The sequence below is a fragment of the Podarcis melisellensis genome, assembly GCF_964234715.1.
Source record: "Podarcis melisellensis genome assembly, chromosome: 15".
Lineage (NCBI taxonomy): Eukaryota > Metazoa > Chordata > Lepidosauria > Squamata > Lacertidae > Podarcis > Podarcis melisellensis.
The window spans coordinates 16,912,520-16,984,608 of NC_138532.1; the positions used below are offsets into that span (position 1 = coordinate 16,912,520).

At 47.4% G+C, this 72,089-nt stretch overlaps 1 long non-coding RNA gene across 1 annotated transcript; it reads left to right on the forward strand.

Moving 5' to 3' along the window:
- The first annotated feature begins 28,416 nt into the window (after positions 1–28,416).
- On the forward strand, positions 28,417–55,883 carry LOC309357744. Its single transcript, XR_014163221.1, has 3 exons — positions 28,417–28,616; positions 54,496–54,565; positions 55,790–55,883. It is a non-coding gene; the product is annotated as an uncharacterized lncRNA (long non-coding RNA).
- The last annotated feature ends 16,206 nt before the right edge of the window (positions 55,884–72,089 follow it).

Below are 72,089 nucleotides of genomic sequence, written 5' to 3' on the forward strand. Positions count from 1 at the left end.
GTGCTCCTGACTCTTGAAACCTGTGTGGGGTTTTGTAGGGAGTGAGCACCGACCTATGAAAGACCGGGTGCACCCTGGAACCCTCCGGAAGGGCTAGACGAAAAGCCACCGGATTGATCTTAGCCTCAACTTGATATGGCCCTAGCTGCCTGTGTCCTAACTTCTTCTTGGCCAATGACCTGGCCGGCATCGCGTGGGCTGCTAACCACACCCAGTCCCCAATCTGGATGTCCTCTCCCGCCCTCCTGTGCTTATCGGCCTGCACCTTATACGCCTGTTTTGCCAGCTCCAAATGTCTCCGCAGCTCCTCGTGCACCTCTTGCAACTCCGCTGCAAACTGGTCGGCATCTTGAGGCCCCCCCCCCTCCTGGTGCCGCAAATCTCGGGAAGGTTCTGGGATGACGGCCATTGTTCGCGAAGAAAGGCGTCACCCCGGTGGATGCGTGTTTCGTGTTGTTGTAGGCGAATTCAGCCATCGGCAGATAGTCCACCCACGCCGCAGGTCGCTGGTTGGCGTAGCACCGCAGGTACTGCTGCATGATCGCGTTGACCCTCTCCGCTTGACCGTTGGTTTGTGGATGTCTCGCCGATGTCAGGTTGATTTTGACGTGCAATATGCCCAGAAGCTTTCGCCAGAAAGTGGAAACAAACTGGCGCCCCCTGTCGGACAAGACGGACTGCGGAAGTCCATGCACTCTGAAGACGTGATCGATGAAGAGCTTTGCGGTCTGTTCTGCCGTCGCCACCTTGGCACAAGGGATGAAATGCGCCATCTTGGTGAACAAGTCCACCACCACTAACACCGCCGTCTTACCTCTGGAGCTGGGCAGGTCCGTAACAAAGTCCAACGCTACCCTCTCCCACGGTTGCTGCGGTGTCTCCAGCGGTTCTAGCAATCCCGCCTGCTTCTGGTGCACTGGTTTGGACCTCTGGCAGATATCACACCTGGCGACGTAGTCCGCCACCTCTCCTCTCATCTGGGGCCACCAAAAGTCTCTAGCCACCAATTCCATCGTCTTCTCTTTGCCGAAATGGCCTGCACTAGGGGCGTCATGCAATTGTTGCAGAACCTTGGCTCGAAGATCGTCGGTGGGCACGTAAAGGGCACCCTTACGAGTCAAAAGTCCATCTTGCAATTGGAACTCATCGTTGTCTCGCGACCCTCCGCGTAGCTCCTCCATCTTGGACTGTGCAAACTGATCCCTTTGCAACGCGCGTCGCACCGCGTCCAGGTCGACTGCGATGGTAGCGCACGTCCACGCCTGCGGTGCGAAAATGTGCTTTGCTGCGATTGGAGCTGCTTCCTCCAAGTATTGCGGCTTTCGGGACAGCGCGTCTGCAATAACATTGGAGTCTCCTGGGATGTATTCTATTTTGAAGTCGAAATCCGCAAAGAACTCCGCCCAGCGCATGTGTCGCTGGGTCTGTAACTTAGCCGTCCGCCAATACTCTAAGTTCTTGTGATCCGTGCGGACTTGCACCGTGTGCTTGGCTCCTATTAAGAAGTGTCGCCACGCTTTGAAAGCTGCATGAATGGCCAACAACTCCCTGTCCCATATGGTATAATTGCGCTCCGTCTTGCTGAGCTTCCGGGAGTAGAACGCACCCGGTCTCCAGTTGCCTTGCGAATCCTCTTGCAAAAGAACGGCCCCAACCGCTCTGTCTGACGCATCGGTCTCTACCCGCATGGGTCTGCCGGGATTCACGTGGAGCAGCTGCTCTTCGGAGGCGAAAAGACCTTTAAGCGTCCGGAAGGACCGCTCCGCTTGTTCGGTCCAGACGAACTTCTTCTTCTTGGAACTGAGGGTGTCAGTGATAGCCGCCGTCGCGTTCGCAAAACCTTTAATAAACTTGCGGTAAAAATTGGCAAAGCCGATGAACCTCTGGACCTCTTTCCGATTTCGAGGGCTTTTCCAGTCCAACAGCGCTTGAACCTTAGCCCTGTCCATGGCCAGTCCCTCGTCGGACAACTTGTAGCCAAGGAAATCAACCTCTCTGACATCAAACTGGCATTTTTCCAACTTGGCGTACAGCCTGTGGTCCTTCAGCCTCTGCAGGACCTCCCTCACGTCCTTATCGTGATCCTCCGACGATTCCGAGAAAATCAGGATATCGTCGAGAAAGCAGACACACTTCTTGTAGAGGAGACCTGCTAGCACGTGGTGCATAAATGCTTGAAAAACGTGGCTGCCATTTTGGAGACCGAAAGGCATGACTCTGTATTCGTATGTGCCCAGAGGGGTGAACATGGCGGTCTTCCACTCATCTCCTTTCCGGATGCGGATGAGATTGTAAGCTCCACGTAGGTCCAGCTTGGTGAAAATCTTGCCCCTCCTGACGGTCGCTAAAAGGTCGTCAATCTTGGGCATGGGGAAAGCTTTGGGCTTAGTCAAGCTGTTCATGAACCTGTAATCCACTATAAGCCTTTTTTGGGGCGTGTTTTTCTTCTTCACAAAGAACACAGGGCTGCCACCCGCTGCTTTAGATTCCTGGATGAAACCTCGCTTGAGGTTATGGTCTATGAACTCCCGAAGCTCTTGCATCTCGTCTTCCGACATGGAGTACAGCTTGTCAGCAGGCAGTTGCGCCCCTGGCACTAAATCAATCGCGCAGTCGTAAGGTCTGTGAGGCGGCAACTTGTCAGCTTCCTTCTCACAGAAAACCTCCAAGAAGTCCTGGTACTTGTGAGGCACCGTTTGCACCATACCCAGATGCAACTGCTGCTCGGCTTCTCCTCCCTGATCGGTCTGAAAGCAATGCTGAGCACAATACGATGAACAAAAGGTGATCTGCCGCTGGTACCACGCAACCGCGGGACTGTGCCTCTCCAGCCAACTCATGCCTAACACGATGGGTGTGTCCGATAAGTGGGTGACATTGAAACTAATAAGTTCTCGATGGTTGCCAATCTGCATCATCATGGGAGGGGTTTGCTGCACCACTTGCCCCCCCAGCAACTTCCTGCCGTCTACCGTGACCACGTTTAGAGGCGTCGTTGCAGGCAGGAGCGCCATGTTGTGCTGCTTAACGAACTGCAGTCCCATGAAGTCGGCGTTGCTTCCCGAATCGATCGTTATTGGAACCTCGAGGAGTCTCCCATCAGGCAACTGGAGTGTTGCTGTGAGCAGAACTGCCGGTCTGGGAGGCAAAGGGTCCACGCTCTGCAGTGATGCTGGGGGCTTGTCTACAGATCCGCCTGGCTGAGCCCCAGTAGCTCTGCTTCCAGCCAGGCACTGTCGTTTCCCTGAAGCTGCTCCCCTGGTTGCACCTCTGCTGTTACAGTTGCCAGTGCTGCAGTGTGCTTCTGGAGCCTCTGGGGGCACTCTTTCGCCTTATGGTGCGCACTGTCACAGATGTAACACTTCCTGGTTCCTCTAGGAGGCTTCGCTTTGGCTGCACCAGGGACAGGGCTCTGGGATGGCTTCTGAGCCCTAGCACCACCAATCTCCATTGGCTCCTCGCTGTCCTTCCCCATTGGCGAGGGGTGCGCACGGCTGAAATCCCTGTGCACAAAAGGGAGAGTCCTCGCTTGCGCACGCGCTTGGGACCCGTCCTCCTCGTGCCACGGACGTCCCTCATGTCGAATTCCAATAGCTAAAGCCCGGTGCACCACGTCTTCTAGGGTCTGGGGTCTGTCCCCCCTAGCGATCTCATCCTTGATGGGGGGGCTCAATCCCTCCCAAAAAAGATCTCTGACCGGCTTACTGTCCTTTGGCCAATCTAAGGCGGTGAGCAATGCAAAAAATTTAGAGTGGTATTGGCGCACAGTCGCTTTCCCCTGCCTCAGCCCGTGCATTTGACGGCGCGCAATGTCCACATCCACAGAGGATTGAAAACAAGAATCCATCGCTTTGATGAACGCAGTTGAATTGCGACGGGCCGGTCCATCTTCGCGCCACAGATTGCGTAGCCAAGCCCTGGCCTCCCCATGCAGGTGCGAAACAATGAACCCCACTTTCTCCTCCTCATCTTTAAAATCGTGACGGAGTAAATGCAGTGCATATACGACGTCCGCTCTGAAATTGGGATAGTCTTGCAAGTTGCCATTAAAATGCGGAACCAGGGCACCCCCCCTCCGACCAAGCGCAATGCCCTCCGCTCTGGAACCTGGGGCCCCCGCCCTGTCCGCGTGTTCCCACCTTGCCTGCAAATCCTGGCACGTCTTCTCCAAGTCGTCATTCTTCTTCTGCGAAGCAATGACTGCCGATGTGAGAGCGGTAACCTGATCCCGCAGTGCAACCAGCTGCTCCTCAGCGCTCATGGCTGCTCCCGTTCGTGAGCTTCGCAAAAAAAAATTTTTGCTTTCTGAGAGGGGACTTACTGTCACGGCCACCCAGGACGGGTCCCAGCTCACAAGAGACCTCACTCCGTTGCAGTTTATTTACAGGAAAAGTTTATTGAAGATTTCTGCTTCTCGTACAGTTCAGCATCGTGGCCGTACGTCTGTCACGTTAGACCGCTGAAGTCCCCTCTGACTCCTCCCCTCTTCCACACCAACTTAATAGCCTGGCTCTAGACCACCTCTTCCTCTCCTTTCTTTTCCGCAGGGTCTTCCTGCCCCCCTGGGTTCCCTCTCTCCGTGACTCGCCTGAGGCTGAATCCTCTGCCGCCTCTTCCCCCCTCCTTCTGGCTTTAGGGCCGGGCTCCTCCCCTGAGCTCTCTCCACTTCCGCGCGCCTCTACGTTTGAACTTGGCGCGCGTACGTTGCTGCTGACCTTTCTTTCGACCGCTACACCACCCCTTGTTCTGCTCTCCACCCTTTCCGGCTGAACACCTTGCTCCAACCCCCTTTCTCTGTTCTCTCCTAATCCTGCTCCCTCCGAGAGGCTGACGACTCCACCCCCTTTTCTCCGTTCCGGCTGAGACGCCTCTTGCTGCGTCTGTCTTCCACTGGGCTCCTCTCCGCTTCTCCCTTCTCCTCCCTTTTGCTTGATTAAGGTAACCCCCTTTTGAGAATCCTCTGACTCGCTGCTCAGACTCGTGGATTCCCTCAGAATTCCGTCATCTTCTTCCTCATCCTTCTGCCCCTCCTCCCACTCGCTCTCCGTCTCCTCTGTCATCTCCTCCTCTCTCCCAGAAACCCTGACACATACATTCTACTCATGTAAAAACACCAGGCAGGCCCAAAAAATAACCCAGGGATGCATTTTAAATAAAAGGACACATTCTACTCATGTAAAAACAAGCTGATTCCAAGACCATCTGTAGGCTGGATTGAGAAGGCGATTGGTTTGCCTACCCCTGCCTTACATAGACTTTTGAAATTGCCACCCTGTAGCTCAAGACCACCACCTCCCAATACATCATACATACATCACAGAAGGGGCGGTCTACAGCAGAATCCTGTCTGGCAGGAAACCTGTTAATGGGTTTACCTGGACAGCCTGGCCATTCTTTTGTGATGATAAATACTTAATTCCTGAGTCCAGGTCGCAGGCTCACCCTGTTCATACACAAATGTGACCTTATAATTCTCATAACAGGTCCAAGCAAGTCTCAGGAGCTGGTGGGGCTCAAACCAGAAAGGACCCCTTGGATGTGTGTACTTCTGCCGCTATGGCTGCAATTTGGAACATAAGCCTGGGAAGTGCATGGCTCCCACCTATTTTATTGGCGCCATCTCACAGTCTATTCATTTGCTCACATGGGCTATACTGAAGAACGGTGTCTCTCAATGGTTTCAGGCAGTGCTAGCCCAACCTGGGGATGCCAGGGATTAAACCTTGGACCTTCTGCAGCCAAAGCTCTACCTCTGGGCAATGGTCCTTCCTTGGTGGGGGAGCTATGTGTGGCAGCACCTCGAGTTTTCCTTTGACAGCTTGGTGCCCTCTGGCACCATTACTAAGACCATTAGTCCACCTAGCTCAGCAGTTTTCACACTGTAACTAGCAAAGTCTCCCAAGGATGTCAGACAGGGGACAAGGCTAACCCTGCCTAGAGATGCCAGCAAGGACCAAACCTTTTCACATGCAGAGCATGCCCTTTTCCTTCTTCCCATCGCTTTCTATTTCCATCACCCCTTTGCTGCCTTTTCTTAGCCTGTCTTCAATGTCCATTTGCCTCTGCTGATTCTGGGTGGCAAAATAGGAGATAAAACTACATCTCCTTGACCAGTAATAACATTTCCTCACTTCAGTCGGAAGCGCTGGAAAGAGGCAAAGCTGCGCCTGTCCCTTCCTTGGTCCTCTTTAGAGTTGAGGGTAGAATATCTCCTCTTTGAATCCGGGCGTGCAAAATTCACTCATCCTTCAGGGATTGAGCAGGGTTTAGGGTGATGAAACCCCAGTTTACCTTTGCTCTGCCAGGTGCAGTTCTGTTAGGAACTGCAACTCAGGAGAGCCGTGGAGGCTGAACAAAAGGTATCATGCTGGCAGCAGCAGCTGTTTCTAGAGAAGTGGGGGAGGCAGGGTTTAAGAGGGGTGGAGGGAGATAGACAAGAGCTCCCCCATGCAAATGCCACTTGACTGAAGCCCCCTGCAGGCTGTTTCATCTCATATTATCTGAGTTCCAAGGGGGTGTCCAATTCTGAGGAACAGCAGTGATAAAGTCATTTGTAGTCTCCTACTGAGACGCAGTGCATCAGAAGCAATGAAAAGCAGCAAAGGCACTCAGTGATCCAACCCCCCCCCCCGGCACCTGCCCTCGCCTTGTCAAAGAAGGTCTTGAATCTGATATCTGAGCAAAGTAAGGATTTCAGGTCAATCAATGGGAACCCCAGACAAATTCTGCAGAGGAATAGACTCTGTCACAGCTCCCACCATTATCCAGTGCCTTCATTGCTGTGGGGGCAGGGAGATATAATGTGCTTGGGCTTAAGGAGTGAGGGGTGGGTGAGAGGAAGGGGAAACCTCACTGATTTCATTGCTCAGAACTTTAGCAAAACTAGTGGCTCCTCCCATGCAGAACTACTGTGAGATCAGCTTACACCATATAAGTCCACTTGACCACTCCAATCTGTGGAACTGGCACTATTACAGGTGCCACATAACACCCGTTGCATCTTGAAACTCCCTAAGGAAATCAGTCCTGAGTGCTCACTGGAAGGACAGATCCTGAAGCTGAAGCTCCAATACTTTGGCCACCTCATGAGAAGAGAAGACTCCCTGGAAAATTCCCTGATGTTGGGAAAGATTGAGGGCACAAGGAGAAGGGGACGACAGAGGGTGAGATGGTTGGATAGTGTTCTTGAAGCTACCAGCATGAGTTTGACCAAACTGCGGGAGGCAGTGGAAGACAGGAGTGCCTGGCATGCTCTGGTCCATGGGGTCACGAAGAGTCGGACATGACTAAACAACTAAACAACAACAAATTGACATCAGGCAGGCGCCTTCACTGTGCTCTTTTTGCTGCCTGCTAAAATATTTTTGTTTAGGCAAGCCTATCCATATGGGCAGAATGTTGACATGTGTTTTGATATGGCTTTTAGCTCATTGTTAATCATTGTTAAAAAGTTTCTTTTTTAAAAAAAAAAAATCCCCCAGAAGTATTTATTGAGATTTCAATAACAACAATTCAAACAAGACAAACAATAAAGAAACAAAGAGTGACGACTGCATATTCCTGCAAAGGGATGTTTTGGAAGTGAAAGTCACATAACAGTAATGTAGCCTGGCCACGTAGAGGAATGTGTCATTGGGGGCTTGTGTAGCATGTTATTTTTAACGATAAAGCACATAAATGGGTACCATACAACATCTAAATGGTCTTATTTTGTAACCCCTCTTTGAACCCTCCTGTGATGGGTTAAATTCTCAGATAAGGCAATGTACCATACACTCTCAAACCATCCATCCCTAGAGGGACTTGCTGCAAACTTCCACTGCCTGGTGATTTCAGGTATGGTTGCAGCCAGCAGCAGAGCAGGCAGTTGCATATTTCTGCATTGCAGCAGGTTGGACTATATGATCCTCAGGGACCCAACTCTACATTTCCATTATTCCTTGTGAACAAGGGTAGGATTTAAATTGCTTTCAGTGGCCAATAAACTGTTTTATTCTTTTTGTAAATCACTTTGAGGTGGTTTTTTCTACAATCAAGCGGAATATAATTTTCATGAAACAAAATAAATAAAACTAGGAAATTGGAAAGAAGTAATAATAACAGTGCCACCCACGTCCCAATTGTGCTATTAGCAGTGGCTATTTACAAACAAAAGGTCACTGTTTTGTTTATAAAACAGACAACCTGGCATAGGTGAACAAATGAACCCATGTAGCATAGTTTTATTTTTATATATGCATGGTATATATATATATATATGTCAGGGAACTGACATCTAAAGCGCCGCAGGTGCAAAGGCTCCCTGAGGTTGAGAGAGCAGTAGCAGCGGAAGAGGGAACCAGTAGAGGGCGAGCAAGAACTCCAAGGGAAAGTGAGTCGGAGGGATGGCTCAGAGACGCTTCAAGCGAAACCAGTGGGGAGGTCTCAGGACCTCCTATAGGGACACCCACACCTCGACGGAAACTGTCACGCCGAGAGGCCAGACGACGTGTTTCCGTTAAGGAGCTTTTATGTTGGAAACGTTTCCGAAAGCAGCCACTTTCGGATTCTACTAGTGATTGACGCAGCCATGCTGGAGGGGCTCCGTCACAGGCAGAGGTTTGAAAACCTGATCAAACTCTGAGGGACTTGCATTTTACGCACAAGCAGCTCATCGTCCCATCACAGCAATCCGAAAGTGACCGAAAGCCAGCTTGTGCAGAGAGAAGCATCATGAGCAACCCAGCCGGAACCGGGGGTGCAGGAGCAGCTGGAGGGGGTCCAAGCCTGGAAGAAAGGTACAGAGCGTTGGAGATCCAGTTGGCGCTGCAAACGGCGAGGCTTGAGGAGAGGAGGGCTCAGGATGCAGAAAAGGGAAAGGAGAAAACCACCCCGCTCGCCAGAAAGGTACCAGGATTGGTGCAGAAATTCGGGGGGGATCCCAGGAACTATCATGCCTTTAGAACAGAGATGCAATACGCTCTAAACTTGCAGTTTGATGACTTCCCCGACGAGGAATCGCGAGTGGCGTATGTGATTGGCCATCTCGAATCCGGGGCGAAAGATTGGGTTAGACCCCTGATGGCAGCGAATAATGAGATCTTAAAGGACACGAGGAAGTTTTTTCGTGCCATGGACCTGATGTTTTCCAGCGATATTGAGCAGGGGGTGGTGCGAAGGCAGTTAATGGCTTGCCAGCAAGGAAGCAGATCTGTCCGTGAGTACTGGACTGAATTTACTATGCTGATTCATAAATTGGGGTGGGACCTATCGGCGGAGCCCATCCAAATGCTTTTCGAAGAGGGGCTTTCTTCAACCGTCAAAGATGAGCTTTCCCGGGGGCCCAGGGCGGAGTCTATGGACCAATTAACCAAATCTGCGCTGGCCATAGGAGCGCGCCAGGAGGCGAGGGCTTTGGAAAGGCGGGAAGGGAAAGGAGACCGTTGGAGGGTGTTCCGCATTCCAGACATTCCAGAGCCATCTTTCCCGCCGGCAGAGCCGATGGAAGTTGGAACAGCGCGGGCGCGCGCAGTTTCAAATCCCAGTGAAGGGCGGAAGAAGGAGGGAAAGAGCGCCAAGAGATGTTATCTCTGCCAACAGCCAGGGCACTTTGCCAGAGTCTGCCCACAAAGAAAGGAATGGCAAGGGATGGCAGGAGCTGTTGGGGGAAAGGAAGAGGAAAGCAAGGAGCAAGTAAAAGCCAACGCCTGGCTGCCACCGTCGGGGCACAGCAGCCAGGCCAAAGAGCAATGAAAGTGCCCATGCCAGAACCTCCCAGACCTGCTTTAGTGATAGAGGTGTTACTAGAACTGCCAAACGGACACCCACTAAAGGTCAAGGCGCTTTTGGATTCAGGCAGCTCCTGTAATTTCATGAGTAAGGAGTTTGCAGCTGAGCACCAGATACAGACCATCCCTTTAAGTAACCCCTTGCAGGTGACTACGATTGACGGCAGAGAGCTGTTGGGGGGAGAAGTTAGCCAACAGACTGTCCCGATGATAATGAGAGTGGCAAGGCACACCGAACAGATAGCGTTTAATGTGGCCATCCTGGGAGGAGCGCCCATCATTTTGGGGATGAGCTGGCTGGCGCTACACGATCCGCTAGTGGGCTGGCATCAGAGGGTGGTCGCCTTTGGGTCAGCGCATTGCCTAGAACACTGCAAGGAGGGGAAGGTCTCGGGAGGAGACAGAGTCACCCTAGCGGGGATGGAAGTGATGGGCAAAGGGAAGGTGCCCCCGCAATACGCAGATCTGAGCAACGTATTCAGCGAAAGGGAAGCAGACAAACTGCCACCGCATAGACCCTTTGACTGTCAAATCAACCTACTCCCAGGGGCCCAACTCCCAGTAGGCAAGCTGTACGCCATGTCAGACAGGGAGATGCAGGAGCTGAGGGAGTTCATTGACAAAAACTTGAAGCGAGGTTTCATCAGAGAGTCCCGAGCGGTGGGGGGCAGCCCAGTGTTTTTTGTGGACAAAAAGAACACAGACAAACCGAGACTGGTGTGTGACTTCAGGGCCCTCAATGCAGTGTCGGAGCCCCTGGCTTTCCCTATGCCCCGAATTGACGACATTTTGACCAGAGTAAGGAAGGGAAAGATTTTTACAAAACTGGACCTGCGGGGGGCGTACAATCTGATACGCATAAGGAAGGGAGATGAATGGAAGACCACCATGTTTACCCCTTTGGGAGCCTTTGAATACCTCGTTATGCCCTTCGGTCTACAAGGGGGCTCCGCCTGTTTTCAAGCTTTTATAAACCACGTTCTGGGACCTTTGCTCTACAAGAACTGTGTGGCCTTTTTAGACGACGTGTTGGTGTATTCGGAAGATGAGGAACAGCATGTGAGGGACGTTCGAGAAGTGTTGGGCAGGCTGCAAGCCAACCAGCTGTGGGTGAAACTGGAGAAGTGCCAGTTTCATACCAAGGAGGTGGAATTCCTGGGGTACCGCTTGTCAGACAAGGGATTGGCCATGGATCCAGGCAAGGTTCAAGCGGTACTGGAATGGAAGACACCGAAGACCAAGAAGGACGTGCAAAGATTCTTGGGGTTTGGGAACTTTTATCGGAAGTTCATCAAGAACTTTGCCCACTTGACGGCGCCCATCACCGACTGCCTCAGCAGCAAGAAGAAATTTGTTTGGACGGTGGAGGCGGATCGAGCCTTTGAAGAACTGAAAAGGGCTTTCGCCTCGGAAGAACAACTTCTGCATGTGGATTTACAAAAACCCATGAGAGTGGAAACAGATGCATCCGACCGGGCTATAGGGGCGGTCCTTCTTCAACCGGGGAGGAGTGCGTCGGAGTGGAGACCGTGTGCATTCTTCTCGCGGAAACTGAATAAGTCCGAGAGGAATTACACGGTGTATGACAGGGAACTACTTGCCATTCACGAAGCATTCCGGAGGTGGAGACATTTATTAATTGGGGCACAACACAAGGTGCAAGTGTGCACCGACCACAAAAATTTAGAGTATTGGAGAACAGCTCGAGTGCTCAACCAACGACAAGTGAGATGGGCACAGGAATTCTCCAAATTTAACTTTGAGATTTGTTATGTGCCAGGCCCAGAAAACGTCAGGGCGGATGCGCTCTCACGCAAACCAGAATATTGGGAAGGGGAGGAGGTGATCGAAGAGAGACATGTCATCCCGGAGGACCGCTGGGTGTGTGGGGCGGCGCTGGTGGGGCAACGGGAACTGGTGGAGGAAACGGAAAATGATGAATATGCCCAGGATAAGCTCAGAGGTCTCAGGGGGGAGGGCGAGAGCCCCGGAGGTTTTGAGGAAAGAAATGGGGCATTGTATTACAAAGGGGCACTGTATATACCCGAAGGTGAATTGAGGGGGAGAGTACTCAAGCAGTTGCATGATAGCCCCACGGCGGGACATTTTGGGCAACACAAAACCATGTGGTTGGTTACCAGGGAATTTTGGTGGCCTAAGGTGAGGGAAGATGTAAGGGAGTATGTAAGAGGGTGTGACCAATGTCAGCGAGCCAAAGGGGAAAGAAGGGCGCCGGCAGGGTTATTAGAACCTTTACCCACACCAGAACGGCCTTGGGAAGCGATATCAATAGATTTTATGACGGATCTGCCAAGGTCCAAGGGGAAAACAGCCATCATGGTAGTAGTAGACCTGTTAACTAAGATGTGCCATTTTGTAGCATGCTCACATGCAGTCACAGCGGAAGAAACGGCGAAGTTGTTTGTGGAACATATCTTTAGGTTGCACGGGGCTCCCTCGAGGGTGATCTCAGATCGAGGCAAACAATTTACTTCCAGGTTCTGGAGGAAGCTCATGAGCTTGCTACACGTGGAAGTTAATTTTTCAACTGCCCGGCACCCTGAAACCAACGGGCAGGCGGAAAGGGCAAATGGCATTCTTCAACAATATCTTAGGTGTTATGTCAATGACAGAGAGAACGATTGGGTCGAAAAGTTGGCGTTGGCAGAATTTGCCTACAATAATGCGGAGAATGTGTCCACAGGGATGAGTCCCTTTTTGGCTAATTACGGGTGTCACCCCAGGGCATTTCCAGGGGAAGGAGGGGAGAGATGGAGCGTTCCAGCGGCTGAACATTTTGTAGAAGAGATGGAAGCCATCCATCAGCAGCTCCAGCTCAACTTAGAAAGGGCCAAGGCACAATATAAGAAGCAGGCAGACAAGAACAGAAGGGAAGGTGAAACCATAAGGGTGGGGGATCAAGTGTGGTTGTCAACCCAAGGGTTGCCGTTCAAAGGGGGTTGTAAGAAACTGAGGCCCAGAAGATTGGGACCCTTTGAGGTGATTCAGCAGGTCAACCCGGTAGCTTTCAAACTCCGATTACCCAACCACATGAAATTGCACCCAGTGTTCCACAGGTCGTTACTGTCACCATACAGGGGGGGACGTGAAGGGGAGCACGTCAGGGAACCAGCCTTGGAAGAGAGGGAACGCCGCAACCATGTAGCGGAAATCCTCGATTCCAGGTGGAGTATTTGGTGGCGTGGGAAGGGGAACCGGAGTCAGAAAACACCTGGGTAAGTGCAGAGGAAGTCAATGACGAGGTTTTAACAGAAACGTTCCACCAAAGGTTCCCGAGGAAACCTCAGCCTATAGCAAGGTTTAGGAGGGAGTATTTCGGCACCACCGATGAGGAAGAGGAAATGGAAGGGTTCGCGGAGTCGGAGTTGGAAGATGGAGTGGACTCTGATGACGAAGAGTACCTAGAGAGTAGGAACAGCAACAAGTGGAAGGAAGTGTTCGCGACGTCGGAAGATGAGGGAGGTTCTTTCAGGGGTTTTACCTCCTCACCGCCAGTAGGAGAGGAGACGGGAGGGGGTGAAGGGGGCCCTGGAGGGGAGGTGGATGTCAGGGAACTGACATCTAAAGCGCCGCAGGTGCAAAGGCTCCCTGAGGTTGAGAGAGCAGTAGCAGCGGAAGAGGGAACCAGTAGAGGGCGAGCAAGAACTCCAAGGGAAAGTGAGTCGGAGGGATGGCTCAGAGACGCTTCAAGCGAAACCAGTGGGGAGGTCTCAGGACCTCCTATAGGGACACCCACACCTCGACGGAAACTGTCACGCCGAGAGGCCAGACGACGTGTTTCCGTTAAGGAGCTTTTATGTTGGAAACGTTTCCGAAAGCAGCCACTTTCGGATTCTACTAGTGATTGACGCAGCCATGCTGGAGGGGCTCCGTCACAGGCAGAGGTTTGAAAACCTGATCAAACTCTGAGGGACTTGCATTTTACGCACAAGCAGCTCATCGTCCCATCACAATATATATATATATATATATATATATATATATATATATATATATATATATATAACCATGCTACATGGGTTCATTTGTTCATCTATATAATATCATAGTGTTGATTCAATACATTTGATAAAGCAGGTTGTAGTCCGCAAGAGCTTCTGCTGTTATAACTTTCTGTGTGTCTAAGGTGTCACAAAAGGCTCTGTTGCTTTTGCTGCAGGAGAGACTAACACATATACTCCTCTGGAACCTGTGCACTTTCCTCCAAACAGGCACCATATTTCTTGAGATGGAAAAGTCCTTCTCGTCTGCTTAGCTCCCATGGGGCCGGGGGCACCCACTTGCCAGACACTGGTCCATCAGAAACCCCTTTTCTAGCCCCATGGAAGATGACACTTGGCCTCAGCTTTCAAATCCTGAGTGAAGGTCTGAGCACTCAGCAGGGCTCAGGAAAAAAAGACAGAGGTTTCCGGTGTGCATATGTCATCTTGTGCGACATCTGTGATTCCCTTTGTTCCTGTCAGCCTAACAAGTATGCTTAAATATATTGCTAGCAAACATCTGGCAGAGAGATGGCAAAATTGCTTTGCTTTCCACATTCCCAAGCCTGCAACCTTTGCAGTTGTCCCTTCCCGCTTTTTGCACAGAGGATCACTCAAGGTGCAATGCAATTTCAGTGGGGTGAAGTCTTACAGGACATGAATATGGCTCACTTCATAAATGGGCTCAACATACAGATCTTGACTCTCATTTGCCCCAAATCAACTTTGAATTGGCAAAGATTCCTGGCAACCCTCCTCCCCTACCAACCTGGGCCCACAAGTGATTGCAGAGCAGTGGGAGGGCACACAAGCTTGCCAATCAGAAGGCCAGCAGTTCGAATCTGTGTGATGGGGGTGAGCTCCTGTTGCTCTGTCCCAGCTCCTGCCAACCTAGCAGTTTGAAAGCATACCAGTGTGAGTAGATAAATAGGTACTGCTATGGTGGGAAGGTAAATGGCGTTTCCATACTGTCACGGCCACCCAGGACTGGTCCCAGCTCACAAGAGACCTCACTCCGTTGCAGCTTATTTACAGGAAAAGTTTATTGAAGATTTCTGCTTCTCATACAGTTCAGCATTGTGGCCGTACGTCTGCCACGTTAGACCGCTGAAGTCCCCTCTGACTCCTCCCCTCTTCCGCACCAACTTAATAGCCTGGCTCTAGACCACCTCTTCCTCTCCTTTCTTTTCCGCAGGGTCTTCCTGCCCCCCTGGGTTCCCTCTCTCCGTGACTCGCCTGAGGCTGAATCCTCTGCCGCCTCTTCCCCCCTCTTTCTGGCTTTAGGGCCGGGCTCCTCCCCTGAGCTCTCTCCACTTCCGCGCGCCTCTACGTTTGAACTTGGCGCGCGTACGTTGCTGCTGACCTTTCTTTCGACCGCTACACCACCCCCTGCTCTGCTCTCCCCCCTTTCCGGCTGAACACCCTGCTCCAACCCCCTCTCTCTGTTCTCTCCTAATCCTGCTCCCTCCGAGAGGCTGACGACTCCACCCCCTTTACTCCGTTCCGGCTGAGACGTCTCTTGCTTCCTCTGTCTTCCACTGGGCTCCTCTCCGCTTCTCCCTTCTCCTCCCCTTTGCTTGATTAAGGTAACCCCCTTTTGAGAATCCTCTGACTCGCTGCTCAGACTCGTGGATTCCCTCAGAATTCCGTCATCTTCTTCCTCATCCTTCTGCCCCTCCTCCCACTCGCTCTCCGTCTCCTCTGTCATCTCCTCCTCTCTCCCAGAAACCCTGACATCCATCCCCCCCTCGAAGCCCCCCCTTCCCCCCTCCCGCTCGCCGGGGACCGGTTGTGGAAACTGCGGCTCTTCGGGGGTAGGCTCAGGATACAGGTCGTCTACGTCAATGTTCTCTGCTGGCAGTTCTGTGTAAGTGTATTCGAAGTCGGGTTCTTCCCCCAAATGCTTCTCAGTCTCTGCTTCCATCGCTACTTCCTCCGGTGCTGCCCGCCAAGGACCTATCAGCCACCTCTTACGCCATTCCTCCTCTGGCTGCTCCTCCCACCAATAAGGGGTTTCCGTGTCCACCCCCGAGCACGATCCCCTGGGCGGGCTTGATTCTGGTGTTCTTTCCTCGGGGGAAGAGAAACCCCTGAACGTGCTATCTGACAATGTGGGTGTGAAAAGCCAGTCATCAAAGTACTCAGCTGGCATGGGTCTATGTGGGAAAAGTGCATGGAACTCTTCTTTCAAAAGGGGTTCGTCTAACTCGTAGCCTGGCACCCAACTATTAGCAGCGGCTGGTGTGCCCTCCCTGGCGAGAAAATATTCAACTCCCTCCTCCCCCCATCTCGAGTCCAGTATCTCTGTGACCTCGTTAAGAGGTTCTGGTCTTGGCGATTCCCCCCTCTCAGGCGCCCTCCTACGTGGCTCTGGGGGTGCTCCTGACTCTTGAAACCTGTGTGGGGTTTTGTAGGGAGTGAGCACCGACCTATGAAAGACCGGGTGCACCCTGGAACCTTCCGGAAGGGCTAGACGAAAAGCCACCGGATTGATCTTAGCCTCAACTTGATATGGCCCTAGCTGCCTGTGTCCTAACTTCTTCTTGGCCAATGACCTGGCCGGCATCGCGTGGGCTGCTAACCACACCCAGTCCCCAACCTGGATGTCCTCTCCCGCCCTCCTGTGTTTATCGGCCTGCACCTTATACGCCTGTTTTGCCAGCTCCAAATGTCTCCGCAGCTCCTCGTGCACCTCTTGCAACTCCGCTGCAAACTGGTCGGCATCTTGAGGCCCCCCCCCTCCTGGTGCCGCAAATCTCGGGAAGGTTCTGGGATGACGGCCATTGTTCGCGAAGAAAGGCGTCACCCCAGTGGAAGCATGTTTCGTGTTGTTGTAGGCGAATTCAGCCATCGGCAGATAGTCCACCCACGCCGCAGGTCGCTGGTTGGCGTAGCACCGCAGGTACTGCTGCATGATCGCGTTGACCCTCTCCGCTTGACCGTTGGTTTGTGGATGCCTCGCCGATGTCAGGTTGATTTTGACGTGCAAGATGCCCAGAAGCTTTCGCCAGAAAGTGGAAACAAACTGGCGCCCCCTGTCGGACAAGACGGACTGCGGAAGTCCATGCACTCTGAAGACGTGATCGATGAAGAGCTTTGCGGTCTGTTCTGCCGTCGCCACCTTGGCACAAGGGATGAAGTGCGCCATCTTGGTGAACAAGTCCACCACCACTAACACCGCCGTCTTACCTCTGGAGCTGGGCAGGTCTGTAACAAAGTCCAACGCTACCCTCTCCCATGGTTGCTGCGGTGTCTCCAGCGGTTCTAGCAATCCCGCCTGCTTCTGGTGCACTGGTTTGGACCTCTGGCAGATATCACACCTGGCGACGTAGTCCGCCACCTCTCCTCTCATCTGGGGCCACCAAAAGTCTCTAGCCACCAACTCCATCGTCTTCTCTTTGCCGAAATGGCCTGCACTAGGGGCGTCATGCAACTGTTGCAGAACCTTGGCTCGAAGATCGTCGGTGGGCACGTAAAGGGCACCCTTACGAGTCAAAAGTCCATCTTGTAATTGAAACTCATCGGTGTGTCGCGACCCTCCGCGTAGCTCCTCCATCTTAGACTGTGCAAACTGATCCCTTTGCAACGCGCGTCGCACCGCGTCCAGGTCGACTGCGATGGTAGCGCACGTCCACGCCTGCGGTGCGAAAATGTGCTTTGCTGCGATTGGAGCTGCTTCCTCCAAGTATTGCGGCTTTCGGGACAGCGCGTCTGCAATAACATTGGAGTCTCCTGGGATGTATTCTATTTTGAAGTCGAAGTCCGCAAAGAACTCCGCCCAGCGCATGTGTCGCTGGGTCTGCAACTTAGCCGTCCGCCAATACTCTAAGTTCTTGTGATCCGTGCGGACCTGCACCGTGTGCTTGGCTCCTATTAAGAAGTGTCGCCACGCTTTGAAAGCTGCATGAATGGCCAACAACTCCCTGTCCCATATGGTATAATTGCGCTCCGTCTTGCTGAGCTTCCGGGAGTAGAACGCACCCGGTCGCCAGTTGCCTTGTGAATCCTCTTGCAAAAGAACGGCCCCAACCGCTCTATCTGACGCATCGGTCTCTACCCGCATGGGTCTGCCGGGATTCACGTGGAGCAGCTGCTCTTCGGAGGCGAAAAGACCTTTAAGCGTCCGGAAGGACCGCTCCGCTTGTTCGGTCCAGACGAACTTCTTCTTCTTGGAACTGAGGGTGTCAGTGATCGCCGCCGTCGCGTTCGCAAAACCTTTAATAAACTTGCGGTAAAAATTGGCAAAGCCGATGAACCTCTGGACCTCTTTCCGATTTCGAGGGCTTTTCCAGTCCAACAGCGCTTGAACCTTAGCCCTGTCCATGGCCAGTCCCTCGTCGGACAACTTGTAGCCAAGGAAATCAACCTCTCTGACATCAAACTGGCACTTTTCCAACTTGGCGTACAGCCTGTGTTCCTTCAGCCTCTGCAGGACCTCCCTCACGTCCTTATCGTGATCCTCCGGCGATTCCGAGAAAATCAGGATATCGTCGAGAAAGCAGACACACTTTTTGTAGAGGAGACCTGCTAGCACGTGGTGCATAAATGCTTGAAAAACGTGGCTGCCATTTTGGAGGCCGAAAGGCATGACTCTGTATTCGTATGTGCCCAGAGGGGTGAACATGGCGGTCTTCCACTCATCTCCTTTCCGGATGCGGATGAGATTGTAAGCTCCACGTAGGTCCAGCTTGGTGAAAATCTTGCCCCTCCTGACGGTCGCTAAAAGGTCGTCAATCTTGGGCATGGGGAAAGCTTTGGGCTTAGTCAAGCTGTTGATGAACCTGTAATCCACTATAAGCCTTTTTTGGGGCGTGTCCTTCTTCTTCACAAAGAAAACAGGGCTGCCTCCCGCTGCTTTAGATTCCTGGATGAAACCTCGCTTGAGGTTATGGTCTATGAACTCCCGAAGCTCTTGCATTTCGTCCTCCGACATGGAGTACAGCTTGGCAGCAGGCAATTGCGCCCCTGGCACTAAATCAATCGCGCAGTCGTAAGGTCTATGAGGCGGCAACTTGTCAGCTTCCTTCTCACAGAAAACCTCCAAGAATTCCTGGTACTTGTGAGGCACTGTTTGCACCATACCCAGATGCAATGGCTGCTCAGCTTCTCCTCCCTGATCGGTCTGAAAGCAATGCTGAGCACAATACGATGAACAAAAGTTGATCTGCCTCTGGTACCACGCAACCGCGGGACTGTGCCTCTCCAGCCAACTCATGCCTAACACGATGGGTGTGTCCGATAAGTGGGTGACATTGAAACTAATAAGCTCTCGATGGTTGCCAATCTGCATCATCATGGGAGGGGTTTGCTGCACCACTTGCCCCCCCAGCAACTTCCTGCCGTCCACCGTGACCACGTTCAGAGGCGTCGTTGCAGGCAGGAGCGCCATGTTGTGCTGCTTAACGAACTGCAGTCCCATGAAGTCGGCGTTGCTCCCCGAATCGATCGTTATTGGAACCTCGAGGAGTCTCCCATCAGGCAACTGGAGTGTTGCTGTGAGCAGAACTGCCGGTTTGGGAGGCAAAGGGTCCACGCTCTGCAGTGATGCTGGGGGCTTGTCTACAGATCCGCCTGGCTGAGCCCCAGTAGCTCTGCTTCCAGCCAGGCACTGTCGTTTCCCTGAAGCTGCTCCCCTGGTTGCACCTCTGCTGTTACAGTTGCCAGCGCTGCAGTGTGCTTCTGGAGCCTCTGGGGGCACTCTTTCGCCATATGGTGCGCACTGTCACAGATGTAACACTTCCTGGTTCCTCTAGGAGGCTTCGCTTTGGCTGCACCAGGGACAGGGCTCTGGGATGGCTTCTGAGCCCTAGCACCACCAATCTCCATTGGCTCCTCTCTGTCCTTCCCCATTGGCGAGGGGTGCGCACGGCTGAAGTCCCTGTGCACAAAAGGGAGAGTCCTTGCTTGCGCACGCGCTTGGGGCCCGTCCTCCTCGTGCCACGGACGCCCCTCATGTCGAATTCCAAGAGCTAAAGCCCGTTGCACCACGTCTTCTAGGGTCTGGGGTCTGTCCCCCCTAGCGATCTCATCCTTGATGGGGGGGCTCAATCCCTCCCAAAAAAGATCTCTGACCGGTTTACTGTCCTTTGGCCAATCTAAGGCGGTGAGCAATGCAAAAAATTTAGAGTGGTATTGGCGCACAGTCGCTTTCCCCTGCCTCAGCCCGTGCATTTGACGGCGCGCAATGTCCACATCCACAGAGGATTGAAAACAAGAATCCATCGCTTTGATGAACGCAGTTGAATCGCGACGGGCCGGTCCATCTTCGCGCCACAAATTGCGTAGCCAAGCCCTGGCCTCCCCATGCAGGTGCGAAACAATGAACCCCACTCTCTCCTCCTCATCTTTAAAATCGTGACGGAGTAAGTGCAGTGCATATACAACGTCCGCTCTGAAATTGGGATAGTCTTGCAAGTTGCCATTAAAATGCGGAACTAGGGCACCCCCCCTCCGTCCAAGCGCAATGCCCTCCGCTCTGGATCCTGGGGCCCCCGCCTTGTCCGCGCGCTCCCACCTTGCCTGCAAATCCTGGCACGTCTTCTCCAAGTCGTCATTCTTCTTCTGCGAAGCAATGACTGCCGATGTGAGAGCGGTAACCTGATTCCGCAATGCAACCAGCTGCTCCTCAGCGCTCATGGCTGCTCCCGTTCGTGAGCTTCGCAAAAAAAAATTTTTGCTTTCGGAGAGGGGACTTACTGTCACGGCCACCCAGGACTGGTCCCAGCTCACAAGAGACCTCACTCCGTTGCAGCTTATTTACAGGAAAAGTTTATTGAAGATTTCTGCTTCTCATACAGTTCAGCATTGTGGCCGTACGTCTGCCACGTTAGACCGCTGAAGTCCCCTCTGACTCCTCCCCTCTTCCGCACCAACTTAATAGCCTGGCTCTAGACCACCTCTTCCTCTCCTTTCTTTTCCGCAGGGTCTTCCTGCCCCCCTGGGTTCCCTCTCTCCGTGACTCGCCTGAGGCTGAATCCTCTGCCGCTTCTTCCCCCCTCTTTCTGGCTTTAGGGCCGGGCTCCTCCCCTGAGCTCTCTCCACTTCCGCGCGCCTCTACGTTTGAACTTGGCGCGCGTACGTTGCTGCTGACCTTTCTTTCGACCGCTACACCACCCCCTGCTCTGCTCTCCCCCCTTTCCGGCTGAACACCCTGCTCCAACCCCCTCTCTCTGTTCTCTCCTAATCCTGCTCCCTCCGAGAGGCTGACGACTCCACCCCCTTTACTCCGTTCCGGCTGAGACGTCTCTTGCTTCCTCTGTCTTCCACTGGGCTCCTCTCCGCTTCTCCCTTCTCCTCCCCTTTGCTTGATTAAGGTAACCCCCTTTTGAGAATCCTCTGACTCGCTGCTCAGACTCGTGGATTCCCTCAGAATTCCGTCATCTTCTTCCTCATCCTTCTGCCCCTCCTCCCACTCGCTCTCCGTCTCCTCTGTCATCTCCTCCTCTCTCCCAGAAACCCTGACACATACGCTCTGATTTCCATCATGGTGTTCTGTTGCGCCAGAAGCGGTCTAGTCATGCTGGCCATGTGATCCAGAAAGCTGTCTGTGGACAAACGCTGGCTCCCTCGGCCTGAAGCAAGATAAGCGCCACCATCCCATACTCGCCTTTGACTGGACTTAATTGTCCAGGGGTCCTTTACCTTTTTTTACCTTTTTACCTTCATCATTGGGCAAATGGGGGACTTTCTTTGAGTCTAAGGACCACATTCCCTTCTTGTAAACTTTCCTGAGTCTGCATGCCAACAGTGGGTGGAGCCAACATGGGGTGGGGCCAGATCCAGCTGCCCCTCCCTGACAGCCATCCATTCACAGCATCCATGTGTTGTGTTTCATCCTCCCTTCCTTCCCAATGATGAATGGGGAGCACTTTTAGGGGTGGAAAAGAGAGTTAACATTTCCCTCTGCAGCCCATGACCAGCAATGCTGAAACTCATCCCCATGTGATAATTAGGCTTTCCAGAAGCTTCCAAATGGAAGGTTTAATGAACTGCTGTGATGGGGGATGAGAGTGAGGGTGCCACAGCACATGGGGTGAAGGTATTAAATGTCCTTTCACTAACTGTGACTGACCCATGCCCAAAAATACCTCCTGTGCAGCAATCAGGATACTTAAATAGCTCCCAATGGAAGCTTTTTAAAAAGGTGAAAGGCTGCTTGGGAGAGAAGCCAGGGAGGGAATACTGTGGGCTGGATGGGCAGGTGCTGCAGGGCCAGATTTAGATTTGATGAGGCCCTAATCTACTGAAGGTAATGGGGCCCTTTATATGTCCAGTTGTCCTTTGCCAACAACAAATTGTCTCTGTTTTTCGTGTTGAATATATGCTATATGGTAATTTATGGACCTAATAGGTATTCAGCTACTAAACAGTCATCAGGGGCAATCCTGTGATCAACATGCCTGCAGGAAGCAGCTCTTTAATCTGGAGTGTATGTACTGAGTTTAATGGCATAGAGTGAACTGCGGAACTGGCACTCAGATAGAGTGGGTTTCGCTATGGTGGTTCTCAGATCTGACCCTTTCAGTCTAGCAGGTTGCTGGCTGGGACTCTTCCAGTAGCCAGGAAAGTAATCCTGCCTAACCACTGTATGAACAAGCTATTGTCTCTCAGTCTGCTGTAGCCCTGAGTACACAAATGAACCATGCATTTGTGAAGATTTTTCAGGCACCATATTTTTTAAATAAAAAATATTATTATTTTTTATTATTATATTTATTTATATGCTACCTTTTCCCCAAGCCAGGAAAAATAAATAAATAAATAAATAAATAAATAAATAAATAAATAAATAAATAAATAAATAAATAGATAGGTTAAATGGTGTGTAAGTGTAACTATAAATATATTGAGAGATGTAGATTTAGAACTATGGCCACCAGGATTTTCAGCAATAAACATTATTATTTGGTCTGTGTATGAATGGCTGATGTGACTCACTGCCAGGAGAGAAAGAGGAGGGGGGAAAGAGATGAACCTATTAAAATAATTAAGTTATTGTGAATCAAAGTGGGAGCTCTAAGCAGGCTCCTGCTTCTGTGTTGAGGAATACACAAACAAACAAACAAACAAATACACAACATTCTGATACGCTGATGAACTCAGAATCCCTTCCAAGGAGGATGGAAAATCCAGTCCCCGGTTTTCTCTGCATAGTAAAGACAGCAAAGAATCTCAAGGCACCTTAATGACTATCAAATATATTGTATCATAAGCTTTTGTGTCCCTGACCAGAAGCCAGGGCACTTTGGAAATACAGGGAGTGACTGTAATTTCAAATCAGAGAGAAAATCAACCAGCCTATGGGTAGCAAGAAAACTGATGGCATTAAAAAAAAAAAGTTTACAGTTTAGGGAGGTATTCTCATATTAAACTTTATGTACCTGCATTGTGTATCTACTGTCTCCATCTGCTTGATCGCCTGGATGAACAACCAGATATTCTGAGCATAAAGTCAGGGAGTAGAATTAGCGGGAAGGGGGACTTAAACTTCAAATCCTTGTTGTTCACCCTCCGCATTGCTCCTGCAAGGGATGACGGATATGGAACCAGGTTCAAATCCTTTCTGCAAGGCAGCAAAGCTGGGAAATGATGAGCTGGTCAGCATTTACAGGAAGAATTTGTTCCACTTCAGAGAAACATCCTCACTCCCCCCCCCCAGTTGTTGCAGATGATAGCAACTCTTTTCCCCTAAAATATCTGCTTGCGTTTTGCATTTGTAGGAGGTTTGGAAATGAAGGTGAGACAAAGGTGTGCGTGCAGAAGTAAAAAGAAAGAGAAGCATTTGGGTGCCTTTTTTAATTGTGCTTTTTTCTATTAGTTAATCAGGGAGTCTTCTCACTGACATGGAGGCCAAAGCCTCTGGCATTATCTGCCGGCTGCCATCTATCATTAACTGACCTGTGCCTGCAAAGTGGTATTTATGAGCTTCCAACTGGCAAGGAAGCCGTCCTCTCAGAGGAAGGTGAGGACCAAACTATTGACCAAGGGGGAAGGGATGTCAGGGATGATGGATGGCTGAGAGCCGCAAGAACCAGCTGTTTGCTGGGGCCAGCAGGCTTTAGACAAACCTTTGTGTCTGTGTCAGCAAGGCAGATGCTCCTAGGATAAATGGGAGACTTGTCTGTCTGTCTCCCTATCTTGGGGAAGTGAGGCATGGGGGGAATGGAAGAGCAGACACTTCTTGTGTCTCTGATGACAAGACCGAACCCCAGGGCTTGATGGGAAGGATTTTGGTTGAAAGTTTTTTGGAAGATAAAAAAAACCACACACAACTCTCTAATGCAGCAAATAGTTAAAGTATGGAACTTGCTCCCAGAGGAGGCAATGATGGCCACCATTTTGATGGCTTTAAAAGAAGGTTAGAGAAATTCATGGACGATGAAGCTATCAATGGCTTCAAGCCACAACAACTATGCTCTGCTTCCACAGTAGGAGGCAGCAATGCTCCTGATTTTCCCTCTTCCTCTTCTTCAGTTATTACCTGTCCTTCACCGTTAAGGTCCCAGGGCAGCTTACAACATTAAAACACAAGATTGCAACACAATATTTTAAAAAAATAGTTTTAAACAACTTAGAAGTAGAGAAATAAGATGGGACCTGTGGCAACAGCCACATGGATGTTATTAGCCCAGAGATGGAAAGAAGAAGAAGAATGGCAAATTAAACTGTTGGACTATGCCAAAATGACAAAACTGATGGGAAAGCTCAGGAACCACAAAGACCAAAACTTTAATGAAGAATGGGAAAAATTTATAATTTATCTTGGAGACCACTGTAAACAGGTGGGAACATTAGCAGGACTGCAACAGCACTTGTAATGTAGCAAGTGCTATGGAGACCATGATGTTATATGAAATATAGATTATTGGAAAAGATGCAGTAGAAAAGGTTTTATAATAGGACCCATGCAGGGGAGGTGGGAAGTCCAGAGATTCGGAGCAATCTGTAAATGTGGATGTGAATGGTTGTATTGTTATAATTATATATTTGTAAAATCAAATGAAAACTATTTCAAAAAGGGAAAGAAAAAGATGGGACCTAAAAATATACACCTCAAGTGTCAAAAGCCAGGGCTAAGAGGGACGTCCTCAGCCATCAGCAGAAGCTGTATAATGAAGGTGCCAGCTGCAGCTCTATGGGGAGGGGGTTTCATTATTTAGGAGTTGCCACTTAGAGTGCCCTCTCCCAGGCCACTGCCACCCTGAACTTCTGAAGGTGGAAGAACTTCCAAGAGGCCCCCACAGTTGCCGGAAAGCACTTGTGCTCAGCTCCTGTTTTTGGATTTCCCTCAGGATCTGGCTGTCCACTGTGAAAACAGGATGCTGGAACTAGACAGTGTAGGGAAGTGTATCGATGCTAAGAGAGGTGTATTTACTAAATATTATCCTTCCGTTCTGCCTGGACGCGAGGTCCAGTGCCGAGGGCCTTCTGGTGGTTCCCTCATTGCGAGAAGCGAAGCTACAGGGAACCAGGTAGAGGGCCTTCTCAGTAGTGGCGCCCGCCCTGTGGAACGCCCTCCCATCAGATGTCAAAGAGATAAACAACTACCTGACATTCAGAAGACATCTTAAGGCAGCCCAGTTCAGGCAAGTTTTTAATGTGTGACATCTTAGTGTATTTTTGGTCTTTGTGGAAGCCGCCCAGAGTGGCTGGGGAAACCCAGGCAGATGGGCCGGGTACAAATAATAAATTATTATTATTATTCCTTTCTCACATTTGTGAGTTCAGTGGAGTGCAACCCTTTTCAGTTTAAAAGGAAGGTTAGATGGGCTCGTTTTAGCCTTTTAGTTTAAGAAATTCAGGACGCTTTAAGGCAGACTGGACTCTCCTGGCATTTCCAACTTTTCTTCCCACTTAAAACTATAGTCACACAAATAGTCTCGTAAAAGGTGAAAAATAGCATTTACTTACTCAGAGTTTTCTGTTGCAGAACAACAGATACAGCAGCTTTGTTCAGGTAGGCTTAAAATGGTCAGTCAGTTACAAAGACTGGCTTAAGTCTAGCTTTAAGATGGATTCTCAGACTTAGCAGTTGTTCTCACATTTCTGGCTTGGTGATGAGATGAAGAGGTCAGAGTGAAGAGAGCCAAAAGAGGATGTGCCGAGGCAGGTAAGGAGAGAAAGAGTGCTCTGCCTTCCCCCATCAAGGCACAGTGGAAGTGTCCCTCAGAGTTCTCTCTAGCATGCTTACGGAAAAACTCTATGTGCTTCGGCCCCTATCATGTGTCTATCTAGTAAACATGCATTGTTGGTTTGACTGCATCAGGGTTGCCATCTGTTCTCTTTTTCCAGGGAACATCCTCTTTTTCCAGGGTAAAATTTCTGTCTGGGTGGATTTGCCAAAATGTCTCTGGCTATACTTTCTGGATGGCACATAGACATAACTGGTGGTTGAAGACTTGCTCCTGCCCCCTCAGCAATATATCACAGCTTCTATGGCCTACATATAGTAGGGGGTATTTAAAATTAGAGTTGTTATAGCGTCCTCCTTTTTGCTCTTCAAAATATGGCAATGCTAGACTGCATTGTAAATATCTCAGAGACAGGCCACTGACAGGCTCTTATGTTCTGACCATTCAGATCTCATCCTTTTTAAAGGAAAATAAGTGTGTATGTGTGTGTTTGTAGTCTGGGATCCAGATCTTGAATCTGTATTGAAAAAAGGCTATCAAAGTTAGCAATTAAGGCATACAAGAAACTCTCATTCCAGGACAGAGTCTCCTGGACCATGTGGCCTAGAATTGTTCATGTCTCCAGGGCTTCCAGTTGAGATAAATATCCCGTGCGTGTATGAATGTCTTTCAGAAGGAAACTGGTTACCCTGCTTTCAGAGAATAGGCAAAGGAGCAAGGAATGACTTGAAATTGCTGGGATGTAAATCAAACATTAGGAAGCACTCCCTCCCTCCCTGCCTACTGGCTCAGTAGAACAACAAAAGAACAGGCAGTTGATAGCAGATGCAAAATTCCCTCCTCCAGAGAGAGAGCTTGGATCATGCCTGGACTGGAAAAGAAATCATGTGGTATGTGTTAGGCTGTGAAAATCCTGCCCCACTGCAGGAGATTGAACTGTGAGGGTCGACTTGGGAGCTTTTCAGTATTATTTGTTCAGTGGCTCCCCCCCCCCCCATGTGTGAGAGATTGTGGGGAGAGAGGAAAGGAGGAGGAAGAAAAGTGACTAGGTTCTAAGTTCATCGTACTGAGTCTCCAGAGTGTCACATAAATAAGATGTCTTAAATTGGCTGTCTCAAGTAGGGAAAGGGACTCTGTGTTCTCTCCCAGGGTTCTGCATGCACCAAGCCTCTCAAAGCAGGAAGCAACCCTTCAAAACTTAGTCCAGTGCATAAGAGTTATTCAAAGGGAAAGATTTCCAAGCAACAGCAAAGGAAAATAATCTGAAATGGGCCTTTTTGAAAGACAAGGGATGGTTTGTGTAACTCACCATTAATTGGAGGTTCTGTTTATGATTGAATACCTGCTTGTCCATGCTTTTGGAGATTGGCTGAGTCCAATGGAAGACGATGGGTGGCCTTGGGAGGAAGTGGAATGCAATTACTGGACTCCTGGGGGCCAATCCTTTTGCCAAAAGGACCCAGGCGGTTTTTGTCCTGTGGGCAGCAGGGGTGGGAGTGTTGCAGGAAAAGGACTTGGAAGCAGGATCTGATGAGAGAGGAAAGAAAGTTGGTCTCAAGGTGGCAAGATATGCACACTGGAGAGGCAGGATGGACCTGTCCCTGAATCATTTGGGTAAGTGAGAATTTCACTTTTCCCTTGTTCCTCCTAGAGCAGGAGAAGGTCCCCAATGTAATGGGAGCCTGAATGCCAGCTGGCTTCCTCTCTTAAGGCCTTGCTCTGCAGAACTGAACAAAACTCAATAATAGTTTCCTTGCAAGGTTTTCAGGGAGGCCAAAGAATCCTTTAGCTCTGGAGGTTTTTAATTAGCAGCCGCTAGAGCTATTTGGTGGTGAATCTATTGAGCTACGACAAGACCCTTTGGATAGATGCAGCCCTTCTCTGGGTTAAGTGGTAATTAGTCTTAAGTAAGAATAGAATTAATATATCTGAGATGATGAAGGCTAGTGAGAGTGGCTAGTGCGGGTGGTGGGCTGCTGGGACATCTTCTCACCAGCTGGAATTCTTGGCCCAAATTTCCTCTTTATACCAATTTCAGGCTGTGGTACAGAGAGGGGAGGCATCCTTCCAACATGACTCAAATAAATTATCTGGGGGTGGGGTTAGTAAAGAAACCTAGAAGGTGCCATCATCCCACAGCAGCCTCCGAAGAAGCCCCTTCCCCTTTAGGTGGTATCAAGAAGCATTTCTTTTTCAAGAGGTGCACAGCATTCTCAGTTTGGGGCACCTCAGTCCAAGGAGGACACAGATCAATTGAGAAGGAAAAAGCTTCTGCTGCAGGTAAAGCAGCAGCTGCAAAGTTCTACCCTGGATCTTTGTGACTTGGAGAGAGGGAGAGAGGATCCAATTCTCTCCTATGCTGGACTTAACATGACTTGGCATTAGGCAGCATTGACAAAAGTGCACACATAGCTCAACTTGGAGAGATCTTGTTTGACTGTCCAATCTCTCTTGCAGAAGTTTGTGGTGTGCAAAGTACCCTAATCATGCTGGTTCCTTGGTTTAAACAACTTGCACTTCGGGTGAAATGGCTAGAGCAAAACCTTTTAAAGTGTCAGATTTGATCCAGGGAAGTTGATTGGTCCTAGAATGGTGGTCACCTCTCCCAAAGAAATGGTGGTGCTGGATTGGCTGGACAGATGTATCACGACCTCAGAGCCCAGCAGTTACCAGGACTCCAAGACAGAGGCTACAATATCACTTCTGCATCCTCACAGGTGCCTTTCTGAGATCAGGGGTGCCAATTTGAATAAAATATAGGGGGGCAGGTAAGCCCCACCCCACATAATCAGCCACAAGATGTGGCACATGCAGAACATTTGATTGGCAATGCCCATCAACTTTGGGGGGCAGTCCCCTCAAATATTTTATTGGGGGGGTGAAGGGACCTCAGCCACTAGGAGTTGGCTCACCATTTAAGAGGCCCTAGTTCTTCAAAGGGGTGCCAGAGTCTTGGAAAGGTGGGCTGCTGGCAGATAATCAAAGGGGCTCTGTTCACATCTTGCCCTTTTTGGAGCAAGTGGCTCATTAGGAGCTCTCTGTGGCTTTGCAACAACTGACCTGCTTGTGAGCAACTCCACAGGACCAGTAGTGATAAGTGTCCTTCTGCACCCATCTCATTCAGGCTCTCCTCCCTGGAAACCCCCTTTCCCCTTTTTAGTTTTTCAGACACGAGCCTGATAGAAAATCTTTCCTGTAAGGAATTATGTGAATCAATTGCAGCCTTGTTTTTTTTATTACATGTTTGTTCTGTACTAAGCAGCAGTGGGTAGTCCATGATTATTTAATCAACCTGCGATGGCTTCTGAAGTCTTACTTAATATCCCCCTTCCACTTCCTTCCACCACCACAGCATATGTTTGAAATGTACAGAAAGTGCATTCAGGAAAGCCTACGATGAACATTTGGTTCCCTAATTAGGGAAAGGCTTTCCTTTACTCCCCTGCAGGAGGTCAGGGATGGCAATTAGAATTCTTTGCAGGGCTCTATAGAACAACAATGGTGCAGTACTGGTTCTAGCAACAGTGCTGTTGTTAAGGAGGTGCATCCCAGTATCTTTTAATCCTACATTATTATAAGGCACTTTTTCAGCTGGAGCTTGCCAGAACTCTGTTCTGGCACCTCTCAGATGGGTGCTATTTGAAGAGAATGAGGGGGGGGGGTGTTCATGCTGAGTTCCAGCAACTCTTTTTCTAGAAAAATAGCACTGGTTATTATTATCTTTGTTGATGAATTGTTAGGGAGCTAAAGGCCCATCTGAATGAGTGAGTTCTGAAAGCTTGACCTGAAGTTACTTTCAAGTGGAAGCATTGTGGACTCCTTACTTTAGAGAAAAGAAGAGTAGCAGGTGGCATGATATAAGTGTATAATATTATGCACGGCATGGAAAAAGTGGACAGGAAAAAACCCCCATGTTTTTCTCCATCACTTATAACACTAGAAATCATGGACATTCAATGTAGCTGAATCCTGGAAGATTCGGGACAAATTAAAGAAAGTACCACTTTACACAGCACACAGTTAAACTATGGAGGTAGTGGTAGTCATCGATTCAGGAGGCTTTGACAAGGATTGAATAAATTTACAGAGGGTAAAGCTATCAATGGCTACTAGCCTTGATGACTATGTTCTGCCTCCACAACTGGAGAAAGCATGTTTGTGAATAGCATTTGTTGGAAACCACAGATGGCAGAATTCAAAGCTTCACCAACATGCCTTGTGTCTTCAGAGAACTCATGGGAGAGTATTCCCATGATGGTCTTGGCTACAAAGGCCCAACAGCTTTGGTTCTTCTTGCCCCTTCATCCTTGGCCAGATAAACACAGCTTTGCTAATTGAGAGTCACATAATTAAAAAAATAATAATGAAAAAGAAACCCAGGAAGGAAGATGGCAAGATGGCATTTGTATTGCCTTCTCACGCCCCCTGCTGCAGTGATTACTTCCACTCCTGCCAGACCATGAGTTATCCTCTCCCAGATCCCGAAGCCTCCTGCACTTTCTCTCTGACTCCTTGTGGGGTCACCTGCAGTGCCTCGCAAAGCATCATCTCATCCCTGTGAAGATAGCGCAACTACCAGAGAAAGAAGAGTAATGAGAAAACAATGGGCCAATTCTCCCCACCCTGCACGAAATCGATAGGAGAGACCCGGGGGGGTCACCTAATTGGATACTGCTCACCGAGAGACCATTACAATAAGAAACTCGATCACAGCATTTCAGACAGCCTGTGAAATCATAAATCACATGCGGAGCCCAGCTCAGCTTTCTCTCCATCTGAACGCTTCATTGATTTGATGCTTCAGCTCTCCTCTGCATGAAAGAACAGCCACCCTCGCGAGAAAGCACCTGATGATCACGTCAAAGACTGCCAGGGCTGTGGGTGGGCTCCCAGACCACCCTGATCTTATTAGGACAGCCATTCTCAAACCATGCTCTTTGGAGAGGTAATGGTAGGCTGAGGAAATAAATACTTACACAGGCTTTCCAAGGCCTTAGAAGAGGCTATATGATGCCTCTCTGAGTAATTTGCTGCTCTGACCTGCCCTTCCTTCTAATTGTCTGCCATTGGAGATTGCAAGTAATTCAGCCGATTGATCTGCCTTCAATATAAGATGTGCCTATTGCCTCTCAGTATGAGAGGCATGCCCGTATCAGTGACTCATGGAGAAACACAAGGGAAGGACCCCCTCTGAAGGCAGGTAAATCTAATTCTTACAGAGCCTAAGTCCAAGCCTTCTTGGCAGGCATAGGATTGAAGGCCTTCAAAGCCCTAAATGGCTCAGTACCAGGATGCATTGTATGAAACTGACCGTCCACTACGGTTACTGGGGAGGGACCTTGTGTGCATCCTTCCCCATTCTGAGGTCTTGTTGGCCAGGACGCCTGTCTGCAAACCTGTACCCCATCTCAGACACTTGGAGCAGCAGTCTTGCTTCACACCCCAATATCTTCTTAAAACTCCATGGATGATGTGGTGCGCTCAAGCAGCTAATTGGCTCCACCTTAGAGGTTGCTCTAGCTATTTCTTTTGCTTCAAGCCCCACCCTCTCTCCTGGAGCTCCATAGGTTCTCCTGGCCCTGGAACCTCCCATAGTTCTTCTCTTTCCCCCTGCACCCCTGTCTCTGGCTGCATGATCTCCTGCTCCTGCTCCTGGTCCCCTTCCCCTGAATCATCCTCCTCCCAACCTGTCTCCTTGGCCCACATATCATCATTCCTCACCACTCCATGGGCTCCTGCCAGTCCCTGACACTGTCCTCTGATCATCTCAGGAGGCGAGATGAAGTTGGGGCAAGTGGCATAGTGGCCTGTGCGGTAGAGCCATGTTCCTGAGGTCCAGGTTCCAGTAGGTAAAATGGAAGTACCGTAAGTGTGAGCAGAATGGTTCATGGTTCTTGGTCTGCAAGGTCCAGGCAAAGCTTATAGAGCAGAACGAGGGTAGAATCAGATCAGGACAATGGCCCGAATGCTTCTCACTTGCAAGGATGAAGAATAGACAAGCCACAATGGCTGGATTGGAATAGGCTACAGACTTATTAATACCATTGCTGTGCATATTTTAAAATTGCCGTAACATTTAAATAAGCAAATGAGGGTGATGATGGAGGAGAACCTGTGTTATCCTGATGCCGCTGTTGGCAAAGCCAGCAACCATGCCCAAAGGAAAATGACAGCCGTTGAACATCCACCCAGCTATGCCATCCAGCGCTCTCTCTCTCTCTCTCTCTCTCTCTCTCTCTCTCTCTCTCTCTCTCTCTCTCTCTCTCTTTCGCCATGATGTCAAAGCAATGAGAGTTCAGCAAGCTGTCCTAACCTCTCCTGCCTGCCAAATCTGATATTCCCCACTCCATTTCAATTTCTAACTGGCTCTTCCTCCAGCTGCCAAGTTGGGATGAAAAATAAGCATTAGCCAAATTCAAATTGCTCTCTCTCTCTCTCTCTCTTGGCCCCAGCCCTGGGGAAAGCAGAAAATGCACCTTGCCTCCTTCCTGGCACCAAACCCCCAACATCAGAGCCAGAGAGGCAAACACAAAGAAGATTGGGGGTTGGGAGGTAGTGTGTGCCTTCAGGTTGTTAGAAGGAACACCAACAATGCTGAAATTCTTCAGTAATGGAACTTAAATACAGTACTTGCATTTCATGCCAGCCAATCAGTTTGGGGCACAACTAACAACCTTCATGGCCCAATCAGCACCACCTCCTCAGGGCTCACAAATTCCCCTTACTTGGCCTTTGGCAAAGGACCCTTATGGCAAGAGGAGCTGCTGCTTCAATGATGTGCCAGAGCCCTCGGAGACCTTATAAAACTTGGTTAGCCTCATGGTTCTTTTGGCTCTGCTCCCTGCAGTTCTTAAAGGGCCATTGCTTTATTCAACGATCAGTGAATAATTTATGACAATGGCCTGCGCTGAGAGACAGGTCTCTGGATAGGATGATTCTGGTAAAGTCATATCTTCTGCTCTGGAAGAACCAGATGGGACATGATGGAGATTCCTCTTTTATTTTTCCGCCGGAAGCCTCATTCGGCTAGTGTTGTGCTTGGCAAAATCCGTTTTTTCCCCATTAGGTGTTCACTACCATATCATTTTGACACTCAATCTACCTTTGGCTCCCCTCCCCCACTTCATCTCCTATGTTTTGCCAGCAGGGCTGAGGCAAGGACATTCAAATTTATGCAGCCCTCATTTTGCTTTACCTGAAATGCCTCAGATGCGGCACAATTCTTGGACATGGTGAAAGAAACAAATTAGCGCCCACCTCAGAAACATAGTAACCCCCACTTGTGCTTCTCATTTCCCCACCCTTCAAATGTTCTGGGTGTTGGACTTTAGCACTGACACAGAGTGTGCGCAGTGACTGGGGCGAAGAAATAAAAGGCTGTCCTCAATATCTTTGCTTCTTTTTAGTTTCAAAAACATAAAAGTCAAAAGCTGCAAGCTGCCACTCCTCCTCACCAGCAGCATACAAAACATTTACCGTATTTTTTGCACCATAACACTCACTTTTTTCCTCCTAAAATGTAAGGGGAAATGTCTGTGCGTGTTATGGAGGGAATGCCTACGGGTGGCATGCCTACAGATTTTCCTCCTCTAAAAACTACGTGCGTGTTATGGTCGGGTGCGTGTTATAGAGAGAAAAATACTGTAATCAACTTAAATACAGTTTTCAAATAATCAATTCTCCTATCACATCCCTTCCTGCACCTGGTGCAGAAAGTAACTCCCCTTTTAATTAGTCAAATAGTCAGGAGAACACAGGTGTGCAGCTAAGTAGGTCAAACTGCAAACATACACCTCTGAGTAGCACCATTGACCACCTTGACATAAAGAAAACCCAACACTGGAATTTAAAAGTTTTTTTGCTTGTTTCAATGTATATCCTTCAGTCTACAAATAACACCCAAAGCAGTTCCTCCTACCCAATTGGTCCATCATGTTGATCCCCTCTTAGGAATTTGTGAAGGACGGAGCTAGAAGAATGTAAGAAGAGGCAGTGGACCACCTGGTCCAGCACCCAATTATCACAGCAGCAACCAGATACCTATGGGAAGTCCAAAAGTAGGATCTGAGCACAAGAGCACTCATCACACTCACGTCCCTGTATAATTCATATTCAAAGGTAGAACATAGCCATTGCAGTTAGTAGCCACTGATAACTGGATCCTCCTTCATTAATTTGTCTAATCCTCTTGGCTATCACTGCCTCCTGCAGGAGCAAATCCCATCATTTAACTATGTGTATTGTGTGTATAGTTAAGTTTTGGTTTTCCCAGTCGTGATGTATGGAAGTGAGAGCTGGACCATAAAGAAGGCTGATCGCCGAAGAATTGATGCTTTTGAATTATGGTGCTGCAGTAGACTCTTGAGAGTCCCATAGACTGCAAGAAGATCAGACATCTCCATTCTTAAGGAAATCAGCCCTGAGTGCTCACTGGAAGGACAGATCGTGAAGCTGAGGCTCCAAAACTCATGAGAAGAGAAGACTCCCTGGAAAAGACCCTGATGTTGGGAAAGATTGAGGGCACAAGGAGAAGGGGACAACAGAGGGTGAGATGGTTGGACAGTGTTCTCAAAGCTGCAAACATGAGTCTGACCAAACTGTGGGAGGCAGTGGAAGACAGGAGTGCCTGGCGTGCTCTGGTCCATGGGGTCACGAAGAGTCGGACACGACTAAACGACTAAACAACAACAATTGTGTGAAGAACTTGCTTTTGTTCATCTTGACTCTTCGTTGGATGTTCCCAGGTTCCAGTGTTATGGAAGACTGTGATTGGGAGCAAATTCAGAGGAGCTCTTCCCTTACAGAACCAGCCCTAGATTCAGGTAGGTAGCCCTGTGACTGAAAAAGAGGCTTGACAGGTTTGGGACTAAGGTGGAAAGTGGATCACGACCTAGGAAGAGGCAATGTGAAGCTGAGTTCTTGACAGTCTCAAGAGTCAACCACACCCTAGGTCAGGCATGGCCAAACTTGGCCCTCCAGATGTTTTGGGACTACTACAAATCCCATCATCCCTAGCTAACAGGACCAGTGGTCACGTACAATAAGTAAAATAGAAACATTGCCACCCGACCCCACCCCAACTCACCATGCCCCCCAACTCTTTCCCCCTTTTCTTCCTAATGTAATACTAACGCCTCAACAAATGAAACTGATCAACTTGAAAAAAGAGGCATTTTGTAAACCAAGAAAACTTTAATAAAAAATACGTTAAAAAAGAAGTCCAAACTACATTTTTTATATACAACCAAATATCATCAACCCCATAATCGATGATGGAGCCATACCTTTACAACATGACACACAGTTATAGTTAGTTCACTTTGTTTTTCTTTCTTGTGAACCAACATTTTCTCTTTATTTATTATTTCATGCACCTTAGTGGACTAGAGTACAACTTCATCCAATACATCTGTTGGACTTCCATTCATGAAACCTTGTGCCAGAGTAAATTTGGGATTAGTCTTTAAGGTGCTGCAAGATTCTTTGTTAGCATTGATCAAAGGAGAGATAAATTTAATTCCTGGGAGGAAGGGGTGGTCACCTACTATGAGTAATGTTTCCACTCCACAGTTCCATCACCTGCAGAGTGTGTAGTGTGCAAAATGACTGAGGGAAGGAGGGAATCAAATGCTCTTAGACCACTGTGAAAGAACCTCTGCATAGCAATAAGGCGCTAAAGCATAAAAGAGCAAGTTTATGAGCATTTGCTCATTTTCAGACACTTTCCCTTACACATGTGAGCACCCTGGACAATAGTTAAATGTATCTATGCAAATTGGATCTCAACATCATTTAGGAAAAAAAGATTGATTTAAGGAGGAAAATGAGCATCCCAGCCTGCCAAAGAGCTAATGTTATAGACTCTGCCTTCCAAATTAACTCAGAAAAAAAAATTATAGAAGGAAGGAAGGATAGATTGGGGGGGGGTGACACCTGCTTACGTGCTCATTAATTGAATCTTTTTGCTTTCTTTCATAGCCTGATGGCTTCCATAATCCTAGAATAACTAAATGGCAGAGTCTTAGATGAAAGGGAAAAAACAGCTCTGGAAGCATAATAAAATGTTAAAAGAAAGCTTTTAGGATTAGTCTTTGATTATGGGCTTTGGGACTTTTTAAAAACGTCTTGCAGTGATTGCTTTCCATTTTCCCACCTGGCCTCCAGGGCAGGTAGTAATGATAAAATAATATATGGCACAGCACCATTTTTTGGGATATGCGTGGCAGTCTTATTAGTCATCACAACCACTTGTTGCAGCAGGACAGTTTGGTACTCTGGGGTATGCACAGTTGTGATTTCCCAGTGGGAAACAGTGGGACTACAACTCCCATCTGTACCAGCAACTGATGTGGCCGGTGGTCAAGGATTCTGGGCACCATAGTCCAGCAGCATCTAGAGTACCCCAGTTGCCTACCCTTGCAAATTTCACTGGGTGAGTGGGATATTGCTCAACAGAGCTGCTCCCTAATCCATTGCAGAGCTGCTCCCTTATTCTGTGCCTATTCCACCCAGGAGTCGAGGGGAATGTCTTGAAAATTCAAAATTCATAAAACAGAGATATTTCACCTGCCCGTTTCCCTGGAAACCCTACCAATCAGGGACTGTGTTAGCAACAATGCCCACATCCCACCCAGTCTCCAGGCATTCCCACAGGCAGGCAGGGGAATGAACTCTCTTATACTCCCCCACAAGTCGGCCACCATTTTAGAGCACATTTCGCAAAGCAGAGGAAGAAGACCCCAGAAAACACAGTTGCCTGCATTGCTCCCCAGGCAAGATGCATTCTGGGAACACACGGAGATCCTTTGGAGTGTGCTTGCATTTGCCCTGGGTTCAGTGAAGGCCAAAATCTATCAAAGGTCCATTTTGTTCCGGAAATCCCACCAGGTTCCAAAGCCATCAAAGCGGCCAAGCTGTTTCTGTTAAATGGATGCCCTGGTTGGTGGGACCAGCAAGAGCAGCCTTCTTTCTTACCGTTCCCACTCCTCTGCCCCCCACCAACAAGTTGCTGCCCCCGCCCCTCTAAATCATAAATATTTAAAGCCACAGCCAACTCTTATTCCAGCAATGTAATGGAAACTCTGCACCAAAATCAATGGCTGCTTTCTTCCCGAAAACTTCTGAGCCTCCAGCTTTAATCGGCAGAAGTGTGATGTTTTATCAATCAGGTCTGTTTAAGAGTCTGTTTCTTTTAGGGATCAAAACTTTGTTTCAAACCATATATACTTTTTTTTTTTTTACTTCTTTCCCCCCATCTTGAAAAATATGAATGTCCTTGAACTGGAAAGAGTCCCCTACATTAAATACACTTGGAGACATGAAAGCGGCTTGTGCTCACTCTGCAGAGTCTCATCCCCAGGGAGATCCTGTGAAATTTCAGTGTTTGTGTAGCAGCAAAGGAAAGATTCGTTTCTTGAAGGAGTTCGTTTGAGAAACAGGGAAAGGGGAGGGGTGGCGAGAAAGAGATTTCAAGCTCCACCGTATGTCTGGAGTTAATACTGGAGAATAGCTGGAGGGGGGGGCATGAAAAGGGATGGGTGGGATAAGGGGAAAAGAAAGCCACACCATGGCTATAGAGCATGGGTAGGCAAACTAAGGCCCGGGGGCCAAATCGCCTTCTAAATCCGGCCCGCAGATGATCTGGGAATCGGCATGTTTTTACATGAGTAGAATGTGTCCTTTTATTTAAAATGCATCTCTGGGTTATTTATGGGGTCTGCCTTATGTTTTTACATGAGTAGAATATGTGTTTTTGTTTAAAATGCATCTCTGGGTTATTTGTGGGGCATAGGAATTCGTTCATTTTTTTCTTCAAAATATAGTCTAGCCCAAGGTCTGAGGGACAGTGGTCCGGCCCCCTGTTGAAAAAGTCTATAGAGGCTTGTGGTCCCTCTGTTGCAGGGTAGGTGAATCTGCGGTCCTCTAGAAGTTGTTGGACTCCCATGAGTATAGGGCAGCCCTTTGTCCAGCATTACACTGGTACCTCTGGTTACGAATGCTTCAGGATACAAGCTCCGCTAACCTGGAAGTAGCTGCTCCTGGTTGCAAACTTTGCCCCAGGATGCAAACGGAAATTGCACACCGGAGGAGTGCGCGCAGTGGGAGGCCCCATTAGCGAAAGCACGCCTCAGGATAAGAACAGTTTTAGCTTAAGAACGGACCTCCAGAATGAATTAAGTTTGTAACCAGAGGTACCACTGTATGAGGAGGCTGACGAGTCACAAACATAGCAGGGCTGCCTTACACCCTGTTATATCATTGGTACATTGGTACATTTAGTCCAGCCTACTCATGATTGGCAGTTGGGCTCTCCAGTGCCTCAAATGGCTGTTACCTCAGTGTTGTGTTAACTGGCAATGATGCCGGGGTTTGAACCTGGAGTCATTTGCAGTCAAAGTTGGTTATGGGTCCTATATTTCCAGGCTGCCCTTCATTGCAGGGCAGTCCACCATTTGTGGTGGTGGAGCATTGCATGTAGATAGATGGGGCAGGTCTTGGGCCTTCCTTCCTTCCTGGGTTATACTTCCCTTTTCTGTTCTCTCCCTGCAGCCACGTAGCTTGATTGCCAATGTGATTGCAGGCTCCTCAGTCGTGAACTACCAGGTTGTCCGTGATGGGCAGGCCTCTGCTGCGTCTGAGATGGCATCTGCCCTGTGTTCTTTCTTTCCTCTTCAGTCAACTCAGACAACCCACGGGTGTTCCCATGCAGAAGATTCCCAGCTTTGGGGTCCTGGCTCAATGTAAGAAGCTGCATGATGTAAGAGGGTGTGTCTGTGTGTGTGTGTGTGTGTGTGTGTGTTGTATCAATATGTCATCTCACTGCAGTGACAGGTGTGAAGGCCCCTCAGTCTCCATCCACGCAGCAATCATGTTTCCAGGAGCTTGCTTGTGACTAGACATGCATTTGCACGCACTGATTCCTGGAAAAACACCCTCCCCATCATTCTCACATAGTATCCAACTTCCCCTTTCAGCATGGCAGCTAGCTAAAACTTCTCGCCTCCATCCCCCCCCCAGAAGCCCCCAGCCCTCATCCAACCAATCTCTCCCTTTTTATCAAAGGGAGGAAGGGAGGGTAAACAAGCAAGCAAGCAAAAAGATAGTCTCCTTTAAAAGTTTTTTTTTTTTAAAAAACCCTTTTTGATATAGAGGAAAGCTATTTAGGGGAAACCAACAACATAAAAACCAGGGGGGGAGAATTATTCCCCCCTCTTTTTTTCACTGGTGGGGGTGAGTGTGAGAGAAGAAATAAGTGCTTTCCAGTTCTTTGTTTACATTCTTTGTTTACTCTTTGCTTGCCTCTGGATCTTTGATTGTCTAGCCATGGGCGGTTCCTCCTGGATTGTTAGCAGGCTCTGCATAATTAGCTGAGCTCTAAGTGGAAAGATACCTATGAAGCTGAAAGAGTTTGCTGGTTTGAGGGCTTATCCTCATTTCTTATCAGGAGACGCCTGGGGCCTGCAAATTATCTGCAAAATATATGTAAAGTATTGATCCAACTGAGCTACCCCCTGGGAAGCTGTCAAGTCTCCACCTTTTGTTCACCTATTGCCTTGTTGAAACACTTATCACGATGTTATTTCAATACTGGTATCCAACGATAGGGCGATTTATCGCATGGCCCTATTCAGGGTACATACAGTGTACACAGCCATTGTACAGATCTGTGCACATACTCATTATTTGGTATGTGTGGCTCTCTTCCCTCCATGGAGCTAAATGGTGCTGCATACAGATGTGAGATCTCTGCATGATTTCTCTCTTGAATTACGAGTGCAGTTAATAGGATCTGCAAGAATAGAAACAGCAGCCATCAAAATAAGGAACAGACCCACAGAAATGTGGCTCTTTCATCTGAAGCATCCCCACCTACAGGATATGAATTACTGACCGCTGCCTTTAGCACAGAGAAATCAGTAACTTCTACCCTACAGCTGGCCCTATTTACCTGGGGCAAGCCCTATTTCTCATCCCTGTAGGTCACTGTCCCATGTATGTATGCTGCTGCTGCTTCTTTGGCAATCCCTCATAGCCGAGTAAGATTGTCTTCAATGAACATGGTTTTAACAGTGAGTCCATAAGTGACCGTATAAGCCAATTCTGGATCCACACGTCTTTCCACAGTGGGGACATAGGTTTCTGGGTGGGAGTTAGTCACAGTGAGGGTTTGCCAAGTGTGCCTTCCTCTTAGCACATTTCTCCCTTTCGTCCTGAGTTTGAGTGTCTTCAAAATCCATGACACCTTTGGTAAAGGCTGTTCTTCAATTGGAGCGCCTGCAGGCCAGTGTTTCCCAGTTGTTGGTGTTTATACTACATTTTTTAAAAAAATTGCCTTGAGAGAGTCTTTAAACCTCCTTTGTCGACCACCAGCATTAAGCTTTCCATTTTTAAGTTTGGAATAGAGTAGTTGCTTTGGAAGATGTCTCATGTATGTACACACACACACAGAGGCACTGGAGTTCTTCCAACTGTTTCCGCCCTAGTGCTGATTACAGGTTGGGCCAGATTGTCTATTTGCTTAACTCTTCCTCTGGACCCAGCTGTACCACTTGCCCAACGGAGCAGTAAAGGTGCCCAACGGAGCAGTAAAGGACCAGCCCGCCTCATGCAGCAGGCTGGGGACAGTTAGGTGGGGTGGCAGATCCACACCCTGAGGAGCAGCTCACTGCCTCCTGTACTTGTTGTCCATCTTTTCCTTCTCCACCTCCTCTGCCCTACCCCTGCCACCTGTTCCTCTCTGGTCTCCATCGCCTGCTGGGGTTTCCCCAGGCCACTTCTAATCACTGTAGGACAGGTGGTGGCAATGAGGGAAAGGAGGAGGATGTGGAGGGCACATTCTGGTTTGCCTCGGTCAGCAACATGTCCTGGACCAGTCCTTTCGAGGCATGTGGGAATTCCTGCTCATTTTATTTTTTGTTGTTGTTTAGTCATTTAGTCGTGTCCGACTCTTTGTGACCCCATGGACCAGAGCACGCCAGGCACGCCTGTCTTCCACTGCCTCCTGCAGTTTGGTCAAACTCATGCTGGTAGCTTTGAGAACACTGTCCAACCATCTCATCCTCTGTCGTCCCCTTCTCCTTGTGCCCTCCATCTTTCCCAACATCAGTGTTTTATTTTATTTTATTTTTATTATGTACAGTCCTTTCAACAGAAGACTTTACATCCAAAATAAACCAGAATACAAGCAAAAACATGACTCACATACATTCATTTGTACCAAATTCTTCTCAAAATCCCTTGTTTTTCTATTCTTTAATGTTAGTCTTCTTCTTTTAACTCCTTGTTCTTAGCCTCTTAAATCACCTATGTATGCTTAACAATTTCCCAAGTACCTGTATTGCCCTAAGCCTCCCTTCCCCCAACCCATTGCTTCCCTTCACCCATGTGCAATCTTCTCTCCATAATATTGTTTCTCGTTGTGTTAATCAAAGTTGTATTTACAACTTTTTATTTTATTTTATGGGGTTTTTTAGGGTTAGGTGTTACTTTGTGAACCAGTTTAAGGGCATCCATTGGATGAAAGGCAGCATATTAAAATATATATATAACAATAACAAAAGTATGTAATCAGCTAAGCGTTCTTGGTCTAGCTCCTTCTCTTCCGGTTTTCCTCTGCTAAAAGTTGGAAGGCATAGTAACTCTTTCAAGAGGGGTGGGGAGTGTCGACTGGTGTCAAAAGATGTGGACTCCATTCTCTGTCACGTCTTCCTTCCTGCTACAAAACCAGGAGACTTGCTTCTTTAATGACAGCTCAACAGATCAGAGATCTAGCAGCTGGAAGGCTAATGAAACACCTTTAGATACTAGACTTTGAGTGAGAATCCTGAAAAAATGGCAACTCTGAAACCTGCCACCTCCTGTTGGCTACATCATCCCTTGGGTGGAGACTGGCCATGAAGCTGGGTGTTTGGAAACTGTCCTTATCCCAAGGCAGCTGTGTCCCTCTTTCATCTTCCAAAGCCCTCTGCCAATCTCCTCTGCATATCAATGAGCCCGCAATGAGGTTGCACTGCCTTTTATGTCTCTTGCCAGCTGTGGAGACTGTGGCTATCCTCAAAGTTTTGCTTTTTCAGAGTGTTTGTTCCAGAGGCTGTTTCTCCCTGCTTTGTGCTTTGGACTTGCTGCCTCCTCCTCAGACCAATTAGCACCTTGTTGGTTCCTTCTCAAGTCAGAAAGATCTCTTGTGTTTGACCTTCCACCTTCCTGCCTTTCTCGGAGTCCCTTATAAGGAGCCATCTGATGCCATTGCTTTTCCAGAGTCACTGGGAGCCTGTCAGAACCTCTCTCTAAACTTAGAGTCTAAAGACAAAAAAAAAGCCACTGGGTGGGAATAACTCTCTGAAGTGTCCCGAGGGAATGTGGAGGCGGGGGAGGGCAAGGGAGAGGCTTTATAATTATGGGACTTTTTAAAAAGAGAGATGATTTGAAATATCAAGAGAGAAATGCCTTTTAAAATTTCTTTTGTGTAATTATTATTAACAAATGAGGGTGTCGTGTTTTTGATTTGTTGCCAAGAGAGAAAGAGAAGGGGGAAATACAAAAAAGGAGGCAGAGCATGTGGAAGGGACTCTCATTTCTCAAGGGTAGCCCAGTCGTGCTTTGAGCAGAATCGGAGCTCAAATATAAGGCGGCTGTTTAAGTACCTGAATGAGATCTTTGAACTCATTTTGTTGGCTCAGGTTAATTGGAGAGGGGAGCAGCTGGGCTTGAATGTCTTTGAAGCACAGAAAGGGGGCAGGAAAGTTGCCCTTTGTTGGCATGAAGTAGCTTTTGGTGGCCCTGCTGTAGAATTCCCATGCTGCTCCTGGCAAGCAAACTGGGAACGGTGTGGAAAAGATGAAGAAAGATACCTCCTTCCTCCCTCTCTCATAACACCCCTCCTACAACTCAAGCTTACCCAATGGACTTAGTTGGCAGCAATGCTGGATGGACACAAAAAAGTACAATGTCACCAGATGGTGTTTGAAATTTGCTCCCCTAAACATGTGATGATGACCACTATCTTAGATAGCTTAGCTTAGACAAATTCCAGGAGGAGATGGCTATCACTCATGATAACTAGATGGCAGTTTGCTTTTGAATACCAGGTACTGGAGGCAAACAATGAGGAGAGAGCTGTTAGCTCCATGCCTCCTGCTTGCCGCTTTCTGGAAGCTTCTAAAATGGCTACTGGCGGACACAGAATACATGGTGGGGGGCATTTGGTCTGATCCTGTCAGACTCTTCTTGTGCTTTCAGCAGTACTTCCAACTTGGACCAAAAGCAAAGAAACAGCTTGTGAGATATGGAGAGTGGATCTACCTGTCTTCTTTACCAGCCTTTTGTTGTGGGCCAAAACTCAGCTCTGGGGCTAATTTAGTGTGGTCTGAGGAACTTTTTGTTGTTGCTGCTGTGATATTTTTTTTTTTTTGCTTTGTTTTAAATGCTGCTGTGATCCTCATTAAAATCCATATGATTTTCAAACCATGCTGCCATTTGGCTGTTTTATGGCCTAACATCCCTCAACCTTACTTGGGGGAAGAAAAAAACCAAAGCATTGATGAGTCCTGAATTTGACAAAAAGCTCTTCTCAATAAAGCACACAGATAGGCCAATGGAAGTAAGCCCTCACCTTTCTTCCATTGGCCTATCTGGTCCAGTATTTTCTACAATGGCTGTCAGCAATGGTTCTCCAGGGTTTCAGGCAGAGGACATTCCCAGCTCTGTCTGGGCTGCCTAGGATCCATCCTGGGACCATTTGCATGCAAACCAAGTGTTCTTTCACTGAGCTGCAGCAGCCCCCCTGGGTGCCTCAGGCATTGTTTCTTGGTCATGTACACTTAGGCTTTGCTGTTCTTCTGCTGCTGGTGGTGACATGCTGCTGTTCAGGCATGTCCAACAGGTAGATCGTGATCTACCAGTAGATCACTGGATGACTGCGGTAGATCACTGGCTCCCCTCCAAAGAAGCTCAACAACTTTGGCACCCCTAAAAAAGCCCAAGTTTCTTTCCCTGCACCCCAAAAACCAGGGCTTTCCTCCTCCCTAAAAAAGTTCAACAACTTTGACCTGAACCCCTAAAAAGTGGGGGAGATCACTGCCAGTTTTTAACTCTGTGAGTAGATCGCCGTCTCTTGGGAGTTGGCCACCCCTGCCCTATAGTATTCAGCTGTGTGGCGGGACAAGCAGCTCTGAACAACTCAGGGGCAGGATCCATTGCGCACAAGGAAGGACATCTCCTCCCAAGTATCCAGAAAGTCCTGGACAACAGGGAGTTCCTTGGTCCTTTTCTCTCTCGCTCGCTTTGCCCTCCTCACTCGTTATGCATCAAAGAATTTCTCTTGCACCGAACTGTACGTGACCCAGTTTTGTATCCCAGGCACCTACTGTTGTTTGAAAGCTCGTAATGCTGCTGTAATCCCAGTTGATCAAAGAGCCTCCCCTATCCACCTGCAGGTATGAATATATATATATATATATATATGCAGGTTTTGGTGTCCTCGGGTGTCTTCCCGTGTAAAAGTTGGGGTGTCTAGGCGACGTTTCGACGAGGTCTCACTCGTCATCTTCAGGCTGGTGCTTTCGGCTTCTTGTTACTGGAACAGAGCAGGATCTCAGTGTTTGAGTTCCTATAAATACTGTTGAGGGGGTGTGGTGTATAGCCTCCAATGTTCTGGGCAGAGAGGAAGTTCCCAGGCTAGTGTGCCTTTTCTTCTTTTGTTCCTTAATTACTTGAGGGATATCTTGAGTGATTTCTTGAGTGATATCCTGAGTACCACTTAGGTGGGTCATTAGGTGTGGATTAGTGACACCAAAACCTGCATTCCTGTACCCGTGAAAATCTACGAAAGCAAATATATATATATATATATATATCTGAACAAGGTAGATAAGAAGAGGTGCTTTGGGGTGAGAAGTAGTATAATGAATTCCTTTTTAGAGCAGAGCACAATCTCTTGGCTTCATCATTTTCCCTTGGTCCTCATCCAGGTTTTCCCCCCACCCCCTCAAGACAGAGAGTGCTCCTCCTCCATCCCATACAGAACCCCATTCCCTGCCTCCACTCCTGCATCCAAAATTTGACAATATACGATACATGAGCAGCACACATGCCCATGATGAAATGAACATGAATGCAGTCAAACCTCAGCTCCCGAACACCTCCATTTTGGAATGTTTCGGCTCCCGAATGTTTAAAACCTGGAAGTAAATGCTCTGATTTCCAAAAGTTTTTCGGAAGCCAACCATCCGGCGTGGCTTCTGCTTGAGTGCAGGATGCTGTCGAACATCTTGGAAGCTGAATGGACTTCTAGAACGGATTACAGTGGTACCTCAGGTTACATACGCTTCAGGTTACAGACTCCGCTAACCCAGAAATAGTGCTTCAGGTTAAGAACTTTGCTTCAGGATGAGAACAGAAATCGTGTTGCAGTGGCATGGCGGCAGCAGCAGGAGGCCCCATTAGCTAAAGTGGTGCTTCAAGTTAAGAACAGTTTCAGGTTAAGAAGGACCTCCGGAATGAATTAAGTACTGTAGGCACCACTGTATATTCCACAACCTGGGTTTGACTGTAAAGAAGAAATGAATAATCAGATGCTGATTAAAAAATTGGAAAAGAAGGGGTGTGGTAATGGGCTCCCTGCACAAGAGGGGGGGGAGAACCTGTGGCCCTCCAGATGTGATTGAACTTCAGCTGGAACTGAGGAGAGTTGGAAGTCCAACAACATCATATATAAATCATAGATATATATATATCATATATATATAATCATACACATTTTTTATTTATTTTCCATTTAATTATATACATTCACATCATCATTATCCACTTTATCACCTTGGCTCTTTAGAGCCTATCAGCTTCCTTCCCTCCCGCCTCATGGCTATTAAAATTAACCTTTATATCATTGCATTTTGTACGTTTTCCAGTTCTAATTACACTCATTACAAAATAACTCAAAATTTAAATAAATATACAAAGGTAGAAAATTTCTCATTACAGGTCTTCGGACAACTCTGCTAGTGATGTTAATTGCTTACAATAATCTTTCAAATATCATAAAAAAAATCTCCAGTCCTTTTGAAATACTTGATCATGCTGGTTTTGGATTTTTCCTGTCAGCTTCACCAGTTCTGCAAAGTCCATCATCTTCATCTGCCACTCTTCTTTCGTTGGTACTTCTTGTCGTTTCCATTTTTGGGCTAAAAGAATTCTTGCCACAGTTGTTGCATATATAAATAGTCTTTTATCTTACCTTGGCATCTCTTCACCCATTATCCCCAATAGAGAGGCTCTTGGTTTTTTTTAACAAATGTATTTTTAAACATTTTCTTTAACTCATTATATACCATTTCCCAGAAAGCCTTTACGTCTTTACAAGTCCACCACATGTGGCAGAAGATACCATCCCTTTCTTTGCGTTTCCAACACTCATTGCTTCTTGTCTTGCACATTTTAGCCAATTTAGCTGGTGTTAAATACCATCTATACATCATTTTCATAATATTTTCTTTAAGTGCACTGCATGCAGTAAAATTAATACCTTCCTTCCACAACCTTTCCCAAGATTCTAACTGAATGCTATATCCAAAATCTTTAGCCCATTGTATCATCACCGGAAGTCCAACAACATCTGGGTGGCTTCATATTTCCCATCAGTGGCGTAGCGTAGGGGGTGCATGGGTGGCCGGCTGCACCGGGCGCAACATCTGGGGGTTAGGGTTAGGGGGCACAAATCCACAGGTTAGGGGGCACAAATTACTTGCCTTGCCCCGGGAGCTTACAACCCACGCTACGCCACTGTTTCCCATCCCTGATGTAGAAGATCTTTTGTTGATCCTCTGTTATACAACAACTCTTCTTCATTGCAATTATATTCTGAAGGAAAAGGAAAGGGAAAAGGATGGAGGGAATATTAATTATACTGTATAGAAAAAAGTGGCAGAAACTAAAATTATCAGTTGTCAATTTCAGATTCACATCCAGTGAATGAAGGATGCTGAGTACCATCAGATGAACTCTGTAATAAGCTGAGCAGGAGACTCCTGTTTTTAGGAATGGTCTTCCTCCCTGCCATTGTGAAATCCTAAATATTTCCCAAATTTCCTTGATGTTCTGGTCAGCTAATGCCTTTGAAGATCCCAAACCATGCAGTGGTTGGCAAGGGCTGGGCTTGCTTGGTGAAAGCAAAATGTTTTGCATGGCAGCTTAAATGCTCTGACTCCTAAGGGCCCCTGTCGGTAAAACTGCCTAAGTCTGCTGTGAGCTAGTGAGCCTGAAAAGGGGAGCTGTGTTGGAGAGCCCTTTTGTTTGGGCCCAGCAATATTTGTCATTTATTGATCAATTCATTGTCAGTAATTATTCAGCTCCTGAGACTTAATCAAATACAGCAGAAACTCACTAGTTTCTTTTATTCTGATTTGCAAATGGCTAAATTGAGTGCTAGATGTCTCAGATCCAGAACATGCAAGTGAGTACAGTGGTACCTCGGGTTAAGTACTTAATTCGTTCCGGATGTCCGTTCTTAACCTGAAACCGTTCTTAAGCTGAAGCACCACTTTAGCTAATGGGGCCTCCCACTGCTGATGCACTGCTACAGCACGATTTCTGTTCTCATCCTGAAGCAAAGTTCTTAACCAGAGGTACTATTTCTGGGTTAGTGGAGTCTGTAACCTGAAACGTATGTAACCTGAAGCGTATGTAACCTGAAGCGTATGTAACCCAAGGTACCACTGTACAGCAGCAGATTTCTAGCTCTAACTTACAGGCAGCGGTTGGAGACATATACCTATGGTTTAGATTGACAGAAGAAAGCACACCTGAGGGCTTACTCCTGAGTAAATATGCAAGGGATCAGGTCTCCTGCTGTTAGAATTTTAGATTGCCCCCCCTTTTTTTTGCTTAAAGCACTTTTTTAAATGACTTAAATCAAAGGTATTATTGCAGTATCTATTCTGTTTTGGCGGAATCGGAGCTGGCCTGAATGTCTGCTGTGTTGGAAGTGGTAATGTTGTCTGTATTTGGAATATCAAATTGTATTCCGGTTTCTCATGTATGGCTCTCCCTCCCTCCCACCACCACTTTTTGGTTTTAAGTTTTCAGAAGTTGCAAGTGAGATAGCAAAACCATGTAAGTAAATTTGCCTGGGGCACTTTGTGTGTGTGCGCGCACACACACACACAAGCAAGACATGTTTTGTCTCCTCCTGCTTAGTGGAGAGAAACACCAGACTCCAAGGCCAATTCCTGGATTTCTCCCTGCAGCCACATCCCCACTGCCTAATTCAATTTGTTGCTATTAGCAGCTGCAGCCATATTTTCCTTCCCCCATATGGCAAAAAAAGCAAGCCCTCTACAAGTGATATAATGATAAGGTAACATATATGAAACAGGTAGGTAACAATTATAATTAACACACACACCCCACTCACATATGTAACTTTTTCATTCCCCCCATACCAATTAAAAAATAAATTCAAAAGCAGTTCATTTTTGCATTTTGTTCTTAAACTCTTTTTCAGCTCATACCTAACAAAGAGTAAAAGGGGATCCACCAAAGCCACTTCTGCCCTTTGAAGGAGGTGGAGTTGCAGGGTTCAGGGTCCCACCATGCACACGACGGCTGGAGCCCAGCGATTGGGGGGATTCCCGGCCGCGTTATCCCCTGGCCAGCCAATTGGCTGGCTCTGGGGGCAAGACCTGCCCTACTTAAGGCAGGGCGCGGCCAGGGATCTCTCTCTTTCCCCGCCTGCCAGCTGTTCCTGCTTTTCCCACCCTTCCGCCCTATAAGGTTTTCATTCCTTAATCTTGCTACGGACCTTGGTTGGTCGCTGTTGAGGGGCCTGGTAGGATTTTTTTCCACTTGGCAAATTGGCACCAGCCACTTGGCTTTCGCCTACCTTGTAGCAAATTGTCACAACTTTCTTGGTATTGGTGGGTATTGTTCTGTAGATGGAAGAGGGGAGGAAGCGCCATCACCTGCCCCACATATTGAAGGGTAGTCCGATAAAGGATTCCGGGGGGCGTGGCCCTGTCCGAAGCCTATGGAGGTGAGGGCCTAAGGTACACCCCCGAGCGGTGACCCCGAGGGAGTTCCTAGTTGATGTGCATCAGCAGGACTCCCCCTACTAGTGGTTAACCCTTCCTGGACTTCAAGCAGACGGGCTGAAGTCAGATATAGTCAGTTAGGACCAATGCCTAAGCCAATACCGCTCATCACCTGTAACCAATAAAGTTGTGGCCTTATTTAGCCCATTAATAATTGTGTCATGTGTCTTTATTTCCACTGGGGGGGCAGGAACTCGCCACGCAACTTACTTGTGTTTGACCTCCATTGATCACTGGATGAGGAGGAAGGTGTCTTAGCTTGGTGGGGCAGATAGAGGTTAGTCATCACCTGGGAGGGCCATTCTGGAGGTGGAGAAATGACCAATGTCAAGGATAAGACAAGGCTGTTTAATCTAACAACCTGGTGCCCTCAAATTGCCCCTCCAGGTTGGACAGGGCTGGTGGAAGATGTAGTTCAAAACTATGCAGAGGGGCAGCGAAGGCTGCTCTAGAATATAGAGATGGGCAAGAATTTATAGTGAGGCATCTAATCATAGCCTGCATTTTTATCAAGGCTTATATTTTGATCAGGGTCTGTATTTTAAAATGAGCTTAAAGATTTTCAAATGTTTTATGCCAGGCAGAAGACCAGCTGCCTAAGTACTTTGGCAAGATGTTTATCCTCCTGGACAAGGGGGCCCCCTGATTTATAGCAGAAAACAATTCTCAAAGCCGTAAAAAGGGAATTACAGGCTGAGAGCAAAGGTTACACTGACCCTACATATTACAGAATATAAAAAAGCTGAGAAAAAACATAATTAAGAGTTGGTAAATAGTAAAATAAAACCATGTGCCTCCCATTAAACTTGAGCCATATTTTCCTAAGGTTAAAGGGCAAGAGCAAATGGAAAAAGCAACTGGCTGGAGAAGGGGAGTGTAAACAGAAGAAGAGGCTTCTTCCTATTTTATTTTGAGGCTGTAAACTGTTCCTTCCTTTTTACTTTGAGAAGGTTTATTCTTCTAAAAAGCTATCTATGATAATGTATGAAATATATTGGCTTAAATGTAATTATGCAAAGGATTTAGAAACTAAGAAATGTTAAATCCTTATGCTAGATTCTTATTTCATATAGTTGGAAGAGACCACAGGGGCCATCGAGTCCAGCCCCCTGCCAAGCAGGAAACACCATCAGAGCACTCCTGACATATGGTTGTCAGGCCTTTGTTTAAAGACCTCCAAAAGAAGGAGATCTTTCAATGATGATGTGAACTCAAGATCTCTGACATCTGTTTAAGATAAAAATTTAAAACTATTAACCATCTGTTTTGGAAGGCAATAGGGCAAGGAGGGCAAGAGGTGAGCTGGTAATTAAGGTTCCTTGTTGAGACAAATGCAAGATATATGACTACTTATTTGTCATTTATAGATAGAAGAATATATAGCTTTTTGTTTCCCATAAAAGGCAATAGGAAATGGGTGTATCTTTTGTGATTGGTTCTAGCAAACAGCCAATAGGAATTTCAACCAGGCTGATTGGACAGAGGCAGCCAAAGGAGGAGCAAGGGGGCTGGGTTAAGGAAATATAAGTGCTGGCCATAATGGCAGGAGGGCAGGCCAGAGCTTGGTAACCATATACCACTGTGCCTCTCATTTACTTGTCTGACAAATAAATTATTATTTTAATTTCTCTATTGCTGCGTTGAATATTTCATTCCAGCTAAGCGTTAACCACAAGCAGGGTGCTACAATAGGACTGTAACTGAAAATCCAGCCCCAGTGGTGGAATGGAACGGATGAAGAACAGGGACAGAGGGACGATGGGGTGGAGAGGGGGCAGGTGGGCAAAGGGTGGTAGCAACTGGCTGGCTAAAATCATACAGTGCAGGGCAGAGTATCTGCTATTGCAAGAACCGGGGGTGGGGGGATCCTTTTGCTTACATCAGCAGCTGCAGAAAACCTATGATCCCAGGCTAGTATTTTCTGGCGTTGAATGGGAATAAAGAGCCAACTTTCATAAAGCTCATCTTGCCTGTGGAGAACAATCTCTAGGCTCATCAGAGCCAACAGCTGAGCGGCTGTTTACAAATGAAGCCCACTGACCAATAGGGAAGGAATAAAAAAGAAAAAAGGTAAAGGTTATTCCATGGAAGGAATAGCCAAGAATAGTCTGTGACAGTTTAAACCAGAGGTCAGCAAACGTTTTCAGCAGGAGATACATTTTAAATAAAAGGACACATTCTACTCATGTGAAAACATGCTTATTGCTGGACCGTCTGCAGGTTGGATTAAGAAGGCGATTGGGCCGGATCTGGCCCCCAGGCCTTAGTTTGCCTGCCCATGGTTTAAACCAGGGGGTCAGCAAACTTTTTCAGTAGGGGGCCGGTCCACTGTCTCTCAGACCTTGTGGGAGGCCAGACTATATTTTGAGGGGGGAAATGAACGAATTCCTATGCCCCACAAATAACCCAGAGATGCATTTTAAATAAAAGCACACATTCTACTCATATAAAAACACGCTGATCCCCGAACCATCCATGGCCTGGATTTAGAAGGTGATTGGGCCAGATCCGGCCCCCGGGCCTTAGTTTACCTACCCATGGTTTAAACCATAGCAAATCTGCTAACTAGATTTCTGCTGCTCTTACCTTTGGTGAGGCCCAGGTGGTCCAGCACCCAGAGAGTGGAGCCTGGATACCTGTGTTTAAAGCTCAACTGTGATTTTTGTTTATGGTGTGAACTGTAAAAGGTAAAGGTCAAGGGACCCCTGACCATTAGGTCCAGTCGTGACCGACTCTGGGGTTGCGGCGCTCATCTCGCTTTATTGGCCGAGGGAGCTGGCGTACAGCTTCCGGGTCATGTGGCCAGCATAACTAAGCAGCTTCTGGTGAACCAGAGCAGCGCACGGAAATGCCATTTACCTTCCCACTGGAGTGGTACCTATTTATCTACTTGCACTTTGACATCCTTTCGAACTGCTAGGTGGGCAGGAGCAGGGACCGAGCAATGGGAGCTCACCCCGTCGCAGGGATCCAAACCGCCGACCTTCTGATCGGCAAGTCCTAGGCTCTGTGATTTAACCCACAGCGCCACCCACGTCCCTTAGGTGTGAACTGTAGGCAGCTGTTATCATTCGGTCCTGGTTCCTCCTCTGTAAAGTGGGAACCTATCTCTCAAGGCTGTTGAGAAGGGTATATGCGCTGCAAGGAAGACATGAAGCCAGAAAGACATGAAAGCGCGTTGCAAAGTCAAGCAATCTGTACTGATAGGAACCGATGATCTGTACAGACGACTACAGCAAAGCGGAGTGTTTTCCCCGCCTTTCCCTCCTGAATCTAGGTTCCTTTCCACCTTAAAAAAGCTCTTGTGTTACATTATCACATTATGCAAACCAAATATCACAAAAAAGGCTGGTAGTTAACAAACAGACTCCTAGATTAGGCCTTGCCTCTGGGACCCTACATAATCAGCTTGCCTGCTTATCTGCTTCTGATCAGGGCAACATATCTTTATCATTCTGCAGAGTGAAGAAACTTACCCAAGTCCCACAGGAGCCCAGGAGCATTTCCGTTACATCTCTCTTCCCTTTTTATCATTTTTTTTTGAAAAAAAAAACCTAGGTCCCAATCTCTTTCTAAACATTATCTGAAGTCACAGAGACAAATAGGCACTAATTGCAGTAGATGGGAAGGAGATGCTTCACTTCTCTTTTTGGGTGATGGATGCTTGGTTATGAAACGAAGGCTACCTGGTTCATACAGGACAGTGATCCCAGGTGTTTTTATACTGGTGCAGTTAGACTCTAGATTTAATGATATAGTGTGTGTGTTCTTTAGATATTGTATGCATTTCTTCATTTACTTAAGATTATGGGAAGCCAGTCTTGCCAGGTTCTTTCTGCTCATTCTGTTGTGTGCCCCCCCCCCAGCATCTGCCCTAAAGTCATGTGATGATGGCACCACTGTCTGGTGTGACGGAGGGAAATTCTATGGCTGCAACTGTAGCCCTCTCAGTGCGGCAATTGTGAGGAGCCGTGCTTGCCAAACAGGATCTCTTTTGTATGTACGGTATATTAAAGGTGAGAGTGCAGAGTGATGTACCCTGTTTCACATAAAGTGGCCAAAGTCTTTTTATACAAACATTCCTCCCCACTCCTCTCATTGTATACTTGCATTTATTGAGGCAGCGTTGGATCTAGAGAGTAATCTCCTGCCCACAATATTTTGGGAGATGAAGGACTTTCATGATTAAACCTTCCAGACAACAGTCTTGCCGCCTTTATGTTCTGCACAACACTTTGCTGGTATTAATCAACTGCTTGTTGGTAGGAGTAACGAGTCTGTCCACATGGCGGTGTTAGGCTTCCTTTGTCTGGCACATGGGAGATTTCCCTAGCTATTGGCCAAGCTACTGTGATGTCACAGCATGTCATGATCAATTTGACGGGAAACATTCAAGTTGAACAAACAAGTCAACGTTTTGTTCAGATAAATCAGAGTCTTTGCAATCCATATCCCCTAATAGTTTCTGCTGGAGAGAGAAGAAGAGAATACTAATTTACCTTACTGCATTTGGCATGGCCCCAGTAGTGAATTAAGCATTTCAAACCTGGAAATGTCTGCCATCTTCAGTATAACTGTTGAGTGCATTTCCTCAGTTATGGTAGTGGTATATTTTGCATAAACAGAGACTGCGGAGCCAAACATTAGAACAACCTTTCTAAACCTAGTGCCCTTTGTTGGACTGTAACCCAAAACCAACATTCCCAATGGTCATGGACAATGGGAGCTATAGTCACACAACATCTAGAAGCCTCCAGGTTACGGAAGTCTACATCAGAGCATTGAACTAGAAGGAGGGACATCTGAGTTCAAATCATTCAGCCATCTCTCAGCACAACTTACCTCACAGGGTTGTTGTGAGAATAAAATGCAAGAACTGCCATGAACCCCTTACAGGAAAAGCAGGGTTTATATGCAATAAATAGATGTCTCTCTTCCACCATCCTTGCTGCAGAGCCATGGAATTATTTGTTTTGCCAGCCTTGTATCTTGCTCTCCAACCACAAAGGTTCTCTAAGGCATTCTCCAAAATAAGACCCGATCTATAGCCTAAAGATACAGCCTTCACAATATGGAGTACTGTATAAACTATATCCTGGCTCCTGTTGGTCTGAGAAAATTCCATCTCAAAACTGGAGAGACTCTTCAAGTAATCTGCCTTGGGAATAGTTGGTGATTTGGCTGGTACTGAACAAACCTGGGCTGAAGTCCACCAGTTCCTGTGACTCCTGGCTGTGAACTTCCTCAAAGGTGATGGGAGTTAAGAGTGGTCTCCAGGGTCAGATCCACCACCCAGTGAAAACAGATGCTTCTGGACAGGTGGTATCAGTGGACCCCAGTCTGTAGAAACCTTAGAAGCTGTGTCTGTTGCAGGCACTGGGGAGACAGGAATGCATGAAGCCTCCTGGATCCAGCCCCCTTGCTGGTGTCGCTGCCTCCCCAAGCCCATAGCAAGCAGTGGCTACAGAAAACTGGCCTCTCAGCTAGTTTTTTTCATCTCTGTGAAGTGCAGGTCTCCTTTGCCTGGGACGTTCCACAGCTCCCCACTCTCTCCTGGGGCTCCCTGGGGTGTGCAGTTGCAGGTAAGTGGGCTGGCTCCCTGATCTCTTCTTCCTGCTCTGAACACCCACAACATGCAGGTTGGAGGTAACATGACTGGACTCCAGTGAGCCAATTAGTGCAAAGCTGGGCCGGGTAATTGCCGTTTGATAAGATCCTTTGTGCTGATACTGCCAGATAGATAAGGAGCCTGGAACTGATCTCTTCAGCAGCCTCTCCAACTGGTGTCAGGTGGAAATAAAGACACACATTTCGTGCTCAGTAGCAGCTCATCAAAGTGATCAACGGATGAGCCACTTGTTTGAAGCCTGGGATGGTGTGTGTGTGTGTGTGTGTGTGTGTGGAGTGGATCAGAAGAACACACCTTGTGAAGTGCTGAAATGTAAGTTTAAGATGTACATTTGATAACTACAGGTACTTAGTTATCTGTGTGAAACTTCACCACCCCTGTTCTTTCTCTTTGTGTGTTTTCCACACGTTATTATTATTAGGGTTATCAATTCCTGAACTTTGTTTTTGTGTGTGTGAAGGGATAGCCTTGGGGACAGATCCTACAGGGTTGAGTCAGAAATGAAGCCATGGGGTAGGGCAGGTCCTGCCCACTCACCTAAGGCATGGGGGAACCTTTCAGCCCTAGGGGCCACATCCCCTTTAAAGCAACCTTCCAGGGGCTACATGCCATTGCTGCCGCCAAAGGCAAAAGTGGGTGGGTCAACAGAAATAGGCGGAGCTGAGAGAAGGGTCTTCCCTGAAGATCTCAGAGCCCGGGCACATTCATATGGGAGAATACAGTCATTCAGTTAGCCTGTCTCTAAGCCATGTAGAAATTTATAAGTCATAACCAGCACTTTGAATTGAGCCTGGAAACAGACTGGGAGTGTGTGGAGCTGCTGTACCAAGGACATTGTGTGCTCCCTGTTACATACATACCTCTCCCTTCAGGCAAGCCAGAGGCATGATTCCAGCCAGGCAAAAACACTCAAGCAGAGCAGGGCAGGTGAGGAGTGTGACCTGCAGAGGACCCCAGAGGCTGAAAGGAGAGAGGGGAGGCCTGGAGGGCAACTGATCTCAAAACCCCACCACCCTAAAAAATGATGGGGAGCTAAACCAGTGTGGGAAAGGGCTTCTGTCTTTGACCCTAGTCAAAATGAGACCTACTCCGGTGTAAATGGGCTTGCTCAGACACATCCCTGGTGGTGTCCCCTTAACCTCCCCGTTCCCTCCTCTCCTGTTTTGCTGACATTTAGACTGAAAACTCCTCAAGACAGAGACCTGCTGTCTTCTTTTGTTATTATGACACTCCTGCACATTTGGCACGATGCAAGTCATACTGATAATTGGACTGTATCCCAGATGCCACCTCGCCACTACTCTGCCATCAGCCTTAATGGGGCTCTGGTGGAAACCTGCAGTGAAGTGGCCATTGGTGTTACCCCACCTCCACCCCCCAAAAAGGCTGGGGAGTTTCTCTGAATCTTCCCTGCTTTCTCCCCCTGCCCCTGCAGCCCGCTGCAATTTGTCCAGACTTGGACTTTGCTTTACTCTGAGGAGTTGCGGCGTGAACTGCAATTGTGGAATCGATCTCAGGCCAAAGAGCATGAAGGCAAGTGAGCGAGATTAAAACAAACCAAGGGAAGAGGAGACACGAGGAACCCCTTCTGGGAAGGCCTTGCATTGATTGAGATGGCTGGCTTTTGCATTCGGTCTGTGCCGATAGAGTCACCTGCACTCTCTTAACCCTTCAGTGAGAGCGATGATCACACAATGCAACACTGTCTAGAAAACCAAGGAGCGGAGCAGTATCGGATCCTGATACTCTGCCACGGCCTGGTAGTTGATGCCTGCCTGTGCCTTAATTACATCATCAGTCCCATTAAATAATGCAGCAAGCGAGCGACACTGAATGAATATGCAGCAAAATGTACATAAATGGAAGTTGGAGCATATCTTGCCTCCTTTGAGAGAAGCTGGCAAAGCTAGGACTAGAAAGAGCCATAGCTCAGTGGCAGAGCCTTGTGTACAAGAGGTCCTATGTTCACCTCCAATTGCATCTCCAGGTAAGACAAGAAGATCCTCCTCTTTGAAACCCCATAGAGAGCCACTGCCAGTCAGTGTAGACAACCCAAAGCTAGATGGAACCAATTGTCTGACTCAAGATAAGGCAGCTTCCTTTGTTCTGATATTTTTGGATAAGGGGAGGAGGAAAGGGAGATGGGGAGGAGGATGCCATAGCAACAGATTGGCTTGGAATGAACAGCAAGAATTACCGTGGAGTGGGTCATTTTTGCTTGCGAGAGATGACACAGAAGAGGAATCCTCTCCTGGCAATCACCAGCAGAAAATCAACCAAGGATAATAAGAGTAATCTTCTATCATAGTAAACCCAGACTTGAACCTCTCTTGCTGGCACAGATCCTTTGCAAATCCTCCCTCAACCCTGAATGCAGGGCATTCAAAACCTAGGAATGACAACGGATGCTTAGGCATAGTGGATCACATTGCCCATCCAAACCTTGCCCAACTGACCAATGTTTTTCCTTGTGCAATGCAATGTGTGAGCAGAAGCCTGGACTGCAAAAACTGGTAAGGAGTTTCATGAAAGTTAAATGAAATTGGCCATGGTGTGGCGTGGAGCTTGGAAAGAATAAGAAGGGACATACAAGATCAGGCTAAATATCAGTCCAGGCCAAGCTCCTGCATCCCACAGTAAAGAGTTTGGATTTGATATCCCGCTTTATCACTCCCTGAAGGAGTCTCAAAGCGGCTAACATTTTCCTTTCCTCCCCCACAACAACCACTCTGTGAGGTGAGTGGGGCTGAGAGACTTCAGAGAATTGTGACTGGCCCAAGGTCACCCAGCAGCTGCATGTGGAGGAGCGGAGACGTGAACCCGGTTCACCAGATTACGAGTCTACCGCTCTTAATCACTACACTACAGTGGTCACCAAGATGCCTTTGTGAAGCGGTCCTGCTTGCATGCTTGCCATGGGCACCTGGTGCAGTGAGAACAGAATGCTGGACTAGATGAGCCATTGTTCTGATCCAGCAGGTGGTTCTTATGTTCTCCGCTTTTAAAGTTTGCTCACAAAAACACCCCTTGGCAATAGACTAAAGAATGGAGCCAGAACCATTAAAAGTAAACTGAGGGCTCATCCACACTTACCTTCCCCCACCCGGTGCTTACTAACCACAGGTCTGTGATTTCCTAGTCCACATCTGAACACTCCCCCCCACACTTTTTGCAAGAAAGGTAAAGTTAAAGGGACCCCTGAACATTAGGTCCAGTCGTGGCCAACTCTGGGGTTGCGGCGCTCATCTTGCTTTATTGGCCGAGGGAGCCAGCGTACAGCTTCTGGGTCATGTGGCCAGCATGACTAAGCTGCTTCTGGAGAATCAGAGCAGTGCACGAAAACGCCGTTTACCTTCCCACAGGAGCGGTCCCTACTTGCACTTTGACGTGCTTTCGAGCTGCTAGGTTGGCAGGAGCAGGGACCAAGCAATGGGAACTCACCCCATCACAGGGATTTGAACCGCCGACCTTCTGATCGGCAAGTCCTAGGCTCTGTGGTTTAACTCACAGTGCCACCTGCGTCCCTTTCTGCAAGAAAACCTGCTCTTTAATGCTGAATCAAAACAATGGCAATGGGTTCTCCAGGAAATGCCATTTGATCTGATTCAGCAGTCAAGAGTGGCCTTTTGCGGAGCTGTAAAACATGGACCTACAAACGTGGTTCAAAGGGAAGTCTGGATGAGCCCTCCATATAGCATAACACATTTCTGTTCAGAAACACATTTCCAAAGGTACTCTAGTTCAGCTGCTCAAATAGGAAAATGATATTGGTAAATTTGAAGAGGGTCTTCAAAATGTGCTGGCGTTTCCAAAACTAGACATAGCAGGGTTTTTTAAAAGTAAACAGGGCTTTAAAAATTTGTGGGCATGCTATAGTTTACAAGAGGAAAGCCTGCAGCGACAATGGAATCAAAGAATGTTTCTTTTGAATACCGGCTAAGTTACAGGTGCCTGGTGAGAACAGCAGTTGAGAAATAGCTGAAGAAGGAAGGCTGTTTTGAAATTTCAGTGCATAAGTGTTATTTGTGCACAACCAGCTTTGGGTGGGAGTTGTACACCAACTTTTCTATTTGTACTTACTTGCAAATCAACATATGTACACCAGAATGTTGATTATGTAAGTATTTGGCCAGTCTAAGGCTGTGGCTTCCTTAAATGCTTTCTATCACTGTTGTCTTTGGTGTTTTTAATAGATGTTTAATTATTGGGTACAGCATCTGTTTTACATGCAGAAAGTCCTAGGTCCAATCCTTGGTGTATAGCTTACATCATATGCTGAAGATGCACCTATGTACCCTGGTCCTTTGACATGCTATAGTTGTGATTAACATTTGTTTTAAACTGTTTTTAATGCTGTATTTTACATTGCTGTGACTCACCCTTGGACCTTCCAGTGAATCAAATCACCACCACCACCTTCAGCTTGTTCTGGGATAGACCCCCAGCCATGGGGAGCTGCTGCCAGTCTGTGTAAGCAATACTGAGCTGACTATGTGTAAATTGCTGAGATGAGTTATTCTAGAGCTGACTTGTAAATAATAGTCACTTGTCTGTATTGAGATTCGAAGTGCCTCCAAGTGGGGGGTAGGGGCAGTGTTTGCAAACTGCGATATGACTGAACTAGATGGACCAAATAGTCTCACTCAATGTAGGGCAGTTTCCTATGTTCCTTTTTTTTATTAATGTTTTAAACAACTTGCTATTACCTTGAATAAATCAACATTGTATCTTAACTCCAGAGTACAGTGAAGAATCTTTCTGGGGTTAATTATGTTAGATGTTATTCCAGTGAAATATTTTCTGTTCTGTGCTGGCTGTTCACCATAAGCAAATAGCCCAGCAGAATGAGTGAGTGCTCAGTGTGAAAAATAGTATTTGGGGTGCAGGAAACAAAGCCAAATGAGCACAATGCACAACTGGAGCTGTTCTTTCCCCGAATGTTAATGATCCCAGTTCGCTGTTCCATGACAAACTCATTCATTCAGACGCTCCGTGCTTGGGAATCATCTGTCATTGTGAAAAACATGTGTGTGTCACTGCTGAAGGAGAAAAACACAGATAAGGTGATGTATTTTTTGTTGCACCAACTTCACAAAGGAATTGGTCATTGTTGCAATTGGGGGATGGCGGTGGAAAGCACCCAGATTGCTCTTCCCACTAAGACAGGCTCACTTGAGTGACACTTTAAAGAAAGCACTGATTCCATATGAAGCTGCCACATAATCGAGTCAGACTCTTGGTCCATCTGGTTCAGCATTGTCTGTACTGACTGGCAGCAGCTGCCCAGGATATCAGACAGGGGCTGCTTCCAGCTCTGGCTGAAGATGCAGAAATTGAAACTGTGACCGTTTGTATGCAAGTTAGATCCTCTACTCCTGAAATGTGTCCTATCAAGCCAAATTTAGATCCTGCCATGTGCCTGGTTGGTTTTCCTGCTGTGGTGGCCTGAAACCTGGGTACAACATGGGCTGCCATTTTGGATAATATGCTGAATGCTCTGCATAATTGGAAGAAGGGTGGCTGATGATTACAAGACAAGGTCAATGCATCGAAGTAAGGCAGTCACTTTGTTGAGAGAGCACAGAAAATATGCTTCTGATGGACTACAGAGGCAAAGAGTAGCCCCTGGTTCAGTCTTGCCTTGGTCTCAAGGCAGTATTGGCATAATAATCCCTGGAGCTACCTCGAAGAGCTGTTGCAATGATTACTGAAGCACATGTCTCAGACACTTGGAATGCACTACTCTATATGTGCCAAGTAATCATACTAATAATATGGGACACAGGTGGCTCTGTGGTCTAAACCAGAGCTTCTTGTGCTTGCTGATCAGAAAGTCAGTGGATCCCATCCCCGTGACAGAGTGAGCTCCTGTTGCTCTGTCCCAGCTCCTGCCAACCTAGCAGTTTGAAAGCACACGATTGCAAGTAGATAAATAGGTACCGCTGTGGCAGGAAGGTAAACGATGTTTCCTTGCACTCTGGTTTCTGTCATTGTGTTTCATTGCTCCATAAGTGGTTTAGTCATGCTGGCCACATGACTCGGAAAGCTGTCTGTGGACAAACACCAGCTGCCTCACCCTGAAAGTGAGATGAGTGCCACAACCCCATAGTCGCCTTTGACTGGACTTCACCTTTCTTTACATTTACTAATAATATATGTTAACCCTAAGGGTATTAAATATATTTGAGGGGATAGGTCAATGGTGGAGCACCTGCTCTGAATGCAGAAGGTACCAGGTTCAGTCCCTGGTGTTGGCATGTGAAGAGATGCCAGGAAAGGCTATATCTATTAGATATTATCCTTTCTTCCTCACGTTTGTGAGTTCGGCAGAGTGCAGCTTAAAGGCTAGATAGGCTAGCGTTCATCTTTTACTGTAAGTAATCCAGAATCCTTCAAGGCACACTGCATTTTCCTGGTATTACCCCCTTTTCTCCCCTCTAAAATAACAATCACACGCAAAAATTCTTGTAAAAGGTAAAAACAGCATTTACTCCTTCAGTATGCTTCTTGAAGAGTAACCAATACAACAGCTTTGTTCAGGCAGGCTTTAAATGGTAATTCAGTTACAAAGACATACTTAAGTCCTGTGCTTTTTTTTCTATAAAAAAGAGGTGCTGGAACTCACCATGAATGCCTCCCTTGTTCTGTTATAATGGCACCAACCTGAGAAGTGCCAGAACTGAGTTCCCGCTGGGGGAAAAGGAAGAAGCCCTGCTTAAGTCTAGCTTAAAATGTAGTATGAGCATGGAGCTCAGACTTTGCAGGTGCTCTCATACAATGGTACCTCAGGTTACATACGCTTCAGGTTACAGACTCCGCTAACCCAGAAATAGTGCTTCAGGTTAAGAACTTTGCATCAGGATAAGAACAGAAATTGTGCTTTGGCGGTGTGGCAGCTGCAGGACGCCCCATTAGCTAAAGTGGTGCTTCAGGTTAAGAACAGTTTCAAGTTAAGAACAGACCTCCAGAACGAATTAAGTATTTAACCCGAGGTACCACTGTATTGCTGGAAGAGCAGGGGAAAAAGGAAAGTGGAAGAGGGTGTGCCTAGGCAGGTAGGAAAATATATAGCTAGCCCCCCACCCCTGTTGGGGCACAGTGGGTCTCACAGAGTCCTCTCTAGCAAAGGAACACTCTGTGAGCTTCAGCACCTATCATGTGCCTATCTAGCAAAACATGAATTGTTGGTTTGACTGCTTTTTGGATATCTCACACCCAGAAGCTTCTTAAGGTAGGGCTGGGAAAGACTCTTGCCTCTAATCCCTGACAGCCACTGTAGACAGGATATGGCTAGATAGACCACATATGTCCAACGAGTATGATGGCCTCAGAGTTTTGTTGTCCAACTGAAAATAAAGAGTTGCAAATTGTAAGTTTCATATGCAGATTGCACATGCAAGGAGTAGCATGTCCATATGTGGCGCTTATGAGCAGCGTTATGCAAAAGACATCTGCTTTGAGCCCCCTGTCAGTCATGCAACCACCTACCATCCTCTGCAGAGAGCTCAGATGCTGTTTGGGGGAAAACAAGGCACACACACGCATGCCCTTTCCCACATCCCCGTGATGCTCTCTCCCCTCCCACTGTGGTGGAGATGTATCATTTGTGCAAGGGGCTTTCAGTAAAGGTAGTAACACTCTCCGCCCCGCCTGGAACGGCCCAGACAGCCACAGCCCACCCACATGCACTGTTTCTCTATTATATAATACTCTTCTCTGAACGCATCCCTATAATAAGCTGGAGATGCAGCAGGCAAACCGCAGTGACCGATGTGCGGAGCTGATTGCCTGCGTGGAGCTGCTGAAAGGGGTCACGCTCTCCTGAGTGCTCGTCAGAGTGAAGGATGACAGTTGGAGACAATGAGACACTTCCTTGCACTCCCCCCTGGCAATTCGGAGCGCCGAAGAGAGCCCAGGCTGCTGGCTTTGTCTGTACCATTTATGGGAGCACCTTTTCCTCTTAGCAATTTTGGGTCCCTCTACGCCCCACCACACCTTCGCAACCCCCCTCCCTTTGGGAAAAAAAGGATTGTTCTCTCTAGCCGCTTGAATTGACTGCTAAAGCTGCAAGAAAGGTAGAGCTTTTGACTCTGTCGCAGCAGCAAATCCCTTTCCGTTTGAAATTCTGGCACACTAGGTTTTTTGATATGGATATAGCTGGAATTAATTCCCCCCCCCCCCGCAAAATATATGTTGTTATGAATTGGGGAGCAGTCTGGAAGATACCTTGGGTCCCTTCCAAACCTGTAATCCTGTGTATGTGGGGTAGAATCTGTGGGAAATTGTAGACAAAGATCATTATGGATGAGTACTAGTTAGTGCATAAAGGGGTTAAGACCATAGAGTTGTATTGCTAGGCTCAGCTAGGTCATGCCCCCATACCTCTGTGAGGGAGGAAGTAAAGATGCTTCTCTTCCTTTCTCACTGTCTCTATGTAGCAGACCAAGGAAGACTATGCAAGCGCCAAGCTTAGAGCATGTGTCTGAAGCTATCTCTCTGTATTTTCTACCCAAGAGCATTCTGCTTGTGGTCTTCTTGCTGCTGCTTGAATCTGTCCATTGACCTGTGTAAATAAAACCATATATATCATAAAATAAACCACAGTCTCAATTTATCTTCCTTCCAAGAAACCAAGCCCCAAGTAAGCACAGAAACCCCTCTTGCCATTTTAAACTTACTTAACAGTGTGTGGTCTGTCCATTGCAAGAGGGGTAGAAAGAGGGCAGCGCTTTCCAAGCAGACATAATGAGATACAGGCAACTTCCCATTTACACAGGGGTTGTGTTCAGGGTCATCACACGTGTTGGTGGATATAAGCCCACCCCACCCACTTCCGGGGCTGAAAATGGCATGCACATCAGCTGTCACGCACCAATTGAACACAAACAAAATGTCACCACCTGTATGCAAAAGGTTTAGCGGCTTACATTCCTCAAACTTCACTGTACTTCTTGTGAGTTTAAGCAGGTCTCTCTCCTGTTGGAGAGTGAATTTAGCCCCACATTTTGAATCTAGGCACTCAGCTGATTCTTTGGTTATTGGTTCCAAATACATGGGTCACAGAGATTCATATCGCCGCTCCCCGAATCTCTAAGAAGAAACCAGTAAACCACTTCCTTTGTCAAGGTAATGGCATAGATGGCCAGGTAAGTGCTCTCAACAGAATAGGTGGGCAAATGGGCAGGCCTTTTCCCACCTCATGTGACTGGGCGCCACATTGTCTTGGGTTGAGAAACAGTAGGCCAAGTGGTGGTCTGTGTATGTGTGAGTTTTGAGTGTGAGTTGACTGATGCTGGAAGCTGAAGACACAGATGCATGTCTGTTTCTGTGCAGGACTTTGGGCGCCTGGAAACCTAATGGAAGCAAGTTCTATGGGGGGTGTTAACGCTGTAAGCCCCTCCATCCTATGCTCAGGTTGTATATATGTGTAAATAAAACCATATATATCATAAAATAAACCACAGTCTCAATTTATCTTCCTTCCAAGAAACCAAACCCCAAGTAAGCACAGAAACCCCTCTTGCCACTGGGGTAGTGTGTAACAATATGCTCTCCTTTGCAAATCTCGGTAGTGGTCATTCTCCGACTATGCTCTAAGAAATGCAAATATCCAAAGAATATTCAGTATTCAACATCAGGGTTTGGCGTTCCATGATATTCTCAGTGGCAGGTCAACATTTGTCAGTGTGTTTGACATTTTGTGTATTTATGTAGGCTGGTTTGAGTGATATTTGGAAAAGCAAGATATGAAAAAATCCAAAGTAAAATAAATGGTAATCAGCATGATGCCTTCACAAGAGCGATGCCTTGTGGACAGATTTCCCTAGACAGGGAAGCTTCAGACATTAGCGAACAAGGGGTTGTCTCTCAAATTTACCCACTTCCAGTATCCCAAGTGGGAAGTTAGACTTGATTCCTACAGTCTGGAGAGCAGGCAGCTTCCTTTTTTATTATATATTTTTTTATTTGACTTTAAAAAATATTAACATACAATCAGAAACAGTTCCAAATCCAAATACTGAGATTACTCTGAATCTCCTGACTTGCCCCTATCCCTTCCATGGGTCCTAATGATATTATTTACAACTGCATATCAATACTTATGCAAATTTATTATCCTTCTAAATTATCCATACTTTCCATTACTTTACAATTGCGGTTAAAATCCTGCTAATGTTTTAACCTGCTTACAGTGGTCTCGTAAATAAATGATAAACTATTCCCATTCCATATTAAAGTTCTTGTCTTCTTGATTTCTGAGCTTCCCAGTTAATTTTGCCATTTTGGCATAGTCCATCAACATGGTTTGCCGACAGCAGTCACCTTCCAGGACAGCTGAAGCCAGCCTCTCTGGCCACCTCACCTGAAAAAGGATACTGTAGAGTTGGAAAAGGTTCAGAAAAGGGAAACCAAAATGATGAAGAGGGTGGAGCAACTCCCTTATAAGGAAACGTTGCAGCAATTGGGACTTTTATTAGTTTAGAGCAGGCATAAGCAAACTATGCCCTCCAGCTGTTTTGGGACTACAATGCCCATCATCCCTAGCTAACAGCCCCAGTAGTCAGGGATGATGGGCATTGTAGTCCCAAAATAGCTGGAGGGCCGAGTTTGCCTATGCCTGGTTTAGAGAAAGGGTGAGTAAAATGTGACATGATAGAGGTGCATATGATTATAAATGCCATAGAGAAAGTGTCTAGAGAGGTTTTTCTCCCTCTCTTGGAACAGTAGACAGCACGGACATCCAGTATAAGGCTGAATGTTGGCAGATGCAGGCAGGGGCAGAGGAAGGGGTGTGTGGTAGGTGTGGGCTGCGCTGGGTGTCACCACTGAGGGGGGGTGTATGACAAAATGTCGGGCGGCACTCACCGCGGGGCCCTGCAGCGCGCCCGCGCCATGTGTCTCTCCTGGGAGAGACACAGTGGCTTGAGGAGGAGGAGGAGGAGGAGGAGAAGAAGAAGAAGAAGAAGACGAAGAAGAAGAAGAAGAAGAAGAAGAAGAAGAAGAAGAAGAAGAAGAAGAAGAAGAAGAAGAAGAAGAAGAAGAGGAGGAGGAGGAGGAGGAGTTTGGATTTGATATCCCACTTTATCACTACCCGAAGGAGTCTCAAAGCGGCTAACATTCTCCTTTCCCTTCCTCTCCCACAACAAACACTCTGTGAGGTGAGTGGGGCTGAGAGACTTCAGAGAAGTGTGACTGGCCCAAGGTCACCCAGCAGCTGCATGTGGAGGAGCGGGGACGTGAACCCGGTTCACCAGATTACGAGTCCACTGCTCTTAACTTCTACACCCGCTGCCTCCCTCCCCCAGCTGTAGGGCAGCTGAGTGGGAGAAGGCAGGCAGATTCTGGAGCCCCCCCCCCAGTGTGCCCCACCCTATGGCCGGCTCACCCTGTCCCTGGGTGCTCCACCCAGGCACCCGAGCGGCTTCCTCCGCCGCTGGATGCAGAACAGACGAAAGCAAGTCCTTCATGCAGCACCTAGTTAAGCTATGGAACTTGCTCTCACAGCAGGCAGGGATGGCCACCAACCTGTTGTTGTTTAGTCGTTTAGTCATGTCCGACTCTTCATGACCCCATGGACCAGAGCACACCAGGCACTCCTGTCTTCCACTGCCTCCCAGAGTTTGGTCAAACTCATGTTAGCAGCTTCGAGAACACTATCCAACCATCTCACCCTCTGTTGTCCCCTTCTCCTTGTGCCCTCCATCTTTCCCAACATCAGGGTCTTTTCCAGGGATTCTTCTCTTCTCATGAGGTGGCCAAAGTATTGGAGCCTCAGCTTCACAATCTGTCCTTCCAGTGAGCACTCAGGGCTGATTTCCTTCAGAATGGATAGCTTTGATCTTCTTGCAGTCCATGGGACTCTCAAGAGTCTCCTCCAGCACCATAATGCAAAAGCATCACTTCTTCGGCAATCAGCCTTCTTTAGGGTCCAGCTCTCACTTCCATACATCACTACTGGGAAAACCATAGCTTTTACTATATGGACCTTTGTTGGCAAGGTGATGTCACTGCTTTTTAAGATGCTGTCTAGGTTTGTCATTGCTTTTCTCCCAAGAAGCAGGCGTCTTTTAATTTCATGACTGCTGTCACCATCTGCAGTGATCATGGAGAAAGTAAAATCTCTTACTGCCTCCATTTCTTCCGCTTCTATTTGCCAGGAGGTGATGGGCCCAGTGGCTATGATCTTTGTTTTTTTGATGTTGAGCTTCAGACCATATTTTGCTGTCTCCACTTTCACCCTCATTAAGAGGTTCTTTATTTCCTCCTCACTTTCTGCAACTTAAAAGGTAAAGGGACCCCTGACCATTAGGTCCAGTTGTGGCCGACTCTGGGGTTGCGTCGCTCATCTCACTTTATTGACCAAGGGAGCCGGAATACAGCTTCCAGGTCATGTGGCCAACATGACTAAGCAGCTTCTGGCAACCAGAGCAGTGCACAGAAACGCCATATACCTTCCAGCTGGAACCGTACCTATTTATCTGCTTTCACTTGACATGCTTTCAAACTGCTAGGTTGGCAGGAGCTGGGACTGAGTAACGGGAGCTCACCCCGTTGTGGGGATTCGAACCGCCGACCTTCTGATCAGCAAGTCCTAGGCTCTGTGGTTTAACCCACAGCGCCACCCGTGTTCTGCAACTTAGATGGCTCTATACTCTGCCTCCACAGCTGGAGACAGTAAGGTTTCTGAATACCAGACGTTGGAAAGCACAAGAGGAGAGAGTGCTCTTGTGCTTGGGTCCTGCTTGTAGGTTTCCCATAGGCATTGGGTTTGCCCCTGTCAGACCAGGATGCTGGGCTAGGTGGGACCCTTTGGCCTGATCCAGCAGACTCTTCTCATGTTCTTATGTTCTCTCAAGCCAGGGAAAACCCACCAGATCTGGACATTTCACTCTGTGTCTCATTGAAGGGATCCAGAATCCATCGCAACCTGAAGTTTGTAAAGATGGGATTCATCCACAGTATGCCTAGTTGAGAGAGCCCAACCCTTTAGAGCTGTCCCATCAGCAGCTCTGCTTGTCTGTTTTCTTTGTGAGGAAAGCACAGCAGTTTTTCTTTTTCATTTCTTCACTCATGCAGCGATTCTTGTATTGCCAAAAGAAAAGAAAAGGTGGAGGAGGGGTTGGGAAGAGAAGATAAATAACAACTCCCTAGTCAAAAACGCGAGCCAGTGTGTAGGATTAACTATCAAAAGCACAATGGATATATGATTCACACTTATAACTATTTTATGGAAGCCTAATTAAAAAGCACTGAACATAAAAGGAGGCCTGTGAGAACATATGCAATCTCTCTCTTTTTGTTACTATTAAAGAAGGGAAAATAATAATTTTGTGCTTTCACTGAGCTGTCAAAAATGCTATTAGGCAAGATGGAATAACAATTGGGGTGCACAATGGATCTGAGTGCCTTGTTTCTTTTGACAGGAGGGGACAGGACCACCCATCAACCTCTGACTGAGGAGGGGGGAGTTTGGGTGTCAACTATGTGATGTCCCGAAAGATCCTGTTGTACTGCAGCTCAAGCTTCGGGACTTTGTAGCAAAACCAAATCCCAATTGCTCACCTTCCCAAAGTTCATTCCATCCCTGTATTTGTAGCATTTGTAGAAATCTTCGCCATTTTTGGCTGACTGCTCTATACAAACGATAACCCCTGTCATTTTGCAAGATGCATGCAATCTGCAGGCAGCTGCACCCCTGGAAAGGCTTGCACAACACCCTCTTTTCTCATTGATTTCATTCCTGGACTCCTCCGACCCCTTTCCCCATTAGGGAAGGGCTTTAATTCAGGGACAGAGCACCTGTTTTGCATCCAGAGGGCTCCTGGTCTAATCCCCAATGGCACCTCCAGTTAGGGCTGGGAAAGAAGGCTCCCCACCTGAAACCCTCCCACCAAAATTACTGCCAGTCAAGGTGGAGACTACATCGTCCAGTGGCCTGACTCAGCATCAAACAGCTTCCAACGTTCCTCAATAGCTCCCTAATTCTCCCCTGTGATAATCGTAGTCGTAGTCACTTGATTTGTCCAAAGCTTTTCAAAATGCATGATGTTCAAGGCTCTTTATCACAAAGCTTGACAAAAAGCAAATGCAGTGTAACTGTATAAAAAGGGCCATTTAAAAACCTGTTTGTTACAACAATAACATAGTAAAATGACATCTTATCTAAATTCCAAAACAATAGAGAAATAACTAGGACTGAGAAAAGGGATGCTTCCTCTGAACTTCGCAGCAGAAAGCAACCTTAGAGCTAGGCTGTCTGGAAAGAGCTTGGAAGGGTCAATCAGACGTGTAAGTGAAACATTGTCTGGCCTATATGATAAGTGACAGACTGGTAGCAAAGCTCTCTCCTCTGGTAGCATTCAGCCTGATTCGGAGCCCTTTTCTCTTACCACCAAAATCTTCAAAGGTTTCTGTTACATGCCTGCTCAGCAGCTCATCTCTCTGTTCCCTCTTCACTCCTCCAGTGCACATTTCCTCCTAGACCCCATGTAAAGTTTTCCCCAGCCGAGCTGATCTTTCACTTCCCTGCACTGACTGACTGTCAACATTCTGTCGCTGACACGTGTGCCTGAGTGGTTCGAATGTTCAGGAGCATTCCACGAACTCAAGGAATCATTGACAGAAGCCAATGGATCGTTGCAGGAGGATGGGCTAATGTCTGCTAAGTTTGCACAGTCCTGCCAGTGCTTTTCAAATGGATCAGAGATAAGGTCAAATGAATGCAAAGGGATGATTTTACAAAATGTTCCCATACTTTCTTCGCCTAGAAGCTTTGATTTTTTGCCCTTTTCTCCTCCCTCCCTTTTAGAGCTGAGCTTTATTTGGTACTAAAGGTCTTATTCTGGTGACATTTCCTGAAGGGGTGGAAATCAGTGCAGTTTTTGCTTCATCTCAGGGTGACACGAGAGGCTGATTTCTATGCAGTGTTGTGAGTGCCTTTTGCTAACACAATAGCAGGTTCTTTGACAATGTCATATGTCTATTCAAAACAACCTGTGTGTCAGTCACCGGCCCACACACATTTGCACAGAGCCTTGTTCTCAGTAGCGATAAGGCATGTTAGGTTTATTTTTAAAAAAAGAAAGAAAGAAAGAAAAGAAAAGAATGTTCTTTTTATTGGAGAAATAATTCTGCTCCTTTTAAAGTGTCTGGCTTTCTTGATTACTTTCTCCCCTTTCTTCTTTCCAAACAATAGGTCCTGTCCCTTCTTTGATTTGTTACGTGATCTTATGTAAGAGAACAACTTTGCGAAGAGAAGGAAGGAGAGAGGCCCCCATAGAACAGGACTAGGAGAAATGAGGTTCTGAAGATTTTTAGGGGCATTCAAAAAGGACATTTGGGAGGTACAATGTGTAAGCTGTAGATAGCCACTTCTCTCTCCCCAGTGCACAGTGGCAGAGGATGACTACATGGCAATTGAGAACCCCAGTGTCCCGTGACCAGAGGAGAAAGGGACCAGTGTCCCTTGAGAGAGGGAGAAAAACTTTTTCCCCCTATTCACTTTATCCATTCCTGGGGCAAACATACTTGTCCTTATGCAAATCACCATGGGCTGAACCCAATGTTCACTAATGCAAGAGTTGTACAATCCATTGCACAAACATCTTTTATGTTTTTCCTTATGCAACAACATCTTGCGGGTGCAACAAATATTTCAGTCCATGAATTTAACTTAGCCCTACATTGGAGACAACTTGATTGTTATCCTTTGGCTGATGAAGGGTACTCTTGTCCATGGAAACAGATGCTGTAATAAATCTGTTCAGTCTTTGAGGTGACGCAAGACTCTTTGCTGCCACTGTTGGACTGATGAGAAAGATAATAGTATTATTTAAGGGTGCAATATCAGTAAGAAGTCCTTTTCTCTTTCAGCATCCTATTTCTTTCCAGTTAGCTTCTTTTGTCTTTCCTGGTTTGGTCCTAAGTCAGTGAACTGCAGTGAGAAAGCTGTGACTGAATCTTGTTTTTGCCCTGTTTACAGATGGTGAAACTGAGGTTAAGAGGTGATAAATCCCTGGCTGAGGAGGTGTCTGATCTTGGGGCAGCAAGTCTAATACCCTCTACTCTATGAGATCATGCTGGCCCTCACTATTGTGTGAGCCCTCCATGGACCACATGTTATGGCTATATAGAGCTGCCTTATGCTAGGCTTTGTCTCTGTGTTGCTTTCCATGACCAACAGCACCTCTTCAAGCTCTGCTAGCTTTGTCATCTAAGCTTCTTTTTTGGTGGGAGATGTTCAGGACTTGAAGACAGCACCTTGAGCATGCAATGCATGTGTTGCACAGCTGAGCTTTGCCCTTCCTCATTTCTAACACAAATCTTCATACTAAGCTGTTTGAGAACATCCATCGAGCAGCTGGTGACTTTTCAGGATCACGATCAGCCCTGTTGTTTGAGATCTTATTCTGGGGGGGATGAAGGGATGTTGGGAGTTGAACCTGTGACCTACTGCATGCCACCAAACTATGGCCCTCTTCCCTCAGGACGCCATGGCATGATCAAGCTCAGACCACACGGCACTTGGGTAATAGACTTCCCTATATTATCAGTCCTTTCTTGGAAGGGGGGAGGGGTAATTCACAGATGCATTACTGGAAACTGCCACAACGCATTTATTCCAATGTCTGAGCAGAGTCTGATTTTTATGTAGTAAATAACAATGAACCAAATCAACCACCACTTTATTTTCTATTAAACTGGTACATGCTTGAAGAATTGCATGTACTGTCTAACACTGGCATTAGGCACATAACGCACTGGGGAAGTGTGAGCAGATGCTAATAAATTACTTAGAGAATTGACAGTTTGGGTTCTTTCGACTTTTAAATGAGTTAAAAATATGCCATCCTCTCTCCCTTTTCTTCTCTCCCTTTTGTCTTTCTAGCCGGAGACAGTGGGGGGGGGGGGAGAGTTCAGTTTGACACAAGGACTCTGGCGGGAATGAAGGCAGATTTATATGCCCATCAGTGGGATCCTTAAACTTTCTAAATGCTTTAAATCCACACATTATTTTAACTGGTGAAAAAATCACCGGCTTTGTCTAGAGGAAAATGTCCTATTATAAAAGAAGAAATGTGTGAGAAGGGAGAAATTCCCTAATGAAACAAAGCAAACCCAAGCAGTCATAAAAAAGAAGGAGGAAGGGGAGGAGGAGGTGTTAAATGAGGAAAGCGGGAAAATGTCAGCCTGGTGGAACACCATCTGTCTGCTTCCCTCCCACCCTCCCTGTCTGCTTGTCTGTCTGTCTGTCTCCTCCTGGCAATAACACAGATCACCTTATGCAAGCCAGTGTAGTGTAACGGTTAGACTGTTGGACTAAGACCTGGGAGATCAGGGTTGAAATCTGCTCTTGGGCATGATGATCACTGAATGACTCTGGGCCAATCACTGCCTTCCAATCAAGCCTACCTCACTGGGTTGTTGCGAGGTTTAAATGAGCAGGCGGAGACTCATGTAAAACCCCATTGAGCTCC